Source organism: Suncus etruscus, chromosome 17 (genome assembly GCF_024139225.1).
Source record: "Suncus etruscus isolate mSunEtr1 chromosome 17, mSunEtr1.pri.cur, whole genome shotgun sequence".
NCBI lineage: Eukaryota > Metazoa > Chordata > Mammalia > Eulipotyphla > Soricidae > Suncus > Suncus etruscus.
In genome coordinates, this window is record NC_064864.1 from 27,384,846 (window position 1) to 27,456,934 (window position 72,089).

At 40.0% G+C, this 72,089-nt stretch overlaps 2 protein-coding genes across 3 annotated transcripts in view; both read left to right on the plus strand.

Annotated features, from left to right (window-relative positions):
* Positions 1-28,105: 28,105 nt before the first annotated feature.
* Positions 28,106-43,286, plus strand: GHITM (growth hormone inducible transmembrane protein). Of its 2 annotated transcripts, none has more exons than XM_049790716.1 (9): positions 28,106-28,128; positions 30,921-31,085; positions 32,494-32,593; positions 34,276-34,387; positions 35,042-35,183; positions 37,213-37,321; positions 39,163-39,351; positions 40,296-40,467; positions 42,868-43,286. In XM_049790716.1, the coding sequence occupies exons 2-9, from the start codon at positions 30,957-30,959 to the stop codon at positions 42,953-42,955; spliced, it is 1,041 nt and encodes a 346-aa protein (XP_049646673.1). In that variant the 5' UTR covers positions 28,106-28,128; positions 30,921-30,956; the 3' UTR covers positions 42,956-43,286. The 2 variants fall into 2 exon arrangements, with proteins under 2 accessions (XP_049646673.1, XP_049646672.1); XM_049790715.1 differs by lacking the exon at positions 28,106-28,128 and adding an exon at positions 28,143-28,221.
* A 27,537-nt stretch (positions 43,287-70,823) lies between these two features.
* CDHR1 (cadherin related family member 1) overlaps positions 70,824-72,089 on the plus strand; it is a 20,275-nt gene continuing 19,009 nt past the window's right edge. Inside the window, exons 1-2 of the mRNA XM_049790771.1 lie at positions 70,824-71,037; positions 71,518-71,613. Coding sequence (XP_049646728.1) covers positions 70,983-71,037; positions 71,518-71,613 — 151 coding nt within the window. The 5' untranslated portion in view covers positions 70,824-70,982. The remainder of the gene's footprint in view (positions 71,038-71,517; positions 71,614-72,089) is intronic.

Sequence of the window (72,089 nt, forward strand, 5' to 3'; positions counted from 1 at the left end):
TAACTATGTTAATAGATCAGGAGTGGTTTTCTTTTCTGCTTTTTAACTTTCTGCAATGTTATTACATTGTTTTTATAATGAGAAGAAGTGCCTTGTAAATAAACAGTTATGTGACCAAACTCAGCTCCCAGAATATGTTGTACTTTTAGCTCAAATAATTTACATTTCAGGCTTAATTTCTCAAGCTCAAAGGATGTTCTAGAAGCAAATAGCTATTTTTTACAGATAAAATAAAGTAATTTGTTGGCTAAGGAAAATTTGGCCTCTATGCTAATGTCGTATTATTAAGGATAATGCTCTTGCTCTTCAGTAAATAGGGTATGTATTTTGTTAGAAGTATTTTCTGCCTTTGTGGGGACAGTTATAAGTTAAACCATCCTCTCTCCTTTCATCGTTCTCCATTTAGCTGACGATAAAATATCTTTGAAGACTTGTGACCCAAAGACACTCAAATGCCTGACCAAGCAAAGTAAATTGATCTATCCACTGAGACCTTGGACACACATTCAACCCAAGTAGGTTGAATTCAGATTTAATAATAAAATACCTGGAAGTCTCCATGTTCAAACTGGGACAATTCCTTAGATTCACATTTTTCTTGAATGAGATATAAACCAAACCATGAAAGATTATGGCTTTACTGGCCCATGCCAGCAAAAAGCTGACCATCTCAGAAGGAGAGGGTAGACCAAGTCCCCACCTTGCCAAAGCCACACTTGCTGCCTCCACCACCCAGTATCACCTTTCTCCAATGGCCCTGCCTCATTTATGATCCTCTGTGATTCCCTTAGTGGATACCAATTTGCCCACACTTCAGCTACATCAATTTGGGGCGGATATCACTAGGGCTTTTTGGAATGAGTGTAGATACCCTCCCCCTATATTTTACTTCTTCTAAGAGGCCTGGCTGCTGAGTTCATTCCCCCAAAAGACATAGTATCAGTAATAGTGCTGTTGTTATCCCTAAAGAAACACTCCAATTGAGCAGAATGGACAGCTAACAAGAAGAGCTTTCTAAATTTACTGCCATTGCATTAATGACTTTATTGGAGATACAATAATTCTCATACACACAAAAAAATTTTATGGATCCAGAAGCAATTTAAAGCCAGAACTCCTCTCTGTAATAGTGTCCACTATATATACTTTGCTTCTTGTAATACTTGAGCCATTGATTTGCTCATCTGGATCTTTCATTGGTCCATGAGCTCCCTATAGCACAGTTGTGTTTCATTGGTCGACATAATAGTTCTCAATAATGATGCCCAATGGGACATGTTTCTTCTCTCTGATTACAGCAGGGGTGTCCTGTTCCAGCTGATAAACTGTGGGGTCTACTTAGTTTATTGTTCATCTGACTACTGTAGAGCAGGAGCTTTTTTCTCTTTCCATTGATGTGTTTATATCTTCTGGTGTGTGACTTAATAATCAAATATTTGTAGAGCAAATAGTGTAAATTATAAAGTTTTCATGGCTTAATTCTAAATTTTGGAGTGCCAGAATCATGGGGCTCAGGACGAGTGGCAGGTACTCTGTGAGAGCTACATAGAGCCCCAGGTTCTAGATTTCGTATTTACCACCTGATTTTTGTTAGCATAAACAGGTTCCTCTAGGCGCCCTTATAAGACTGTGTCTGTGTCTAGCAGCTTGAGTCATGGAGGTTCCACCATGATCCTACCTTCTAGTGGAGTCTGACTTCAGCCTGGCCACACTCTTTGCTGTCTTGGCTGCTTGATTTGGGGAAAAATGAGAGCAAAGGGCTTTCAGATCTTCCCACTCACACTCAGAGGCAGAACTGAAGAATTGATCAGTGAAATTCTGTTTGCTTTGAATTTCTATTCTGAGTAAACAATTTGCTCATCAGATAGCTGCAGGCTTCTCTTTCTTAATTTACAGAAACAAAGTCAAACAACCTCATATCCTTTATTTTTTATTTATCCTTGGTTCACGATGTTACAGAATTTTCGGATTTTTAATTTAGAATTTAATTTAGGATTTTTTTTTTTTTTTTGGTCTTTGGGCCACACCCGGCGGTGCTCAGGGGTTACTCCTGGCTGTCTGCTCAGAAAAAGCTCCTGGCAGGCACCAGGGACCATATGGGACACCAGGATTCGAACCAACCACCTTAGGTCCTGGATCGGCTGCTTGCAAGGCAAACACCACTGTGCTATCTCTCCGGGCCCTAACTTAGGATTTTTAATGCATAATCTAGAATTTGCCACCCCACTATTATTGAATTCCATCCACCACAAAAAAGATCCCTCCATTTACTTTTTGTTTTTCCACCCTCTCCCCTTTCACTTTTATAGTCATCATAGTTTTCACCAAGTTTAGAAGTCAGTTTGTTCATTCTTCTGGTTTTGGTTCGTAGATTTGCTTTAATAAGTCATATTCCATAAGTAAATAAAAGCAAAAATTCATTGTCATAAAAAGATACCTTTAGGTGATTTTGTGTAGTCATGTGAAGTACATTAATTGACAATGACATGATGTTATGAATAGCACTATTAGATAACGATGTGTATGTTCTTAAATAAAAGCACCTAGAAATATAAAAATCATTTGTCTTAATAAAAAATATATACATACAAAATTCTCCCAGTTTCAAAAAGTAGCATGTTCATATGTATGTGCAATAGATATTACACAAATGAACTTCAAAAAATAAAAATAACTCAGACTTAGAAAAGTGTTATGGTTATGTCAGAGCAATAATATAAAGGGTCAAAGATTTGTTTTGCACATAGCAGACCTAGGTTTGATCTCTGGCATTACATAAGGTCCCCTGAGCCTGCCAGGTATGATCTCAGCTCAAAGCCAAGAGAAAGCCCTAATCACAGCCAAGGAAGGAAGGAAGGAAGGAAGGAAGGAAGGAAGGAAGGAAGGAAGGAAGGAAGGAAGGAAGGAAGGAAGGAAGGAAGGAAGGAAGGAAGGAAGGAAGGAAGGAAGGAAGGAAGGAAGGAAGGAAGGAAGGAGAAGGAAGGAAGGAGGAAGGAGGAAGGAGAGGAAGGAAGGAAGGAGGAAGGAAGGAAGGAAGGAAGGAAGGAAGGAAGGAAGGAAGGAAGGAGGAAGGAAGGAAGGAAGGAGGGAAGGAAGGAGGGAAGGAGGGAAGGAAGGAAGGAAGGAAGGAAGGAAGGAAGGAAGGAAGGAAGGAAGGAAGGAAGGAAGGAGGGAGGGAAGGAGGGAAGGAAGGAAGGAAGGAAGGAAGGAAGGAAGGAAGGAAGGAAGGGATAGGAAGGAAGGAAGGAAGAAGGGAAGGAGGGAAGGAAGGAAGGAAGGAAGGAAGGAAGGAAGGAAGGAAGGAAGGAAGGGAAGGAAGGAAGGAAGGAAGGAAGGAAGGAAGGAAGGAGGGAAGGAAGGAGGGAGGGAAGGAGGGAGGGAAGGAAGGAAGGAAGGAAGGAGGAAGGAGGAAGGAAGGAAGGAAGGAAGGAAGGAAGGAGGAAGGAAGGAAGGAAGGAAGGAAGGAAGGAAGGAAGGAAGGAAGGAAGGAGGAAGGAGGGAGGAAGGAAGGAAGGAAGGAAGGAAGGAAGGAAGGAAGGAAGGAAGGAGGGAAGGAAGGAGGGAGGGAAGGAAGGAAGGAGGGAGGGAAGGAGGGAGGGAAGGAAGGAAGGAAGGAAGGAAGGAAGGAAGGAAGGAAGGAAGGAAGGAAGGAAGGAAGGAGGGAGGGAGGGAGGGAGGGAGGAAAGGAAGGAAGGAAGGAAGGAAGGAAGGAAGGAAGGAAGGAAGGAAGGAAGGAAGGAAGGAAGGAAGGAAGGAAGGAAGGAAGGAAGGAAGGAAGGAGGGAAGGAGGGAAGGTAGGAGGGAAGGAGGGAAGGAGGGAAGGAAGGAAGGAAGGAAGGAAGGAAGGAAGGAAGGAAGGAAGGAAGGAAGGAAGGAAGGAAGGAAGGAAGGAAGGAAGGAGGGAAGGTAGGAGGGAAGGTAGGAGGGAAGGAGGGAAGGAAGGAAGGAAGGAAGGAAGGAAGGAGGGAAGGAGGGAGGGAAGGAAGGAAGGAAGGAAGGAAGGAAGGAAGGAAGGAAGGAAGGAAGGAAGGAAGGAAGGAAGGAAGGAAGGAAGGAAGGAAGGAAGGAAGGAAGGAAGGAAGGAAGGAAGGAAGGAGGGAGGAGAATTGAAAATGAAAAGAGGAAAAAAAAGAAAGAAAACAAAGGTGGTTGTTGTCAGGAGTGAGAATGGATAGGGAGGACCAATTTGATAGTGATGAACGGCTCTAGAACCTTGGTGGTATAAGGGGAAGTGTAGTAGATTCATACATCCAGGTGCCAAGTTGTATTCCTGAAACATACAATAAACTAATAGTAAAATCAATGAAACCCTAAAAATTAGATCTAGGAGAAATAACTCAAAGCATGAGAAGGTATTTTTTACATGCTGAACAGTGTTTGATTTTACAAAATAATTGAGCAGTACTTTTCAACTATGCAAAGGTAAGCAAAAGGAGGAATAAAAGTCTGAAAAACTGCCACATATTAGAACATTATAATAATCAAATGCAATGAGATATACTGGATTAAATTTTGTAACAGAAAAAGAAATTTAGTGGAAAAACTAGTCAACTTAAAAAATAAGTAGGCAGTTAAAACATGATGGTAAAAGCTGAACAACCTGTTTTATCTTATTTGTTGTTGTTTTAACTGCCTACTTACCTATTCCTTTTTAACGCTGGAAATAGAAACCAGGACCTCACACTTACAAGACTTTCTTAAACCACTGAGTTACCCATACCCCCAGCTGTTGTTATCTGTAGAAAAGCAATTTGAAATTGAAGAGGAAAGACTTCAAAGTGAGGAAAGGAGCTACTAGAAGCCATAGGAGGCAACAAACAATCATAGGAAACCAGAAGAAACTGTAATCCCTATTGAAAGCTTTTCTTCCTGAGGTGCTGGAGGGTTCTGTGAATTCTGGAGTGCTAGAACGCATAGGCAGGAGCAGACACAAAATCGCTGGACAGAATCTCAGCAACTGCACATCATACTAGTGATTGACAGACTTTCCTCTAAAAATTGTTCTCATTCAGATAAACAATTCCCTTAACTTTAGAGAGAATTCTACCCTTTAGAAGCAGAAGCTTCTTCTTCTTTTATTTTTTTTTATTTTTCACAAAATTATTTATGGTACATAGTAACAACGAATGAAGGCACTCCCACACCCAGTGCTGTCCTCCCTCCACCCCCATTTCCAGCATGCATCTCATATCTCCCTCCCTTTCCCCCTAAAATACACTAGCGCAGCTGATCTCCACTTTGCAGCTTGTTGTAGATTATCTATTCTGTTGTTGTTTGCGATACAAGGGATAAGAAAAAAAAAAGGAAGAAGAGAAAAAAAAATTTGGCCGCAACTACCAGAAAAAGAAAGAGAAAAAAAATGCACCCTGCTAATGAGAAAAGAAAAAAAAGAGAAATAAATCACCAAATAATAACCACAGGAGTGAAAAGGGAGGAGAAAAGTGGAGGAAAGAAGAAAAATAAAGTCAAAAACTAACAAATCAAAACAAGTAAAAGGAGGGGTGCTGGAGTGGCAGGGTTTGGCATTCCCTCCACTTTTTTGTTTGTTTGTTTGCTTTTTGTATAGGCACAGTAAGCATTGGGGGAGAATGGAAATTCCCGTAGTCTAAGAGATTCAGGGCTTCTCCATCCTTGAAGCATACCATCATGGAATCAACCCCTTGCTCCATAGATACTCATTACCTCATCCCAAGGGCTTTTTATGTGTGCCAGGAAACTTTCCTCTCAGTTGTGGGTGAGAAAATGAGGCCACTGTAGCCAGTGGTCTTGGCATTTGCGCAGGTCCTAGGACAGGGTCTAGGTTAGAGTCTTTACGGTTCTAGAGGTTCTGTTCCACCATTGTTGTTATGTTCAGTCTTCTGTAACAGATGCTCCCTGTTTCCATTCAGTCCCCAAGCCGAAGTATGTGGTATTATGAATCTAATGGTTCTGCTCAGTCTCTGTTGTCCAAGTTGGGCCTCTGCAATAAGAAATCCTTTTTTTTTTTTTTTTTTTTTTTTTTTTTTAATAAGACTTCTGGTCTACAGTCTAGGGCAGGATTTTCCTTATCGGTCCCAAGGAAAGTTCTGCCCAGTCGCAGCTGTCAAAGTCAGTTTTCTGTACATGGAGCTCTTATTTTTCGCAGTTCAAAGGACAGTACATCTTCTGTTTTCCATCCAGTTTTAGGTGAGGTGATAAGACAACTTGGTCTTGAGTCAAGTTGTGATTTCCTCATTGTCATATCATAACTGGTACAAGTTGGTGCCAGAGCTGTGCAATAATTCTCCCAATGGAGTTGGTTCCTGGAGTTGTTGCCCAGAGCTGTATTAGCTCTACATCTGGGATCTGGGGTTTGGAGTTGAACTAAAACTGTCCAATCTCCTGGAGACTGGGTTGTATCCACATGACACATGTCCAGGATGGCAGGCACCCTTGTGTTATAAAAAGTGTGAGGTCTTATCCCTAGAAGATAAGATCTTATTTCTGTGTCTATGGTTTACCCTTATTTACTGTGCCCATACAAAAACATATGGTTTCATATTGAATTGCTGGTGCTATTCTGGGTAAGGATGACTGGTTATACTCACAGTCTCTGTGGTTTGTTTTTGTTCTGCCCTTTTATCCCAGGCAAGGTTTTAGTACCAAGCAGCACCAAAAAATGGTAAGGATAGCAAAAATATGTATACATTAAAATAGAACAGATATATAAACCTGTGTTTTTAAAAAAGAAGAAGAAAAGAAAAGAAAGGTATTTGAAGATAACAAGTGATAGTTGAGTTTGAGACATGTTTTGCGGCATTACAAAACCCTATATTGTCCTTGAATTAGGGGTTTTGCTGAAGCTGGTTTCAGTATCATGCAACAGTCCATAGTTTGATGGGGGTGAGAGGGGCCACCAAGCATGAGTCAGCGGGCATGTTGGTTGTAGTTCTTTGTTGAGGCATGAGATGGGGACCAAGAGGGTGTCTTTCAATGAGGAGCTGAATGGTCTGTTGGGGCAGAAGGTCAGTCTTGGTGTCTACCCAGTTAGGAACTGAGGGTAAAGAGGGTTAAATAAGGGGAAGATAATGATTCAGGGTTGGGAGATGAGGGGGTAGGAGAGACGCAGGGGTAGGGGGAGAGGCAATACATGATAGAGACTATATACAATATATAGATGGACTATTTATGGTTTAGTCTTGGAGTCAGTATGAAGTCACGTCCACAAAAAGACTAGACAATAAAGGTCTATTTGAGTGTTTTATCCAAATCTTGGGCATCCTGATTCCATTCCTAGGAACAGTCTAGGATAATGAACGTTTTTGGATAATGCTTAAAAAGTATATTTGGTTTTGAAAATTAGTATTAGTAACGAATAATACAGGGAGTCCAGTATGCGTAGGGGAGGGGTTTCCCTCCTCCCCCCCACCCCCCAGGGCCCGAGTTGCCAGGGCCGGCCATGAAGGCCAGTCTGGTGTGGGGGAAATCTCAGTCTCCTGGACTATGTGTTCAGTCCAGGAGGCCTATGGCTAGCTGTCTGCCCAGAGACCCTGACATACCAGAAAAAAGAGGGACAGCATTCCTGGCATGTGCGCTCTTCTGGGTCCAACTGCAAGCTCCCTCTCCAGTTTGAAAATTAGAAGCAGAAGCTTCCTCAGAAAGCTACTATTGAAGGCCAAAGGTAGACTTTGATATCAGCTAATGAGAGCAGATGATAATTCCAGTAGATTCATAAGTACTGGAGAAAATTTTCAATGATAATGGGGAAGAATTGAAAGGAAAATTATGGAAATTTCTCCCTGCCAAACCTTTCTCTCAGGGAACGGAATACATACTATGTACTTGGATATAACACAAGATCTAAGAATACAAATATATTGAAGAAACAGAAAAATAAAGGCTGGTATATAAGAGAAATAAATGAATTGCTGTAGAGGCAAATACTAATTAATCTACACTCATAGAAAAGGTATTTGAAATGCATTAATTATGTATTAACAATGCTTATTTATGATCATTACTGTGATTTGGTTTATTTTCCTAAAATTTTATTCTATAGAGCATTTACTTTTTACATGTCTCTGGATAACCATCACCATTTACAAGAAGTCAGCTCAAGGCAACATTTTTCTAGGTAAAAGATTAAACCATATAACAAAATGGTCTATCTAGGTGTAAAATTTTATTACAGAAAACTAAAGAGTAGACAAAATGGAATAAAAAAGCATGATCTGGACACATAACTTGGCACTTTTATTGATAATAGTAATTAATATTTAGCATAATTTCTATTAGAATTTTTTCACAGTAATCCCCAAATATTTTCATACTGCTTTCCTTTATTATTTTATTCTCATTCAAAAATGAGGCTACAAAAACTTGCAAATGAAAACATAATTTTAAAGGCGGCATTATAGCTTACATTAATGGAACCTTAACAAAAGAAAAGCTTCACTCTAGTTTTTAGAGCTATTTTTTTACTTGTATTTGAAATTAACTCAATTTAACCATTATTTCAAGCTGCCTTTCAAAGTCTAAAAAATGTAAAATTTCATACCATATCTCTTAGAGAAATGGTAAGATAAAGATTTTCCTCCCAGTAAATTTATAGAGAGATTTGGTTCTTCACAAAGTGTGTAAGATTCTTTGGAACAAATAGCTCAGTTCTATATCTCATGAGTTTTCATATCTAAGATGTAGGGAACAAATGCTATCCCCTCACTAGCATAATAATCCAAAATTTGTGGCAAATATATAAGTAGTTTAATTCCCATTTGTCATGGTGAACCTGCTTTGAAAGCTAGGATGGCTTTTATCATAAGATTTTCCTCAAAAAAAGTTGAACATTTCAAATGGACACTAATAACTCTGAATGAATCTTTTCTTTCTCAGAGTCACACTGAATGATAAGATCTCTGTAACCCCAAAGTCAACATTAAAGTCTTTGCCCAGTGTCAATTGGAAGATTGACATTCTGTTCAAATGTATCTTCATTCCTAAAAGAAGATTACCAAAAATAAATAGTAAGTGGAGAATAAGTAGATGATGAGCATAAGGGTTTCCCTAAAAAGGATTTGGAGATCTAAATATGATTCTGGTTTATTTTGAGGATGAGAAACTCAAACTTGCTAAATATAATACACATGTTCTCAAAAATTCTGCTCCCAAGCACAAAGGGTGTTGTATCCACATGTCTCCATTAAAATATGTATGAAAGAAGCTGGAATATTGTATTAAAATACAATAATATAAGCAGTTGCAATAAGCAAATCCTGGAAACAGTGTAATGTAGCAGGAGAGGCATCTAGAACACGGAGTAGGACGCAATGCCATGATATGCTCAGATTTTTTCCCCCCAGATCTAATTTTTAAAACCTCAGAGCGAGCTCACTCCAAGGAGAAATTATATTAAGCACAGACCTGTTTCTTTTCTGTTTATGAGCATAGCCATGTGAACAGCTAATAAAGTCATCTCTCTTGGCAAGAGGTTGCCAGCAACATAATTGTGAATTTTAGCTTCAAATTTTAAAAATATCCTGTTTACTAATGCAATTATAAGTGTGTCGCCACTGCATTAAGATAAGAATGTAGATGGCTTAGTGTGATGTTTTGGGGTTTTATTTAATTATCTTAATTATCAAGGATGAAAAAACATACTTTCTCTGTTAGGAACAAATGCTTCAAATCACCAGTTTAGAAATGAATGCAATGGGAATAATATGAATTTCTGAAAATGTGTCAAAAGTCCTAACTAAAAAATCTCTGCCTGGACCTAGTATGTGTGACTTTTGGTTTGGTTGGTTGGTTGGTTGGTTGGTTGGTTGGCTGGTTGGTTGACTTGGAAGCCACATCCAGAAATAATCAGAGCAAACTCTTGGGTCTGTATTCAGAGAACATTCCTAGTGGAGCTCAGGGGATCATGCCCAGGATCCAAGCATATTGGCTGTATGCAAAGCAAGTGCCCTTCCAAATGTGTTCTCTGTCTCCTGACAGTATGTTTTTAAATCTGAATAAGGGAATTTTCAGCTTCCTTGAAAGTCATCAGTAGAGATGGCTTCTACTACAATACACAACCCTTTGAAAATGACCCAGTGCTGGAACCATTGTTGGAAAATTTCTTTGCACTGGAGCCCACAAATATGTACAAAGTAACACAATTATTTTCCTAACACTTTCAAGACAGCAAAAGCAGAGCCTTAAAACAAGTCCTAGATTCCTTCAAGCAATGAAGCTATGTGACTGCATGGGTCACAACTCCAGGGAAACATTTCTGTTTCTAAGATGACTTAAGTCAGTACTCTGTATTCTGGTTGCACTTCTGACTACAAATCCATTTCAAGTTCACTAAATTTGCCAATGAAAGCAATGTTTGTGTATGTCATTAAAAATATTCCAGGAACACTGGACTGAGGGGAGGATCATCCTGCAGGGAATATAAGATACAGGCATAAGGGACTGGGCAATAGCACAGCGGTAAGGTATTTGCCTTGCAAGCGACCAACACAGGGCAGACAGTGGTTCAAATACCAGCATCCCATATGGTCTCCTGTGCCTGCCAGGGGCAATTTCTGAGCACAGAGCCAGGAGTAACCCTTGAGCACCCTCGGGTATGACCCAATCCCCCCAAACAAAACAAACAGATACAGGCTTGTGCCTATTACTCATCCCTGGAGGGGTCAGGGGAGTATTCCCCATTGGGAACCAAATAGGACATGACTTGCATGTACCAAGGGACTGACTCCCTGTATGCTTCCCACTGCTTTTGTAAACCCAGATGAGGTTTGCATCATGGTCATTTTCCTACCCCAAGTATCATACCTGGCTGGAGAAAGTGGGTGGGAACAAGTTGAGTAGAGTTATTATCCTCACTAGAAGAAAGCCATTCCCTTTCTTATTCCATCTCTTGTTGCATCTGGTGAATGAGAGGCCTCTCTTGTCAAAGGAGACATGCAACTTAAACAACTCTCCAACAAGTGGACCCTGATCTGAGAAGATATCAATTTTCTATTGAATGTTAGAACAAGTTGCTTCCCTAGCTTAAGTTGCTCCCCAGAATAGGCAGGGACTAGACCTACTCTTCCTGAAGGAAGGAGGGCTATGTTTGACTCTTGGGGACCAATGTTGTTTCTATACTAACAAGTCAGGGGTCATCCGTGAGACACTGTATCAGCTGAAGGCTAGTTTGCAGGTGCTGGAAAAGCAACAGAAAGATTCTGCCATCTGGTATGAACAGTTCAATCACCCTAGAAAACCTTCCTGATTAAGATACTTGTGATAAGGTCCCAATAGGTAGAGATGAGAACGAGGAACCTCAAAGAGAGTCAAAGATTTGATTCAGGTACATAGAAAAGGAGGGAATGTGGTGTCCTGGATTCTGAACAAGGAGGGACACCATGTAGAGTTCTGGGTTCTGAACAAAGAGAGACACCATTTTGTAAAGGCCACATGTCAGGCTTCCCTTAGGTTCTGAGTAGGGAGAGATGTCATTTTGTAAGGACCACATGGTATAAACCACATGTCAGGCTTCCCTTAGGTTCTGGGCAGAGAGAGATGCCATTTTGTAAGGACCACCTGGTGTAAGCCACATGCTAGGTTTTCTCAAGCTTATATTCATTAACACCATTCAAGCTATACCAGGTAGCCTATCAGGGAAAGACATAAGGGAGCAAGGAAGATACCCCTAGACACTAGCTAATCATTTTAAAAATTGTCAAAAAGCTAGAACCTCTCTATATTCCTTCCTTTTATAATCTTCTTCATGACCTTGGGTACGGTTCATCTCTTTCTAGCGATGACCCTGACCAGTCTGTTGACAGACAGATTCAAGTTTAGTTCAGCTTTAAATAAAAAAAAATTACAGGGACCATTTAGGGAGGAGAGGTTGAACCTGCTGCCTCCATTACCCACAATCACCACCAAGATAGACCTGCCTCATCAGTGACCCTCTACAATTCCCTTCGGGGATACTGATCTGACCACACTTCAGTTAACCAGTTTTTCGCTGATATCACCAGATCTTTCGAAGCAATTGTGAGCACCCTTTTCTTATATCTTTCTTCTTGCAGGAAGCCTGGAAGCTGAGTACATGCCCCCAAAAGTTGTGCTATCAGTTAATAGTGCTTTGAATTTAAAAACAACTTCATTTGTTTAATGCTGCCATTCCTAAAGGAGCACCCCAATTTAACAGAATGGACAGCTAACAACAAGAGCTTATTAAACCTTCTGCCATTGTATTAATGACTTCACTAAAGATACAATAATTTTCACAAATGTTCTTGCTACTGTATTTTCTTTTTGTCCTTCTCTTCCATTTTATTTATTTTTCTTTCTATTTTTTCAATAACTTTACTGACTCTCTTATCTGGAAATAAATGTATTATGCTCAACTATGTCAACTATGTGATGCATTTTCTTTAAAAAAATTAAAAATAATTTCAGGAACATATCATTGAAAAAGAAAAGCAGGAGAATTAACTCTCAATTATTAATACATATTTTTCTCTCTGTAGTTTTCTTCTGGCCCAAACTCATAGGTCAGAGCATAATGTGCTCATTTCTAAATCCTCTCTATAGATTAGTTTTTAAATGTAAAATTTGCCTTTAAGCATAAAATATCAAATTCTTGCATTCATAATACAAAAACAATATTGAAAGGATTGTCAGCATTTTAACAAAAATAAAAAATTAAAGGCTATTAGAAGATTATATATGAAATGTTATAGTTCTTTTTATTAATATTAACAATTAGTGTTCTGAACTTAACAAGTATAACTGGTCCCTGATTTGCTTAAATACCATAAGATCCGATTGAAAATTGCTATAAATACTGAAAGACTTTTGTTGGTATTTTCTTTAAATCTTAAATTAGACAAAGATTTGAAAATGAGTTCACATTAATAGAAATTATTTTAATGATATATCTAAGAGTAGAATCTCCAAAACATTGCTTAGGAAAATTCTCTAAAAGTAAAAAAATATGAAAAATAAAAAAAGCTGGAGGGGAAAAAAGGAAAAGCAAAGGGATATTCAATTATGTCTAAACCCAGTTAATTTTAAGCATAGTTGTGGCTTTAACATGCACAGCTAGCGCCATCTATAGAAAAAAAATGAAAAGTTGTATTGACAATAAATAGGCAGTTTCTGCAACAGTTGAACTGCATCAAACCACACAAAGGAATGAGTCAGCATTTTAGTGAAAAACTGTGGTCTTTGTTCAGTAAACAAAGAGAACTACTCTAATAAGCCTTAGCACTGAACTACTAAAGATTTATTGGAAATGGACAATGTGTTTTTTTTTTTATCAAGGCTGCTTCTAAGTCTTAGCCCATTATAAGAGAAAAACAAAAGTGAAGCAAACACAATTCTAAGAGAAGCAAAGAGTATTAAACCTTTTGTTTTTAATTGAGATTCCATAATGCTTTTCCTTTTTACCTCTAACATAAACTAACAAAATCATGTTTTTTTGACATAAAACATCACATTGGAAATGTGTACTTTAAACCAGGTACCCAAAAATAAAGTATATACTGTGTCCTCCATAAGCATCTAACATAATTGTAAATCAGATATATACCTGTATATACAGTGGAATCGTGCACTAGAAGCAGCCAATGTCATCTCAGCACAGATGAGAGCTATCAGTGTTAGAGGAAGGAGAATTATTTTTACCTGGAAAGGTTAGAGAAAGCTAGATGAAGAAAGCCAGATGTGAGCTGGGCTTTGAACAATTTGATTTGGAAATGAAGAGATTCAGATAGAAGGGAAAGTGAAAACTGCAATTTGTGTAAAATATAAAGTAGCAAAAAGTTCAGAGAGAAACAGGAAAGGACAGGAAGGGTACCAAAGACCCAAGAAATATGCTCATTAAAGAATCAAAACAGCAAAGGAATAAAAGAGTACATCGTGTCTGTAATATGCCAGGTATCAGTTTATAAACTATCTGTGAATTAATCAGTCTTCAGTGAGCCATTGGTAGGGTCACAGCAGAAGTCGATAAAACTGAGCGCATGGATTCTTTAGAAATGTATGAAATATTTGCATACAAAGCCCAGATGCATAAGAAGTTAAAGTTTATTATACAGTTTAAGTAAATGAGTCCAGGTTTCTCCCCAATGCTTGAACCTCTCCTTTTAGTCATGGACAAACTCACTCATGGCCCCTTGATGCCTGGTCCATATTATGCTGTCCTAGTCCTGTATCTTTTCTTCTGCTGGCCTCCAGTGTGTGATAGCCTGATCTTGTCCCTGCAAAGTTATCTGTCCAGTGTGTATGTTTCTGGTCTGAATTCTGCAAACAAGACCCTGTATTCTGTATTCTTGGGGCTCTATAACCTATTGTAACCTATTTCTGGGCCACTCTAGGACTATACCCAAGTAGTTCCCTGTCCCCTTAGCTCTCCTTTGTCTCCAGCCACTGTTACACATATATAAATATGTCACATACTTTTGCATATGTGAGAATCTGTGCTGTTGTACCATCCATCTGGGCATAGGAGAAGAGGCAATGAGAGCATTGCCTGGTAAAGGGCTTCATTTTGTCTTCTACAATCCCCACCCCAGCCATCCCAATACCTACTTTGTCTAGATACCATTTCAGTGGATAACATATAAAATGACCAAATAAATTAATTCATTAAATGCCTCTCACCTCTACTCCAACTGCAACTGTAGGTAGGCATTATGTTTATTATTTCAATTTCACAAAACAACAGTTTTACAATAGACAAGTTACATAATTTGACAGAGCTAGAAAGGTTTGAATCAGGTCCATAGGACCCCACACATACATATCATATACCTCTTAATAATCAGATATTTAACGTTTTTTTCTCTCCAAAGTGAAGAAAAATAGAAGTTGTTTTTATGGTTTAAAAGTAAACATGTTCCTTGAAAAAATAAATGCTCATTCATAATAGATAACTCAAAACATCAAGCAAAAGGGAGGAGAAGGAGTTATGATTTTTATTTCTCAGGGGAAAAAAAGGCTGTTAACATTTTATTCTAACAGTTTACTTGGTGTGTTTTAAAACCTCATATAAACAAAGAATAAAATAGCTTTGGCTAGGAAAAAAAGGTAGACAAACATAGTCTACCCACCACCACCCCAATCTCCAGTCCTTATGCTAGAAAAAATGTCTTACTTGGTTTAGCAATTAAAACCAATTGGGTACAAATTTGCTACTCCTCATTCTGTATTTGACAATTGCAATGTTAAATTTAAATATATGAATGGTTATCCAAGTCATTTTAAGTAATGTCAGAAATTGTCTACATATCCTATCAATTAGCTGGCTTATTTTTATCTTTGCAATGTGAGACTATATTAATGTCTCTATCCACTCTCTCTTCAGTTTATCTCCCTGACCTTCTGCAACTTTCACTGCAGTAAGCACAGAGATATAAGCATTTATATTCTCTGCTGCAACCCACAGTTAGATCTCTGACTCTGTATTTAGGTTGACTTTAAAAACTCAAAACCCAATAAATAGCATTTACATAAATAGGACTTTACTGCAATGGTAAGTGTTATATTTCCTGTTTACAAGTCCAATGTCACAACCCTTGGGCCATGGAAAAGAAAATGATTCTCACATTGCAGTTAAATGGCTAATTTTATACTCTATGAATTGTGTTTACATATTTTATTATGTTTCAAAGAGAATCACAATAACTTGTGATTTTATAAAGTTTTATTTTAAGGGGTGGTTTTAAATTGCCTTTTTAGGAGGGAGTTGCTGTATTCTTGTTTCTAGCTGGAAGCAATAGATTGTTTTGTTTTGGGGTTTTTTTGTTTGTTTTTTGTTTGTTTGTTTGTTTTGGATCATGCCCAATGATGCTCAGGACTCACTCCTGGTTTTGCACTCAAGAATCACTCATAGCAGTATTGAAGGAAACATATCAGATGTCAGCAATTAATAAGAATAAGATTAAGAAATAAAAACAGATGTCAGCGATTGAACATGAGTCAGCCATATGCAAGGCAAGTACCTTACTCACTATATTATTGCTCCAATCACTATGGAATAATTCTCAGTCTGGATTTTTTTCACTGCCCTCTTGGATCTCCTCTACACTCTACCCTCTTGGAATTCATTCAGATACTTTTTGAGGTTTGTTGTTTTTATTTTACGTTTTTGGATCATATCCTCATGAAATTTCCCAAGAAGGATTATGGCAAAATAAGCTTTTTGATCCAGGGCTTCTGAAAATGTCCTTATCTTATTAGATCACTCCGATATCTAACAGGAAATGTGGAGCCACTAGAAGTATTTAAACAAAAGGACCTTAATTGAAAAAAAATTCATTAATAAAGAATGGATTAGTACTGAGAAACAAAACAATGGAAAAATACAAACCAGATATTACAGATAATTGACAACCTTAGATTAAAGAAACAAAGCATGAGCTGAGACCATCAGATCACAAAGCCAAATCAAGTCACCTCAAGGTGATCACAGAAGTAGATATTCAGAGTATCTGAAAGCTGGACTCCCTGAGAAGATACATAGAAAACCAAGTCTAATAACAGTATAGATAGGGAAGAAGATTTGTACTTGAGTGTCTTACCCCCTCCTGTATTCTTACTGCTTGAGCCCAATTAAAGCTTGCAGAAACAGTTTTCCACAATATAGAACAAAGGAAAGGCAAGCATCTATTTCAGAACAAATAAATGAGATGGAAGTATGTTGAGGCCATTGGGAGAAAGAGGTCCATACATTCATTGATGAGGGCTGTGGTATTGTGATTATGTGCCTAACAAACTATCATTTATAGTATGGTTAATCACAGAATCTCAATCAACAAAAAATTTAAAAAACAAAAAAGATAAAACTGACTCTTCTTCCATTTTGTGTGACTTAAGATTTTCACCTTCCTACCGAAATTTCTATTTCTTTTTTTTTTTTTTTTTTTTTTTTTTTTTTTTTTTTTTTTTGTGGTTTTTGGGTCACACCCGGCAGTGCTCAGGGGTTATTCCTGGCTCCAGGCTCAGAAATTGCTCCTGGCAGGCACGGGAGGACCATATATGGGACGCCGGGATTCGAACCGATGACCTCCTGCATGAGAGGCAAACGCCTTACCTCCATGCTATCTCTCCGGCCCCACGAAATTTCTATTTCAAGACATTATTCTCATCAACATTCTTTCATTTTCATCCTCTCTCTATTCCTCCCGACTGCATCTCATTTTCCCTTTAAAGTCTTTAATTTATTTGCATTTTCACTACTTATACATTTACTTGCAAAGATACTAGCCATTATTAAAGCCAAACAAGCCATGCACATTCTTCAAAGGGTGGAAGGCGATTGGGTAGAATCAAGCCTCAGGCCATTTTACAAGAGTCCAGTATAATGAACTAACAAACTAGAAATAACAAACAATTAGTCATACCTACACATAGTGGAGTATATGTTAGAGCTATTATCAAATGATTAAACTAAATTCTGGGGCTGGAGAGATAGTATAAAGTATAAGTTGTTTGTCTGCCTTACGTACAGCTGAACTGTGTCCAATACCTGGAACCCCCTGAACATTCCCTGGAGTAATCCCTGAATATTGAACCAGGAGTATGATCTGATTACTAACCTCTCCCCCATTTATTTATTTATTTATTTGTTCCCTTTTTGGGACAGTCAATGGTTTCCAGGACTTACTTCTGGCTCTGCACTCAGGAAACCATATGGAATGCCAGGGATCAAACCTGGGTCAGCTGCTTGCAAGGCAAGTGCCCTACCCATTGTGCTATCACTCTTCATTCCTCAAAAAGAAATTTAAATAAACTTTGTTTTGTTTTGTTTAGGGGCTACCCCTCCAGCAGTTCTGTGTAAATTCTGGCTCTGCACTCAGGAATCACTTCTGGTGTCCTCAGGGGACCATATTAGCTGCTGGTGGTGGAATCCAGGTCAGTTGATATGCACACCAGCCCCATTGCTAAAATGACACAATCTTAATAACAAGCAAATTATTCTCTGTTTTGTTTTGTTTTGTTTTGCTTTTGGGCCACACCCGGTGACGCTCAGGGGTTATTCCTGGCTCTGCACTCAGAAATCGCTCCTAGCATGGAAGACCATATGGGATGCCAGGATCAAACTCAGGTCCACTAGGGGTCAGCCGGGTGCACGGCAAACACCTTACCACTGCACTACCGCCCCAGTCCCTATTCTCTATTATTATTATTTATAGATATCTGCAGACTCACACTTCTGCACCCTAATCATGTGGTTTCTGCTGAATATCTGGCAGTACTTTAAACATGCACATTCATTGTTAATGTAAATCTAATGTAAATCTTCAAATTCTAGAACACAAAATTCTTTTATCTGAAAGGATTTTTATTATTTTCCAAAACTATCAATATGTCTTGATGCTTGAAATTGTCATATAAAATAAGTGCTTTCTGCCCATCAGCATTTATGTACTAAAAGACAAGCAAGATAAGATGTAAAACACAGAAGATAAAAGCAAAAATAATGTTGAATCTGCTATTTGACAAGAACATTTTGAAATGTGATAGGTAAGTTTCATCAGGGACTGATTCAAAGTAATTCCCTCAAAAAAAGTACATATAATCTATATTTATAGAATAATAAGCTTAGAAGCATCTGTTATAAAGGAATAAAGAAGACATTATAAACCACTAAAATAAGATACTAATACAACATCCCATCTCTGGATGGGGAAGGGTAGGAAACAATGAAACTTAAAAACAGATTGCAAGTAAAATATAAAAAGTATCCTAAGCCACATAATATATTGAATATGTGAAGATCTGTTTGGTTCGCCTCACTTCAGTAAATCATTGAAGCTCAAAAATTAGAATGTTCTGAAAAAATCATAAAATAAAACTAAATCAAAACTGAAAATAGGGGGCAAAGAGATAGCAAGGAGGTAAGGCATTTGTCTTGCATGCAGAAGGTCGGTGGTTCGAATTCCGGCATCCCATATGGTCGCCCTAGCCTGCCAGGGGCGATTTCAGAGTGTAGAGCCAGGAGTAACCCCTGAGTGCTGCCAGGTGTGACCCAAAAAAAAAAAAAAAAAAAAAAAAAAAGAAAAGAAAAGAAAATAGAAATAGTAGTTATTTTTCTATTTGGGTAAGAAACCACTTATATTCTGTCATTTCATCCTCATAGGAACCACAATTCTAATTCACAGCTTATGGAGGATTTTGTGTGGTGTGTGTGTGTGTGTGTGTGTGTGTGTGTGTGTGTGTGTGTGTGTGTGTGTGAAGTAATAACAGATTTCTGGCAACACCCATGTGCATGCCTACCCATGCATGGGCTCAGAGAGCCCATGTGTGCCTTGTAGAGAAGTTGTTGGTCTCTGCTATAAAATAGCACAATGGATAGGTTAACAGAAGATATTTATTTTACTATTGTTCTGGAACTAGTAGTATAAGATCAAGAAATCATCAGGTTTCATGTTTGAGGCAAGCATACTTGCTGATTTATCCACAGCCATCATCAGTCTGTGTCCTGAGATGAGAGAGTGAGAATAAGAGGGTGTGAGAGTATTCACATGAGAGGATGGATATGTTTGAGAATGAATGTGAGAGGGAAAGTGTGAGAGAGGGAACATATTGCAGAATGAATGATAGTGCATGAGAGAGTATGAGAGAGTGAATGTGTGTATAAAGCTATGAATGTGAAAGAGTATGAGACAGCAAATATGTGACTTCTTAAAGGTGTGAGAGTGTGTGCTGGGGTCTGAGTGATTGCATAGGGATAGAGTTTTGCCTTGGCCATAGCCCACCCTGGGCAGACTTGGGTTTGATCCTCGGCATCTCATATGGTTCCCTGAACCTGCTGAATGTGGCCCAAAAACAAATAAACAAAAAAAAGTGTTTGAGTATGAAAGAGTAAATGTATGATAAAATGTATTTTATGTCTCTTACTAATATGAGAGTATTAGTTTTATCAAATTCAGTCCTCACTCCTAACTTCATTTAAATTTACTCTGTGAAGAGGCCAAGGATTCAGCAAATAAAAATGGAAGAATGCATTTCAGTAATTTAAGTCTGAAAATCCAAGAGCATACTCCCATATATTCAGCAAAGCTCACTCACCACTGGGGCCTATGTTGTACAAGGTCTCTACTTAGATTTAGGGGCAAGCCAATGAGTAGTCTTAGTAGGCGAACAAAATTTAAGATGATCTCTGTTTATTTATGCTCCTAACTTATTCTACAGAGGGTAAGAAGGCCTCTGTGCATTTAATCCCTTACCTGGGTATGACTCCTTTTTGGCTATTAATACCTACATATCTGCAACTCTTAGGTTCCCCAATTCTTCCCTATCCTTGTCTCTCCAAATCCAAGATGATGAGAGTTCCCATTTCTGTTCATTTTAGAGTGCTTTAGCATCTCTTGTTTGTGTTATCTCAGCACACAAACTTACAAATAGTGACTTAATTAGACCCTCTTCACTTTTCTCTTTTTAATGTACCATCTGTTTCCTTCTTGATGCTAATACAATAATAAGTACCCAGGATACAGACTCCCAAAACAGGATTCTGTAATGGCTCACACTTCTGATGAGAGTACAGAACACATTCAATAACTTCTTTTCCAAATATGTGAAGTTTATCACATTATTCATATTACCACCAGTAGTGACAAGTGATGATGCGTGGGTCTAGAGAATAGAGATAAAACTAATTATGCTTTGTGTTTCCATGACAAAATTCATCAATGATTTGTTAAGACAGCAGATCTTAGAGGCTGGAGAGATAGTACAGTAGAGAAGGCATTTGCCTGGGATATAGCCTACCTAGATTGACCCGCAGCATATGGGAATATGGTCCCTGAAGTGACCCCTGAGTGGAGAGTGAGGAGGAACCACTTAGCATTACTGGTTGTGGCCCCAAATCAAAACAAAACAAAAAATATATCATTGCAAAATTTATTCTTTTGCAATTCAAATTACAATAAAGGATATAAAATCTAAATATCATTATTACAAGAATTGACTTGCTGTTTTGTTTTATTCTGGAACCACTTTTGTGATGATAAGGGGAACATTTAGTGCTAGGGTCAAACTTTAGGCTTCCATAAGCACAAGCAAAGCATACACTCTAGATTTAAAGTCATTTCTGCAACCCTTCAGCATTTCTTATTTCCTATGGTCACATAACAAATGTAGCTCAGGACCTTATTGAAATGCTCTGAAGTTGCAGCAAAAATTAACTGAGAAAACCTGCCAACTTTCTTCTGATAAGGGAAGGGCATTGTTGTGAAAAGAACCATGGAAACATTTTGGCAGATACATGCTAATGAGGCAGAACTTTTAAACTTCCAAATATCCTTTAATTTTCTTTGCAGAAAACCAGCATTTTGTCATTAAAATTTTTTTATGACTGTATCTTATAAGACATAAAGAAAGGTATGTTTCCCTTGAAGTTTTTCATTATCTCTAGGCCCAAGAGACGAGAGTTCCATGTCAACATAGCACAGATAGATAAGTATAAATTCCCTCCTGGAAAGACACATTACATACCAAAGAAGTAAAAGGATATCATCTAATGAAACTATTCAAATCCTAGCTATTATGTGTGAAAGACAATTTGTCGTCCTAAATTCTATCTGAAATTTAGTCTAGCATCTCTCAACTGAGACCACCTGGTTCCTAATAAATCTTAAAATATTTCAAGGAGGTCATGATTGCAAACTGTATAAATGGGGTGCCATGGCACAACACTAGGGGTCTAACCAGTATGGCAGGGTCCACAAGGAAGCAAGATTGAAAGGGGTCATAGTTGGAGGCTGATTTCAAAACATTGATTTAGCCTATAATTTGTTATGGCATGTGTTTCCCAAATTGCTATTTCTCTGCTATTCCCCAGAAATTCAGTGTCTAGTATTTTGATTTTTCCTTGGTTTATCTCTTTATTTAAGTTGACAAGTTGATTTATATATATCTATTGCTTGTTCTGTTCATATTTGAACAGAATATGATACTTTCTGTTCATCATTTTGCTGTTCCTTCCCTGCCTTGTGAGGTGATATCTGGATGTTTTTAGCATGTTATTTCAGCTCACTGATGGTTATTATTACTTGTATAGTGTTTATTATTGTTGTTTTATGTTATTTTTGTTTGCTCTTATTTTGGTACTCCAGCATTAATAATATATGCATACCTGATTTTCGCAATCTACTTCAAATTAATATTTTAGTAATTCAAGCAAAATTAAATCTTGCTACCATATTGATTTCTTATTAATTCCACATATGGCAAATTAATGTAAGATTATAGTTTGTATATATGTACATACCTATCCATATCCACAAATTTTCTAAAACCTCTAGAATTACTGAATTGTTAAAAACAATAAAGGTGAAAGAGTACATTGCTATTCATAACATACTGCTTTTCATCACACCAGTGATTTTTTGGAAACTTCCAAGATAAACACAAAAAGGGGCTGGAAGTCAGGTAACCATGTTTAGGTGACATTTTCAACTAAACCTTTCTACCCTTAACTTACCTCTTCTGGCCTCCTGGGGATGAGACTGAAACAGTGATCAATTGCTTATAACTTAGTCCATAATTAACCTATGTAATGAAGTTTCTATAAATATTCAAAGGACAGACAAGTTTGCAATTTGCTGTCCTATGTTTAATATATGCAAATGGTATAAGACTTTAGTGGCTTCAGACCTGATAAGCAGTATTGGTCCAAAAGCAGTTAAATAAAGACCCTTTTATCTTTGTTATAAGGGTGATAGCTAAAGAAAAATATTTAGGACTACAAAGCCCAGTCTTCCACTGTAACACCTTTCTGGATGTCCAAAAGATTCACATCCCAGTTCCAGCAAGAAGTTCCTAAAGAAGGCTTCTGTAAGATACACCAGGAGCCCTGACGGTCTTCTGTGTCAAAGGCCACATCAAAGTTTATGTCCATACTTTCATTGTTGTTAGTTGATCATTATATTATTTCTTTTATTTCTGAACATCAGGTGGCTTCAGATACACGCTGGAATCTAAATTGGTGTGTTTCTACAGGGATGACAGTATTTTGTTTTATTTTGTTTCGGGGCTACTACACCCAGAGATGCTCAGGGGTTACTCCTGGCTATGTGCTCAGAAATCGCTCCTGGCTTGGGGGACCATATGGGATGCCGCGGTTTGAACCAATGTCCGTCCTGAATCAGCTGCATGCAAGGCAAAAGCCCTACCACTGAGCCACCACTCCAGCCCTAAGGGATGACAGTATTTAAAAAAAAATTGGAGTTGTTGCACAGCCTCCAATATATGTACCAGAAACTCCAAGAACTGTTGCTGATACTGAGGGGATTGCAGGGCATGTTTTCCCTTGCCAGGGCTTTTAGAAGTATGAGAAGGTGGGATGAGAAGTGGGTACCCACACTCATTTCAAAAAAATTCCTGGTGATGTCAGTTCAAATACCAGAAGACCTGGAGTTTTGGTCAGATTGGTGTCTCTTCAGAGAGCCATAAAGAGGTAGTGCAGCTAGGCCATTGGATAAGCAATGAGTATGGGTGATGGGTGCAGCTGGCATGGCATCAGCTGGGTGAAGACTTGGTCCACCCTCTCCTCCTGAACTGCTTTCAGTTGTGTAGCTGATTTACTCATAAATTTTCTTGGTTTACATCTCTCTTAAGAACAGAGTGAATCTATGTAGTTGTTGGCCAAATGCATTTTGAGGGTATAGTCTTATAGGGTTAAATCCTCAACCTGTGGGATATAGTAGAGAGTGTTAGAATTTGACCAAGTTGTAGAACATTACAGGGAAACATCTACCATGTATTTGAAAATTATTTTTTGTATGAGGAAATGCCCCAAACATTTCTTATCAATGGCACTTGAAGTGATTTACTCTGTTAAATTGAGAAGAAACATGAAATACATGTTTTATTCTATCAGTTTTTATATTTATTACATCCTGTCTATATTTTTTTTTTTTTTTTTTTTAGTTTTTGGGCCACACCCTGTGACGCTCAGGGGTTACTCCTGGCTATGTGCTCAGAAGTTGCTCCTGGCTTCTTGGGGGACCATATGGGACGCCGGGGGATCGAACCGCGGTCCGTCCTAGGCTAGCGCAGGCAAGGCGGGCACCTTACCTCCAGCGCCACCGCCCGGCCCCCTGTCTATATTTTTAAAAGACATCAAACTGTCATAAATTTTGCTCTTGATACTCATTATTTTTAAAACTCTAAGGCGAGAAATAGATAATCTACCCAATTATTTACCATTTCTTGCTTTATAAAGATAGCAAGTTTTAATAATAACTTGAAGCAAATACATCAATTAAAAGGGTTTTGTTTATTTTGATACTGTGTTGCAAATTACTTTTTAAACATTGATTTATATTTATTTCAGGGGTACAATTTTATATCTCTTTAAAACATGTTAACACATCACACCCTCAACCCAAGCATCCATATCATTCTACCATCATCCATTGGACTCTTTTTCATTCATTCAGGCCCCTCTCTTCACATTTTAGTAGCCTTAGTTATCAGAATCGAGACTTTGTTTTAATTTTTTTATTATTTTTTTTGGGGGGTGTCATTCTTTTTTGGTGATCAGGTGTTACTCTTGGCTCTGCACTCAGAAATCACTGCTGTCAGGCTTGGGGGACCATATGGATTGCTGTGGATCAAACCCGGGTCGGCTGCATGCAAGGCAAATACCCTACCCGCTGTGCTATCACTCCGTTCCACTACAACTATTCTTTTGCATTGTTTCTTTAAATTCCAAGCATGAGAAAAATCTCTCTCTTAATTCACTTATGTTTTTTGTTTGTTTGTTTGTTTCGTGCCTCATTACAAAATGCAAGATTTCATGTTGTCTTGCACCACTCATCTAATAGATGAGATCCACTAATTTGTCATTGAGATCTTGACTTGAGTTTGCAGATCTTGATATTGTAAGCAGCACCCCAATGAGCACAGGTGTACATGTATCTTTTCAAATTAGGATTTTTGTGTTATTTGAGTAGATAACTTTGGAGTGGAATTGCTGAGTCATATGGTACATATATTCTGAATATTTGGAGAAATGTTTGAACTATTTTCCATAGAGACTGAGACAATTTACCATCTCACCAATAGTATATAAATTTTCATCTTTCTATCAAGAGCAATTGTTGCTTCAGCCCTTTTTGTTTTTGGTTTTGGGGACACAAATGCTGGGTTCACAGGTGTCACTCCTGGCAAGGTCCCCAGAGGACCATATCTGCTGCTGAGCCCTGTCAGCCAAGTGCAAGGCAATTAGCCCTTTCTAAGATATTTATCTAAATTCAACATTCATTAAGATTCCTCAATGTTGGGGCCGGGTAGGTGGCGCTGGAGGTAAGGTGTCTGCCTTGCAAGCGCTAGCCAAGGAAGGACCACGGTTCGATCCCCCGGCGTCCCATATGGTCCCCCCAAGCCAGGGGCGATTTCTGAGCACATAGCCAGGAGTAACCCCTGAGCGTCAAACGGGTGTGGCCCAAAAACCAAAAAAAAAAAAAAAAAAAAAAAATTCCTCAATGTTATTCTTTTTTTGTTTTTTTTTTGTTTTTTGTTGTTGTTGTTGTTGTTGTTTTTTGGGGGGCCACACCCGGTGATACTCAGGGGTTACTCCTGGCTGTCTGCTCAGAAATAACTCCTGGCAGGCACGGGGGACCATATGGGACACCGGGATTTGAACCAACCACCTTTGGTCCTGGATCGGCTGCTTGCAAGGCAAATGCCGCTGTGCTATCTCTCTCGGCCCCCTCTTTTTTTTTATTTTGGGGCCACACATGGCAATGCTCAGGAGATATCCCTAGCTCTGCATTCAGGAATTACTCCTGGCAGTGCATGGAAGACTATACAAGGCTCAAATCTTTGTTGACCATGTGCAAAGGCCCTGTCTGCTATGCTGTTATTCTGCCCCATGCCTCAATGTTTTAATGATATTTTCCTGCACTGTAGTTTTGTTTTATATAATCTCGTTTATTTCTTTGCTTCTCTAGAGGTCGAAGTCAATATCATGGAGCATTGCCTATGTTTTCTTCAGTATCTTTTGTGATTTTAATTTAACATTCAAGTCTTTGACTCATTTTGTGCTAATTTATTTATGCTGTTGTGAAATAATGACCCAGTGTGAATCATTTCACGTTGCTGGTAATAAACACTCTTAGGGAGAAAACATCTCAGAGGGAGTTAAACAAAAAAACCTAATAACTAGCAAATCAAATTGGGTCCAAGATTGAGAAGTAAGATTGAATTGATCTAAATTTCTGTTTACAATCTTAAGTGCCAGATCTTTCTTACAGAGTTTTTATTTCATTTTTAATGTATAGAAGTAAGAACTGTGCTGATTTCTTACATAAAACACAAACCTTTGGGACCAAGAGATAGTATAGCACATTAAGTACTTTCATTGCAGAGCCCAAACAGGGTTTGATCTCTGGCAGCCCATTTACTACTGAGCTGCCCAGGAGTGGTCCCTGAACAGAGTGTGTGGCCCGAAAACAAACAAAAACAAACAGCAAAACCTACAAACCTTTGTCAAAATATACATGGTTGGTTAGTTATCAGAAATCTGTTAGCACATGATTAGGAAGGTACAGACACCATTTCATCAATTTACCATCCCACTAGGGCCTTTATTTTTCTTTAAAGTACTTACCTGTATCAAACATGTCAATTACTGGTCCTCGAGGGAAAGTCAACACTGTAAGGCAAGGACTTTATTTTGCACAAACATCAGTAGTACTACTGTATGGGATCACACAGAGAGATTCAAGAGTCCTGAAAATGTTTAAGAATTTCAAGGAGTTTTATTATCAGGAGACTGCACAGGGTACCAGACCCAAATCATGCAGCCCCATCAAAGTTCTTCCAAGCTTTTCAGAGTGGAATACATCTTTCTGGAGCAAATGGGCAAACAGATAAGCAGAACACACGGTCACAATAGTAGGAAATGTGGTTATTTTAGCAATCAGAAAAAGCCCTGTCTTTACTTGGTTTTGTTTTTTGTTTGTTTAGAGGCCACACCCAGCAGAGCTTATGGCTTACTCCTGGCTCTGAAATGGAAATTACTCTAGCAGGCTCGGGAGGCCAAATGGGATGCTTAGGATTGAACCCCATTAGGTCCTGCAAAGTAAAAAAGCCCTACCCACTCCTCTCTTTCAGGCCTCAAAGCCCCATCTTTAGTCCTACTGATTAGTAAGGTTTTAAGGAAGTCCCTGCCACTGGTCTTGACTGATTATTTTACACAGAGATTACAGATTCAATTGTCACGTCCCCCAAGCAGTGTCCATCACTGGTCACAAACACAGGACATCTGTAAGGAGCTTTGGCAGAAAAAAAAAAAAAACACTGTGGTCTGAACACAAGATGGATGCTTTTGTGTTAAGCTATTTCATGACCTGCTTTGTTCATTTGTGGAAGCCTTCAGTTAAAATATCTGTTTAAAGGGTAAATGAAAGAAATGGAACAAGAGTGATGGTGTGGGGGGTGGGGGGAGAGAGAGATACAGAGAGAGAGAGAGACAGAGAGAGAGAGAGAGAGAGAGAGAGAGAGAGAGAGAGAGAGAGAGAGAGAGAGAGAGAGAGAGAGAGAGAGAGAGAGAGAGAGAGAAAAGAGGAGAGAAGAGGAGAGGAAAGGAGAGGAAAGGAGAGAGGAGAGAAGAGAAGAGAGAGAAGTGAAGGGGAAGTGTAACCAAACAATTAGAAAGGGATTAAAAATGATAAACCTCATCAGAGAAAAATGAAAGACAGAACTGGTTGAATCCGTCTCATCCTACAAAGATATGTTGGTTTGAAAGTGGGTTCTTGGATGTTCACAAAGCAAAATAAAAAAAAAATCAAGAAATGGTTGGCTCCCTAGGAAACACCCAATTTGGTAGATTGTTTCCCATTACTTTTTTGAGAAAGAATAGAGCGAAAAAATGAGTAATTTTCATAAAATCTCACCTATTCTCTAATGTCTAGATAATTTTTGTATAGTACGAAACTGATGAGACAAGTTCTTTTGCCCACAGCTAACATGGCGGAAAAGCTACGTCTGCCCATAACCAAAATGGATTTGGAGACGTTCCGGAAACGCCCTTTCACTAATCCCGCCCCTTTACCCTTCTGCGCCCACCCGTTCATCAGAAACCTGCTCCTGATTGGCTAGCCATAGTGCGGAGGCGGATATGACGTCACGCCGTCACGGAAACAGCTGCGTGCGTCGGAGACGCTTAAGGTGAGCTAGGACCTCTGGGCAAAGCGCGCGTCCACTTTTCCCCCTAGCCCGGAAGAAGAGAGAACTAAAGTTAGGGGGTGACCGGGGACCGAGGTACGGTTTTGTACTGGGGTGTCCTGCAAGGAATGATTCTGTTTGTGAGCGGGGACCCGGCGAGGCCGCTCGGTGTGGCATCCCAGACTGCGTCACAACCTGGCTTGGGCACGTCAGGGCCTACGTTTTGGGGTGACTTGCTGTTAGGGGGCGGTGGGGATTGGGGGATCTGGGGGGAAAAGTTGGGGTGACCCTCACTCGTGGCCCTCGTCTCCCCGAGTGGCTGCGAGGTGTTGAGTCATCCCCGCACATGCCCTGGGCCTAAAAGGGGCGCCTGTGGCCCTGGCCCTACACGTATAGAGGTAGGTAGGTAGGTAGGTGGGCCTTGATTTGGGGGTGACTTTTGGGGTTCGCTCGGGGGGCGGCTCTGGACGGGGACCCCGTGCTCTTGGCGGCCCCCCGAGTCTCAGAGGTCTAGACGAGAGGCTGGAAAGGCCACTTAGGGCCTCCCTGTGGCAGGAGCCAGGGGACATGGAGGCCACTCTGAGGGTTGCCCGATTTGGGGGGGTAGGGGGAGTTTCGGGGTGATGTAACGGTGTGCAAGGACTGCAAGGACTAAGGCTGCTTCCAAAGGACACCAGCTCAGCGGCTTGCGCAACCTGGAAGTGTGCCCCGAAGGGTGATTTTTGAGGTTGGGCCTAGTTTAGGGGTTTGTTTTAGGGCGGTGGAAGGTCCCTCTGCAAATGTGTTTTTTTTTTTTTTTTTTTTACTCCCCTTTCTTTTTTGGAGTGTGAGAACCCAAGTAAGGCCTGTCAGTCTACTTTTTAAATTTTTGTTTTCATTTAATTGAGTTTTGTTTCTAGACCCCAAAATATTCCGAACTAAACAAGAATGGCACTACTGCAATGTTGCAGTGTTTGTATAGGTAGATGCAAAATTCAAAACATGTAGGCATTTGTTTATTTGAAAATTGAACGTATTAACATGATTTAATATTAACTACACATGACTTTCAAACATGATTGAGTAAAATGTAAGGTGAGTGGCGATCTACTTTTATTTTGGATTTTGGGTCACACCCGGTGGCGCTCAAGGGTAACTCCTGGCATTGGTGCTCAGAAATTTACTTCTGGCAGCTCGGGAGACCATAATCAAATGCCAGGATCGAATCCAGGGTCCACTACATAAGGCAAATAACCTTCCCGCTGTGCTGTATATCTTTCTGATTTCTGAAGACTGATGCAAATTTGTTTGTTTGTTTGTTTGTGGGCCAAACGGTACTCAGAGGTTGATTACTCCTGGCCATCTTGGGACAGTTGGGATCAAACCCAGGTCACCGATTATAAGACAAAAAGCCCACTCCTGGCTGTCGCTCTGTCCCATCTTTTTTTTTTTTAAATGTATTTGAGACACTGATTTCTAATACTGTGACTGGTAGCGTTTTGTGCCGAAATGCTGTTACATTTATTAGCCCCACACTTTCAGAATGTTTACTCCCCCCACCCCCTTTGTCTCTGGACCCTGTCCCTACCAGCTCAGTTCTCAGGTTCTTTTGCCTGTGGCTTCATAGATGAGAGGGAGCATTCGCTTGTCAAAACCACATCCGTAAAATATCTCACAAGTGCTATAATTCTCCGAAGATATTGACAGGATAATGAAGTTGGATCTGTATTGTTAATATTGAAAAGTATGATAGTGACCAGATTGATTTTTATGGAAAGAATTTTCTGTGTTACTTTGGAAATGATTTCCTGAATAATTGTTGGAATCTCAGTTTGGTAGCCTATTATAAAATGTGTGGTGGAGTTATTATAAGGGGAAAGCTGAATTAATAATGATTTTTTTTTTTTACAAAGTTCATGTTTGGGGCTAGAGCTCTAGCACCCTACATAGGGCATTTATTTTGCACATCACTAACACGGTTCATCTGCCATCTGCTGACTCCCTGGAGCTTGACCTGAGTAATTTCTGAGCATAAAGGCAAAGCCCCCCTCCAAAAAAAGTCATTCATGATTTTCAGTCATACAGTCTGCCAATGTCCATCTACCCCTTCTCCGGTTTGCATCTCTTCCCCCACCCCATAATTTGCAATATTGTTACTGAACGGTACCATGTATATATTCTTTAGCTCCTTTCAGCACCCAGATCTTGTCCAGAGTGATCATTTCCAACTATCATTGGCATAGTGGTCCTGTCTCTGTCCTAATTGCATTCCCTAGCTATATATTTATATATATATATATATATATATATATATATATAGAGAGAGAGAGAGAGAGAGAGAGAGAGAGAGAGAGAGAGAGAGAGAGAGAGAGAGAGAGAGAGAACTATATATAGCAAGCTTTCTAACATAGACTGGTCCTCTTGGCCCTCATCTCCGTTTCCTTTAGGTTTTATTGCTATGCTGTTTATATATATCCCACGAATGAGTGATCATTCTGTGTCTATACGTCTCCCTCTGACTCATTTCACTAGCATAATACTCTTCCATATCCGTATAAGCAGATTTCATTTTTCCTAACACCTGCATAGTTTTCCATTGTGTAGATAAACCACAGTATCCTTAGCCACTCATCTGTTTGTGAGCACTTTTGATTGCTTCCAGATTCTGCCTATTGTGAGTAGTGCTACAATGAGCATAGAAATGCAGGTGCCTTATCTGTGTTGTGTTTTGGGGCACTGTTTTTTTAACTTTAGGTCCTTTGTATCTTTTCCACAGTTGACTAAATTTGAGGTTTTATTTTTTTCCCCTGTCCTAGCATTTCAGATCTGCTTGGTAAACCAGGAGCACCACCATGCTGGCAGCAAGACTTGTGTGTCTCAGGACACTACCTTCCAGGGTTTTCCATCCAACCTTCACCCAGGCCTCTCCTGTTTGGAAGAATTCCATCACAAAGCATCAATGGCGTTTAACACCCAGCCGGGTAAAAATAATCAGTGTTTTGTATCTGTCTGTCAGTGTCTCTCTCTCTCTCCCTTCCACCCTCCTCCACCTCTCCCCTCTTTCCTCTCTCCCTCTTCCTGGAAGAATTTTATAGACTGAAGGTCCTTCACTATCACTATTAGTGATTCACTAAAGCAGTTAGGCTTAAAAATGTCTCAGAGCAGCTATTTATCCCCATTCATTTTGTATCATTCATTTCTATTCTTATACACATGAAAGAGAAAAAGTTCCATTTCTTATTCATCTTGGTATTTCTTTTTAAACTAATTGGTGAAGAATTGAGAGCTCTATTTTAGTACAGAGAGTGGTGCCTACAGTTTAAAAGCTTAAACCAGGAAAATAACCATTTGGCCAGTAAATTTTTTTTAAGTTATGGAACTCCTGTTTAGAGAATGGTAAAATGATCTTTGTCAGGTTAGAGTCCAGTTTTTTTTATAATAGCTTTCTCCTGTAGCACTCAAAATAGAATGCTATTGATTTTAAATGGAAAATATATAAGGTAAAATGCATATGCTAGAAGAAACACTTTCTGGTTTGGTTTCAGGGACACACCATTAGTGCTAGAGGGCTACTCCCAACACAGTGCTCAGCACTTGTTCTGGCAGTATTCATGATCATGCAGTGCCAAGGATTGAAAAGGCATGCAGAGCAAATGCTCCAGCCCATTGAGTTATCTCAGGCCCTAAAGAGGTCTTTATTTCCTCCCTCTTAAAACAACAGTTCTACTGTTGAAAATTAACTAAAATAGACCTAGAACCTCTCCTTTTGCTTCATATTCAGAGCTTTTTTTGTTTGGTTTTGGGGCCACTCCCAGTTATGCTCAGGGTTTACTCCTAATTGCACTTATGAATCATTTCTGGTGGTGCTCATAAGACTATATGGGATGTTGGGGATTAAACCTTGGTTGAAGTGAAAGATAAGCGCCCTACTTGCAGTACTATCTCTCCAACATTTTTTTGTTTGCTTTTCGGGGGCCACACCTGGTAGTGCTCAGGGGTTACTCCAACCCGGGTTGGCTGTGTTCCCTACCTATTATACTATCTCTCCAGCCCTTTTTAAGAACTTTTTTGATCTCATTTACTGTGAAAAAACAAGTCACTATTCCTGAATTTATATTTTTAGCAAGTATTTACAGTATAATTCTACAGATTTAAATAAGATGTGTGGCTCATGAAATAAACAATTGTAAAACTTAATGAATCGCATTGAAGCTAGAGCATGGGTAATATATGTAAAGTGTTTAGATAGGCTAACACATTTGATGGTGAAATTACATTTATATAAAGTACCAACATTACTCTGTAGTTTTTTCTGATAAAACAAATTCCTTCATTTTGTTACCATTCTGTTTCTTGTATATCTTTTTTTAATATGTATCTATATTTTAGGATTATGCCACAAAGACGAGATTTGGAACCCGGCGTGGAAAAACTGGCCAAGAGCTCAAAGAGGCAGCATTTGAACCATCAATGGAAAAGTTTTTTAAAAGTAGGTTGCATTTTCTTATTTTACAAAAAATAAATGTATATGTTTTAAGTCGATTAATTGCACATGGCCAACTCAGGTTTGATCCCCAGCAACACATATGAGGTCTCCCAAGTCCTGGAAGGAGTGATCTCTGCTCACAACCCAATGTAGTATCTCATTCCTCCCCCAAAATAAAGTTCATTAATAGCCTCTCAAAGGTATGTATATACACAAAGTTTTGTGTGCATTTTATGGGGATTAAAAAAAAAAATGCAGTTTTTCCACATTCTCAAGTATGTGATGATAACTCAGAAAAGATTGATATTGGTACTGTGGTACTATGTATTGGGTGCAGTGGTTCCTAGTAATTTCTTGCAAACAAATTCTACTCTTCTAATTATTTTATTAGCATTTAAGGATCATTTCATAGCACCATAACTATTAAAAATAACTTAAACTATTAAAGTTAACACAAAGAAGATAAATTCATTTGAAGATGCATCAAATGATTTAAATCAGTAGTAGAAATCTAGGTTTTCAAAAAAAGGTTCTTTTAATTGTTTCTCAGGAAGGGAATATATTAATAAAGTTAGCTTTGGTGCACACTATAGATTTCAGCTTTATATGTGTAGTGATCTTTGAAAAGCCAAAGAGCATTACTGTTCCTTAAACTTGGAAAATGGCACTATCGGATGTGTTGGAAGAAATTACTGATTACTTTATGTCAGGAAGTTTTTTCGTATGTCAGCTCTAGAAAACAAATTGTATCATACAGTGACAGCTTAATAACTATTTTTGATGAATAAATGAATAAAGTGATGAATGGATATATTTTTATGAATATCTTCCCAAATTAGAACAGATGTTTCTTAATACACTTAAAAGCATCTTCTCTATGTTGCTACATCCTCACGGATTACATTTTTATCAATGTCCTTTTTCCTTATTCCCATTATCAATTTTTAGCATTTTTTATGTAATTTATTTAAGCACCATGGTTATAAACATATTCGTCATTGGGTTTCAGCCATAAAATGCACGTCCCCTTCACCACTGCAACTTTCATACCACCATTGTCTCCCTCCTTTTTTACTTCCCCCTCATTCCCTGCATGTCTTCTCTCAATTATTGTCATGGTAGCTGTTAGTGTAGTTATTTTTCTAAATGCACTTACCACTCTTTGTAATAAGCTTCATAGCATGAGCTGGTCCTTCTGGCACTCATCTTTATTGTGTCTGGATATTATTATTATACTGTCTTTTATTTTTCTTAAATCCCACAAATGAGTGAGACTATTCTGTGTGTATCTCTCTCCCCCTCTTATTTTACTCAACATAATAGTCTCCGTATTTGTTAGCAGCATTTTAATGGCAACACTCATCTTCACCTCTTACTAGTAAAATAGCTTTCATCCAAGACTCCACATCTATACATTTACTGTTTCCTTAAAATTTAGTAGAGCAAAATAAAAAGTTGTTCAAGTCTGATGCTTTTTGTATTGATTTGCCTACCTTTGTTCCCTTGGCACTTTTATTTAACTAGTTCCTTTATTTTGAAGCCATTTTTATATTTTCACATATACCAGTAATGGCTCTTGTGAAGAAATAAAATAGATTTTTTTTTCCTCATAAGTACTATGAGGAACTTCACTCTCGTACTTTAAGTGGACATGACAATATTAATACTCCTTCGGCTTTCCACAGTTGATCAAATGGGAAGATGGTTTATTGCTGGAGGGGCTGCTGTTGGTCTTGGAGCGCTGTGCTACTATGGCTTGGGAATGTCTAATGAGATTGGAGCTCTTGAAAAGGCTGTGTAAGTAAATTGTATCCAATGCTTCATCTTTGTCCTTTTTGAAATGCTTTATGCTTAGTCTTCCAACTGCATAGAAATTAATCATGAGAATCTTTGGGGGTGCTTAGTAGCCGAGCACTTATTTGTCTTGCATGTATGAGTTCTTGGCCTTGACCACTCGATGTTGCAAAAAAAGAAAAGTATATACATGAATACAGTAAAATTTCTTGCTTACTTTGCATATATACAAATCTAAATAAAATCTTTATCAAGGCTCTCTGTTTAAGCCTTTTTTAAGTGTTTATAGATAGGAGAAGTGCTTCTGTGTTCTATGTTATTGAAGTTTTATAACTACAAGATAAGCATTATTTCTAGAATAAAGTGAATAATTTTTATTATTTGAAGTGATTTTCTTTTTTGGGGGGTCACACTCAGCAGTGCTCAGGGGTTACTCCTGGCTCTATGCTCAGAAATTGCTGCTGGCAGGCTCAGGGGACCATATGGGATGCCAGAATTCAAACCAATGACCTTCTGCATGTAGGGCAAACGCCTTACCTCCATGCTATCTCTCCAGCCCCATTTTTGAAGTTATTTTTTTTAGTATCTTCTAACTAATAGAGAGTTCAAAATTTATGTCTTCAATTCTACATATTAACTATGTTGTGTTTCTTACAGAATTTGGCCTCAGTATGTGAAGGATAGAATTCATTCTACCTATATGTACTTAGCAGGAAGTATTGGCTTAACAGCTTTGTCTGCTATGGCAGTGAGCAGAACTCCTGTCCTGATGAGCTTCATGTTGAGAGGCTCTTGGGTGGTAAGTCAATTTTTATTGCTTTGCTTTTCCACTAAATATAAAAATAGTAAAGGAAAAATAGTTGGAGAAGTGTATCAAATGGAAAGAATACCGAACTGTAGAAAACATTTTTGTTAATGACTAAATTAGTGCAGTATTGCCAGTATGAAGTCTAAATCTTACTCTTTTTTATTGACAGCATAGTTTGATAATATCAAAAGGGTTGGAAACCAAACTAAGTAGCATACTACTTACATAACAGCTGATAGCAAACAGCCTGTATTTGGCAACAATTTGCTAAAAGCCACCATGCAGAGAAATTGCCTGTGACTAAAAAAAAGCTTTAATAGTAAAAGCAGAATAGAGTTGTCACTATTAATTTCTTGAGCTTATATAACTTCTAGATATTTTTGAAGCCATATATTTGAGCATTATTTTGTTAAATACTGAAGAATATTTCTGATGTGATGTGTATAGTAAATTTTAATAGTATCCAGAGATGAACTTGTAATAGCTGTAAAGGATTTGCTGTAAAAAGTAGGAAGTTAGTCTAAAATTCTTTCTCTTGGCCAAGAACTTCCTTTAAGAGGTGTTTAATTTAAGAGGTGTTTAATTTTTTTTTTTTTTTTAACCAAATCCTGAGGCGCTCAGGTGTTTCTCCTGGCTCTCTGCTCAGAAGTTAGCCCTGGTGGTGCCATATGGTTTGCTTGGGCTAGTACTTGGTCAGGTTGGCTGCTTGCAAGGCAGATGTCCTCTCTACTTTGCTATTAGTCTGACTAAAAACAAAAAAAATTTTTTTTTTTTGGTTTTTGGGTCACACCTGGCAGCAGCGCTCAGGGGTTATTCCTGGCTCTACGCTCAGAAATCGCCCCCGGCAGGCTCAGGGGACTATATGGGATGCTGGGATTTGAACCACTGTTCTTCTGCATGCAAGGCAAATGCCTTACCACTTTACTATCTCTCCAGCCCCCAACATTTTTTTTTAATACAAGATTGGTTGTAAGTTTATGAAACAAGGAGAAACAGTGGTCATTAGTGGTGTTTTCATTGGCCTGTTAATATCATATCAAGGTAATTGAGGTCTGAAGTATGAAAAAGACATTTAGGAAGGGAATATTTTTTGTCTAGCAAGAAGATTGCCTAAGCAGGGGCTGTAGTCAAGCAAAATGTAGCTGTCTGATTCCGTCCAAGGAGTACGAGTTTTCATTTTCTTCTTTAAATTTCATGAATTTTAACTTTTTCTTTTCCTTTATCCTCTTTATACACATTTCTTCTTTGTTATACATGTAGAATACTTAAATATTACAAGAGTGAGTCATCATGAAAGATAAGAATGCAGGGTCTTCATTTCTTTCTATTTGTGGGGAAAGGGTGGTAAGGCTAGCACCTTACCAATTATACTATCCCTCTGGCACCAAGAATAAGATTTTTTATTAAAAACGTTATCAGAAAGCATCGTCATATACTTTGTTACCTGCAGAACTTTACAAGTGACAGTAGGGGGCATTCTTGCTAATTTGACCCAAACTGACATAAATGCAAGGCCTTTACTGTGTTAAAAAAAAATGCAGAATTCGGTTTATTCAAATTTTAAAACAATTCATTGAAAAGGCCAGAACACTAGTTTAATAAATAGGGCTCTTGCTTCCCATGTGACTCACCCTGGGTCCTATGCCCAGCATCCCATTTGGTTCCTAGAGCACCACCAGGAGTAGTTCTGAATATAAAGCCAGGAGTAAACTCTTAAGCATCAGCAGGTATGACCCAAAACTAAAAGTTTTGGAGGTGGGGGCACAGCAGGAGGTCATTTGCCTTGCATTCAGACGATCTGGGACCAACCCGGGTTTGATTCCCGGCATCCCATATTGTTCCTGAACCTGCTTGGAGAGTTTTCTGAGTGCAAAGCCAGGAGTAACCCCTGAGTGTTGCTGGGTGTGGCCACAAAACAAAAGAAAAGTTCATCGGCAGTATTAACTGAATTTAAACTGGCCAGTTTCTCCTTTGCTGTTGTCTAAGAATTAGCTTCTCGTAACCATTTTATGTTTTTCAGGCAATTGGTGCAACATTTGCAGCCATGATTGGAGCTGGAATGCTGGTGCGATCAATACCATATGAAAGCAGCCCAGGCGCAAAGCATCTTGCTTGGTTACTACATTCTGGTATGTTCTAACTTTAAATTCTTTTTTTTTTTTTTTAGTTTTTGGGTCACACCCGGCAGTGCTCAGGGGTTCCTCCTGGCTGTCTGCTCAGAAATAGCCCCTGGCAGGCACAGGGGACCATATGGGACACCGGGATTCGAACCAACCACCTTTGGTCCTGGATTGGCTGCTTGCAAGCAAACGCCGCTGCGCTATCTCTCCGGGCCCTAACTTTAAATTCTTAATAGGCAATTCTGGATACTAGCATTTTTGGTGACTGAGCACATTTGTAAATGATATGTACATGATTTATTTCTTTTTTAAAAAACAAATTTTCTGCCTTTTACTGTTGCTATTGGTAGATCTTTGACCTGAAAAATTAATGGTTCTGAAACTAAAACTATGAATCTTCAGTATTACCTCTTATCTAGCATATGCAGAGATATCCTTTTAATGTATTTTAGATTACAGGAGGATTTCTAGTCTGGTCCACATCTTTTTGAGAGTCTTTTGATTTGAGGGTGTCATATTCAACAGCACTCAGAGGCTACTCCCTGCATTGCTCAGGAGTTGATACCAGTGGTACTCTGGGAATCATGCACTGCCCGGAGTCAAACCCAGACTTCCCCGTCTGGTTCTTGAGAGTTGTTCTTACTGGGTACTTTGGAAAAAATGTAAAACTTTGAGAATGAAGAAGAGAAGGAAGGGGCACATGTTGCACATTAGTACATGTCGCCCACATATCCCCTCTTGAGTTGTGTACTTTCATACTTTCATGCTGGTATGTGTACAGGGGTTCTCCGCCTTTGGAGAAGCTCTCAATTCTCTCTAAATATAAGTAAATAAATGAGAGAAGGAAGAACGTAAAAAATAAGTGGTGAAAGTTTTGGTATGAAACACTGAGAGAAACCAGTCAGGACAGAGAGATAGCTCAGTTTGAGCACATGTCTGACATGTACAGGGGTTTAATCTTGGTGTCTCATGGTCTTTCTAGTATCACTAGGGAGGTTCCACCAGTAGAAAGATTTTTGGAAATGTGGGGTGTTTTTTTTTGTTTGTTTGTTGTTTGGGGGCCATACCCAGTGACACTCAGGGGTTACTCCTGGTTATACGCTCAGAAATCACTCCTGGCTTGGGGGGACCATCGGGATCGAACTGTCCTTCCTAGACTAGCGCAGGCAAGGCAGACACCTTACCCCTTGTGTCACCGCACCGGCCCCTGGAAATGTGCTTTTGTGTCTGTATGTTTTGTTTTGCTTTGTTTGCTGTTGTTTGTTATATATTTTAAGTAAAATCTAAGGGTGCCAGAAATTGTCTTGTAAGCATGAAGCCATGAGTTTTGTTCCTACTCCCAGACTGCCCCATATTGTTAAACACAGTCCTCTTGGGACTGCCATTGCAGTACCTGGCCTCATAGCCAAGGGTACGACCCCCAGTCATCACAATAGCAACAAAAATTGAAAGGAAGAATTAGAAGACGAGTACCGTGTATTTTTTTTAACTGATTTTTGTTGCCTTAGTCCTTGCACATATGAGAATATTGTAAACTTTAGTAGTAAATTTATATTCAAATAATGAACTAAATTGAACTTGACAAAGTTGACTAAAATCTATGTAATGTTAGTATCTGTGAAGTGTGACAGTGACTAGGAATAATACTATGAGGGTTGTGATTTAGAATTTGGGTAGCCATAAATTTTCATTCTGGAACTTGGTGAGGGGGCTGGTATTTTATAACATGGACAAGATAATCTAAAATTAACTAAATCAGACTACATAACAGTAGGTATACTATGTTTAAAATGGAGAGTTACTTATAATACCCTTTTCCCTTTGGTAATTTATACTTGCTTTTTTCCCAGGTGTGATGGGTGCAGTGGTTGCTCCTCTGACCATTTTAGGAGGGCCGCTTCTCCTCAGAGCTGCATGGTACACAGCAGGTGTTGTGGGAGGCCTCTCCACAGTGGCCATGTGTGCACCCAGTGAGAAGTTTCTAAATATGGGAGCTCCTCTAGGAGTGGGCTTGGGTGTCGTCTTTGCATCCTCGCTGGGTAAGCTGCTGTGTTCTAACACTTGTTTTTGGTTTGTGGTATACTAAGATCATTTGATGTACTCAATTCTAATGAAAAGTATTTATTAAAAGTCATTATTAAGTTGCTTAAAAGATAGGTGTTGGGAAGAATGGTGAAACCAGCAGTAGGATCAACTGTCCATTATAGATGGAATCATAATACAGTGTTTACGGATGGGTAATTAACTTGGACGTACATAATATTGTAACCAGTATTATCTGAGTAAAATCTTATTTCTGAAATATGAAGTAAATGCCAGCTTGACTGGATTTTGTATTTAAATCATGTATTATGCCTATTGTGTGCCATTTTATTTGATTTTAATAAGTAGAAAATGGGAAAGCTAATTTGGAGAACTCAAAATTACTCTAATGGAAGTGCCTTCCTGTAAAGCTCTTGAGTGACCTATTTGAGGATTGAGGTCATAGGTTTTGAATGAAATATTAGATAATATATGCACAGACTTTTTGTTTTGTTCCTGGGGGCAACATTTTTTTTTTCTTTTTTGGTTTTTGGGTCACACCCGGCAGCGCTCAGGGGTTACTCCTGGCTCTATGCTCAGAAATCAATTCTGGCAGACTCGGTACCATATGGGATGTCGTGATTTGAACCACCATCCTTCTGCATGCAAGGCAAATGCCCCACCTCCATGCTATCTCTCCAGCCCCAGGGGCAACTCTTGATTGTACCCAGGGGCTGTTAACCAACTCTTTGCTCCCAGTGGTGCTTAGGGGACCATGTGTTGTGAGATGTTGTATTTGGGCCTCCATGCAAAATAGGAGTTTCAGTCCACTTTGCTATCTCCTCAGTCCTACAGATTTTTTTTTATTGCATTGTACAAAATAGTCTTTCAATGAATGTTAATTATAAGTTGTAGAAAAATCCATTTTTTAAAAAACTTTGTCCAATTTTTTAAATTTCAGGATCTATGTTTCTTCCACCTACTTCTATGGCTGGTGCCACTTTGTACTCAGTGGCAGTTTATGGTGGTTTAGTTCTTTTCAGCATGTTCCTTCTCTATGATACTCAGAAAGTAATCAAGCGTGCAGAAATAACACCGATGTACGGAGCTCAAAAATATGATCCCATAAATTCGTAAGTATTCTCTAATGTATGTCTTTGTTATAAGGTCTTTTTTGTTTTGGATGTTATGATTCTTGTTTTAATAACAGTTTTGTAGGGCTACCATAAGTCAAAATGGTGTTTATTTGCTCTTACCTTTTGAGCCGCCATACCCAGGAGTGTTTAGGGTTTATGCTTGGTGATACTCAGGGGACCATATGGAGTGCCATGGTTCAAACCTGTGTCAACAGCATGCAAAACAGGTGCCTTATCCACTGTACAGTTCTGGCCACAGGAAACTGGGTGGTTTAAAATAGCATACTGGCATTCATGGAAATTGGAGGGTTTTTTTTTTTGTTTGTTTGTTTTGTTTGTTTTTTGGGCCACACCCGGCGATGCTCGGGGGTTACTCCTGGCTGTCTGCTCAGAAATAGCTCCTGGCAGGCACGGGGGACCATATGGGACACCGGGATTTGAACCAACCACCTTTGGTCCTGGATCCGCTGCTTGCAAGGCAAACGCTGCTGTGCTATCTCTCCGAGCCCAAGGAAATTGGAGATTTTAAAGCACACTCATAGCTGAAGATTCTAAGGGAGAGTCTATTTCATATTCCTTGGCTTTTTGTAATGGCCAACAATCATCATTTCTTAGATCACTTAAATCTATCTCACTGGGGCCGGCGAGATAGCGTGGAGGTAAGGTGTTTGCCTTCCCTGCAGAAGGACAGTGGGTCGAATCCCAATATTCCATATGTTCCCCCATGCCTGCCAGGGGCGATTTCTGAGCATAGAGCAATGAGTAACCCCTGAGCGCTGCCAGGTTGACCCAAAAACCAAAAAAATAAAAAAAAATCTATCTCACTATTTCACTAGTATTACTTTGTGTCCCATATGGTCCCCCATGCCTGCCAGGGGTGATTTTGAGCATAGAGCAATGAGTAACCCCTGAGTGCTGCCAGGTGTGACCCAAAAACCAAAAAAATAAAAAAAAAATCTATCTCACTATTTGACTAGTATTACTTTGTGTCTGTTTTAGTATCTTTCATATTATTGTACTTCAATTTAGCTTGAATTAAGCCTACAACAATGGAGTTAATTTCATTTTACTTTTGTTTCTATATGATGTGTAAGTACTTTGTCTGTGGAAATTTTACTGCTTTTTTGAGGGGGGGGTATTTCTTTTCTTTGTTTTTTGTTTTGGGGCCACACCTGCCCGTGCTCAGGGGTTACTCTTGGCTCTGCACTCAAAAATCACTCCTGGCAGGCTCTAAGGTGCCAGGTCCCTCTTGGGTTGGCTGCTTGCAAGACAGATACCCTACTGCTGTGCTTTTAACTCTAGCCCCAAATTTTACTGTTTTAAGTAAGTGATAGTCACATGTTTTCTTTAACTTTGACCAACTGCATTAATAAATTTTTGTTTTTTTATTAATAAAATTTTAAATGATTTGACAAACTTTAAAATTAAAGACAAGATACATATTGGTGAAAAGAATGTAATTGAAATAGGAAAGCTTATTTTAAAACAAATCAAATACTTAGTGTGAAAATTTTATTTTGTACATATTCAACTTTCTGTAATATCTGATGTTGTGTAGCTTTATATCTTAGCCTTTCCATTAAAATAGAATATTTAAAGAATTGTCCTAGGTCTTTTATATTTTATCTTATTATTTGGTTTTGGACCACACCCAGTGATTCTAAGGACTTACCTCTTGGCTGTACACTCAGATCAATCCTGCTGGGCTCAGAACTATGTGGGGTACTGGGGATTGACCCCCGTCAGCTGGGCAGGCACTATCTCTTCAGTCTGTGCCTTAAATTTTTAAAACGTGATCCTTAAAACTGAAACTATATAATGGTTATAAGACATATTAAGCTTAATATTTCTCTTTTTTTCTCATGTGAGATCAAGCAGGTATTGAAGGAGGTATTTATTTTAAAAAGCCAAGCTGGTGTGGTAACAGTTTTTTAAAGGTGTAAGTTCTTTGGTTTTATTTTTGTTGTTTCATTGCTTCTCACCAATTGTTTTCATAAGGTAATAAATTCATATAGAATGTCAACTTTATATTTAAAGGGTTAACTTGTTAGAAGAAAATCTTCATTGTTTTCTAATTTAGGACTTGTATCTTACTCTGATTTCTGTTTTATATGTCTTTGAGGAGTTATCAAAATATCTTAACATTAAGATAAACATTAAGAAATGTTAATCACGGGGCCAGAGAGATAGCATGGAGGTAAGGTGTTTGCCTTTCATGCAGAAGGATGGTGGTTCTAATCCTGGCATCCCATATGGTCCCCGGTGCCTGCCAGGGGCGATTTCTGAACATAGAGCCAGTAGTAACCCCTGAGCGCGGCCGGGTGTGACCCAAAAACCAAAAAGAAAGAGAGAGATGTTAATCGCCTAACATCTAATGGGCATAATTTTCTTTTTTAGGATGCTGGGAATCTACATGGATACATTGAACATATTTATGCGAATTGCCAGTATTCTAGCAAGTGGTGGAGTCAGCAGAAAGAAGTGAAGTGATCCCATTTCTGACTTTTTAAATATCAGCTCTCTTGCTTGTTTAGTAGGGACTGATACTCATTAGTTTTCCTCATTTGCAGCTCTTGAAGTTTAGAAGATCAGAACTTGTCAACATGTTTCAAATGTTCCAATAGTGTGATGCTTCAGGTTTGCTTTCCCTTCTGAAGAATAAATTCATTAGCTCTCTCTTAAGTAAGCAGACTCATTGCCAGTTCTCATGTTTAAGTAAATATAAAATGTTACAGTAAATGTGGAAACTATGGTGTAATAGATGTAAGCATTTAAGTCTTAAATTAAGACTTAATTTAAAATTAACTTAAATAAAAATCTAACTTCCTTTTGCCTGCATATTTTTTGAATGCAGAAATTAGGTATTCATAAGTATATAGAGATTTGGTAAAAAGACTGACCAGAAGAGGTAAAAGGTCACTTGCAGTCTTTCTTTTTTTTAAAAATTTTATTTAGATTTATCTAGACACAAAAAAGCAATGTTTCCTTTCCAAACAGTACATGCATGATGGGCTGAAGCAACCTCATGTCTAGGGGATGAGAGAAAAAATTAGAGCTGCAGTCTTTTTTTTAATAGCTTTGATCGAATTATGTCTATAAATGGGAGAGTCGGAATGTTTAGGAACAAATTCTTCTTTGCTCAACATGTTAAGCATAAATAAGCTACTGGTGATTGATTCTCCCATTGTTCTTGATGCTGTCTTTACAATGTAGATGTAGACTTATTTGGCACTTGATTTATATGATATTAGAACAGTCCAGAATGTTAATCACTGGAGAAATTTCTGATTTAATTTATTTCTTATTCTTGCCATAAAATATATATGTACATAGAGCTAATACAGTATATGTAAATGTTGTTTTTCAATCTTCTAGAACAAAATAAACTCAGAGTTTTCCATTGCATTCTCAAATATACACATAGTGCTCACAATCACTGAGTTTTTTCTTTGCATATTTACTGAAATGTATGTAATATGTTTGCCTCTTCTAGTTTTGACACTTTTATCAAAAACCTGTTTGTGGCTTACACTTTGAGCCTTATGAAGTGCTATAATTAAACACTTAAGTAATAAAAGGAGAAAATATACATTTTCCTTTTATGATTACTTTCCTGGTGAGCTGTAGCAATCCAGAAATGTAATGATGGAAATGCTTTATTAGTTTCCCCTATTAGACTTTTTCTTCTCTTGAATGGGTCATTTAACTCTGTGACATGAATTTTTTGATGCAAATTATTTATTTTTGGATGTTCTAATGAGTGTAAGATAAGAATTGGTATTTTTGACAAATATTACAGCAACTCAAAAATAACATATTACACTTCTGAAACAATAAAGGTCTTAGTCAAATGGTGAGTGGATCTGTAATCTTTCAAACAATCATAGGCATACCATTTGAATAGGGGGTTTATTCAAAATAGCAACTTATTTTCTTTAGTATACAAATTATAATATATATGACTGTTGCTTATAGGTAGACTGCCTTTAGGTCTCAATTCTTATATTTACTTAAGTAATCTTAGGATGTAAATTAACCCCACTGCATTTTCTTATATGTAAAATAAAGAGTCCTACTTCATGGGGTTAAAATAGATTATGTAAATACTTAGTAAGCACTCTATTTTAGCTATTATTTCTACTTTGGGAGGGATATTTTTCTCCCTCTATTCTAGTTCCTGATCCAGTATCACTAATTTTAAAGATTTTTCTTTAGTCATATGCTAAATTCAAATTTGATATTCTTGTTTGAATGTTTACTTTAAAATGTTATTAAACTAATTATAGCATTTCAACAATAGGTACAAGGTAAAAGGTCCAGAAAGTTAAGAATATTGTAGCCAACAGTGAGGTATCAAAACAATGAGGTATCATCTCATGCCACAGAAACTGGCACACATCACAGAGAATAAGAACAATCAGTGTTGGCAGGTATGTGGAGAGAAAGGAACTTTAATTCACTGCTAGTGAAAATGCTGCCTAGTCCAGTTTTTCTGGAAAACAATATGGAAATTCCTCAAAAAAACAGAAAATTAAGTTCCCATATGATCCAGCTATACCACTCCTAAAGATATGCCCTAGGAACATAAAAACACAATATAAAAGTCTCCTCTGCACGCCTGTGTTCATTGCACCACTATTTACAATATCTAGAACCTGGAAACAACCCAGATGCCCATCAACAGATGAGTGGCTAAAGAAACTGGTACAAATACACAATGGAATACTCTGTAGACGTCAGAAAAATAATGAAATTATGACATTTTTTTATACCTGGATGGACATGGAAACTAATGTGCTGAGTGAAATAAGTCAGAGGGAAAGAGACACAGAATAGTCTCACTCATCTGTGGGATTTAAGAAAAATAAAGCATGGTCATAATATCCAGAGAATAGAGTTGATGGCCAGAAGGTCCAGCCCATGACATGAAACTTACCACAATGAGTAAGTGAGCACAGTTAGAGAAATAACTGCATTAACAACTATCATGACAATAATAGTGAATGAGAGAAAGAATGACTGTCCTAAATACAGGCAAAGGGTGAGGGAGGAGGAAGATGAGGAACATTAGTGGCCGTAATGTTGCACTGGTGAAGGGGGTTGTACTTTTTTATGACTAAAACCTAACTACAAACATGTTTGTAATGATGGTGCGTAAAGATATTAGAAAAATAAAATAGTACAAAGGCCAAAAAGCCCACAAAAAATATTGTAGCACTTTCTTCATTTAAAAGGTAAGTTTAATACATAAAATTTAAATATAAAATGATGGGGAGAAACTGTTAGTTCCTTAGGTCCTACTATTGTATCATCACAGAAAAAAAGACTTAATTGGTAGGTTGAGATGAAAAAGAAAAAGCACTTCTCATTTTCTATTGTCATCTAATGTGTTAGAGTTACAAATATGTAATAAAATTTTAAAAATCCTCAAGTTTGCATAAAATAGTGTCTAATAAATAAAAATTAGGAAAGACTGAATTAATTCAGTAGGTAACATTAACTAGGTCCAGGCAGGGCACAATGTAAAAGTAACTGCTTTCTGAAGTCTAGCAACCATAGTCCATTGTGATAAGTATGTCTTCAAAGAGAAGTGAACAGAGTTGAAATGAATGAGTGATGTTTCCAAGATGTCCCAGGAGAAAAATCTTTAATTTTAAAACTAAAACATTAAAACAGTCATTGGAGGAGGGCATACAAAGTAAATGGGAGAGAAAAAATAAAAGGGAGAGAAAATGAACATGTCATCTTAAGTATGGAGATATTGGTATATTCAGTATGTTCAGTGTTCCTAAGGGCATGATGCATCATTACTGAACTTAACATTTTGTATATTGTGCTAATCCTTTAACAAGGGAGTATGACATTTCTTTGAGAATAATTACTACTGTCACCACTTTCTAGAGAAACCCACATGTAGTCATGGTGGTTATGCATGACAGAATAATGAAGTGGTAAGAGTTAAAACTTTTTTGTTTTGTTTTTGGGCCACATCCAGTGATGCTCAGGGGCTACTCTTGGCTATGCGCTCAGAAATCATTCCTGGCTCGGGACCATATGGGACGCCGGATATAGAGTCCATTCCTGAGTCAGCCGTGTGCAAAGTGAATGCCATGCTGCCGCGCACAATTGCTCCGGCCACAAGACTTAAAACGTGTGTGTGTGTGGTTTTTGGGTCACACCCGGCAGTGCTCGGGTTATTCCTGGCTCCAGGTGTGTGTGTGTGTGTGTGTGTGTGTGTGTGTGTGTGTGTGTGTGTGTGGTTTTTGGGTCACACCCGGCAGTGCTCGGGTTATTCCTGGCTCCAGGCTCAGAAATTGCTCCTGGCAGCACAGGGGACCATATGGGATGCCGGGATTCGAACCAATGACCTCCTGCATGAAAGGCAAACACGCCTTACCTCCATGCTATCTCTCCGGCCCCGGACTTAAAACTCTTTAATCATGTTTTTTTGTTTTTTGTTTTTTTACTGAAGTGTTTGTGATCAATGTTCTTGGGTTTGAAGTCCTGTTTTAAAAATATGAAAGTATCCTTCTAAATCAAGTAGACTTTGCTAAAATATATATCAAAAACTGATTAGAACCTGTTTTGCCAAAAGGGACTGGCTGCAATATCTCAATGGTGATAGTAGTCACTTTTTTATTTGTTTGGATCCAGGACCCAGAATACTGTATTGCCTGTTTCACATGGAACTTCAATTTGACTTTTTTCCTAGTCAGTGTAATCCTCCATCTTAGTATATTTGATGTTCTCAGTTTAATACTCAAAATGGAAGTAAGTTTTCAGGAAAAGATATTGATAGTGACATAGAGGATGTTTGTCTTATGAAGCAAATTGAGATGAAAGTTAGTCTGGTATTGTCACATACGCAGCAAAAGATTTTTTTTTTGCAACAAAAATGAGATTGACATGATTGATGAGACCAAATAGATCCAAGAAGTTCTGTTTTCAGTCTTAGTATGCTAGTCCTTAATGGTTTGTGTTTGTTCCTCACCTAGTGAGTCCTTAGATGGCCTTTTGATCTTCATCTTAAGAGATTGGTAAAAAAAAAAGAGATTGGTGAATGGGTTGGGGTATCATAACTTTATTAGATATAGACAGATGCTTTAGGATCCTACTATGTTCAGAATTACAGAATTGATTGTATCTTTCTCAAAATTATATTGACATTCTCACATAGAGGCATATGAATTTAAAAAGTTTTAAACATTTAATAATGGTTGCCAGTGAATTCTTTGTAAAGGTAAGTGCCAAATGGTGAAATGTCCAGTCTAGTGTGCCTATAACATGGGGACAACTCACCTTTGGGCTTTAGAATTGTTTTATATAGTCACCTCAATTTACAAGGTACATTGGACACTAATAGCAAGAACTTAGAAGCCGGGCCCGGAGAGATAGCACAGCGGCGTTTGCCTCGCAAGCAGCCGATCCAGGACCAAAGGTGGTTGGTTCGAATCCCGGTGTCCCATATGGTCCCCCGTGCCTGCCAAGAGCTATTTCTGAGCAGACAGCCAGGAGTAACCCCTGAGCACTGCCGGGTGTGGCCCAAAAACCAAAAAAAAAGAACTTAGAAGCCCTTTGGTTGTGTTCAGTTTTTAACATCCTGAAATGTTTACTTTTTATGTCGAAATCTGGCATTTTAAAATTTAGATAGAGTCCAATAATTGTCCTCTAGGAACACGAATCCAAAGGATTATCTCAGTAATAGATGCAGCAAATTTCACTGATGATTCATTTCCATAAGAAGGTACAAACACGATAGGCACGCCCAGTGAAATGGATCATGTGTTAAATGATTTCTCAGCAATATAGAATTGGCTCCCCAAAAGATACCAATGGAAGTTGAAAGAAAACCACTGATGTCTTAGTACAGTCTTATTGATCAGAAAAATGATGGATTTAAGTTTGCTCAATAGATACCCCTTACAGAAGAAAGAAGAATGATTGAGACTGCTAAGCTGGAAATAACTGTCTATGAGACAGGACCTTGATTGTCTGAGGTCGATTTTAGCCATAAGAGTCTTGGTAGTAGAAGAGCAATAGCCTGCAGACCTTTGAACAGGGCATGTTGGAAGTACACTTTTCCCTTATTGTTTGTGGGGAGCTTAGTGCCAAGATATAGTGGCATTTATCTTTTATAAGCCACTCGAGATGAAAGTGCAGGTTGAACTATATGAGTACCATATAGTTAATATATGAGAAATAGCAAACTTTTGTTATTCATTAAGTACTACAAAAATATTATCCAGACTGTTTCAGAGAAAGAAGACAATTGTACCAAATGACCTCAGGACCATAGATGGCTGTTAGCACAGAAGAGTTGGGGCTCCAATTTTATAGTCTGTTGATTAAAATATAAAATATATAGTCCACATATTGGGTGAGGCCGCCTCAGGCACCGTGTTTCTAACCCCCTCTGGCAGATGGGTCTGGATGAAGGGTAATAGTAAAGAAATAATTCACAAGCAGGCAGTTAAAGTTTCATCAACATCAGCTTGCTTTATTTCTCAGGCTTTTCTCTGCCATATGCTTTTCCTCTCATCTGCTTCTCTGCTAAGCTTTCTGCTGCCCCTCTCTTTTCTCCAAATGTCACCTCCCCTCTCCGCAAGCTAGCACCTTTTGTTCTAAAACAGCCTGTCCCATCCCATGTGTGGGTGGATCTGATCATCCAGATGGGATTAACATCTCAAAAGAAGGTTAGGAAAACAGGAAGTTGGGGTTAGGGTTACAGAAGACAACTCCCATGAATATCACCGGAAGTATCTTGACCTATTTTACAGAGAACTTGGCTGCCTCTACCTGCAAATAAAGTTTGTGTGTAGTTCTGTTTGGGTCCTTACAAATTAATCCTTCCCACAAGGAAAAAGATGTATGATCAGTTCTTTCATGAAAGTAGAAGAATCATTGAAAAAGAGAAATTATTACAAGATTATTTACATTTTCTAGAGAAAAATGTGTGGTAGCAACAGTAGATAAGAGAAACTACATCAAAATGCTTTAAAATAAGCTGTTCCTATCTTCATACCTATTGGGGAGATTAGGTGAAGCAGAACTCTACTCTGTGGTCTGGCACCTCTCCAAATAGAAAGGGATCCACTCTACCAAGGCTGTAGCCCTGACATGTATCAACAGTGATATGAGGGTTGCTGCTTACGTCAGGATGCAGAGCTCTGGCCACACCTCACAACTCCCTGTCCTGGGAGTATTAGATATGGGGGTGTGAGTGGTGATGACACCTATTCTGAGAAGCTTGCTGGCAAACCTACAAGATCACAAAATAAAGAGTGACAAAATCCATTGGAGCCTATACTTCAGTTCTCCAGCTAGGACTGCTATTATACTTCAGTTCTTAAGCTAGGGCTGCTAGCAACAACAGGGAACCCTGGCTTTCAGGTTTCTTTGGACTGCCCAAGGCTGTTGCTGATGTCATTCTCCATCAAGATATCAAGGGCAGGGCTGGAGAGGTTGTATAATGGGTCATGCTCTTGCGAACACATGGCCCCCTGCACACCATCAGGTTTGGTTTCTGAGTACAAGACCAGGAGTGAAGCCTGAGCATCCTCAGGTATAGTTCAAAAACAAAAATGTAAGTGGCTCTGCTGCCAGTCATTTAAACCTGAGTTTTTGGTGTGTTTTTTGTCTTTGCTCCAAATTTTGTCAAGAAGTTTCAGAAAACCATCCCACATCCTTGAGCACATACATGAAGTGGGTGAGGGAGGGCATTTGAAGACAAAGCAGTTAAAGGAGAAAAAAAATCTGTGAATGCAACCCAAAAAATCACTTAATAAAATTACTTCCACTTAATAGGATGCTTTTGCATACACTCGTCAGAAAAATTTGTTCCTCTAGTTACTGTCACTGAGAAGCAAATTGAATCCAGGTTCACAGCTAAAATGTAGCAAAACTTTCTAGATATTGGATTGTGTGACTCCTAGAGCTTGTAGCTTCAGTAAGTATGGAGGATATAGTGAGATAGAAATTGAGAGTTCTGAGTACCACACCCCAAGCCAAAACCATGGGGTGATCTTGATAAGCTTGGGGACAGAAGGCCAGGAGTTAGAAAGCAGAAAGAATACCAAGTGACTTCATAAATGGCTTCATAGGTACTCCAGAAACAACATGGCAATAATAGTATAAAATCTATTTTGGTAAGGACTGGAATCGAATACAACCTCCCAGTTTCTTTAGTGGAGTGAGGCAGAGGCGACATTCTGGCCTTTCCTTTTTGCAGAGGACACTGCAGGCCTGCTGGTGGCTGCCAGAACAAGGTTTATGTAGACCACAAGGTTGCCTGTGAGTCAATAACACTGGATAGGAGGGGTAGGTTTTCACATTAGTACCAAATAGGTGAAAAAGGACAAAAGTGGACAAAATTGAGCCCATAGTTACCCACCTGACTCTAGCAGTAAGATGAACTATATCAGGAGAAAGTTCAATTTAATTGTAAAAACAGAAAGCTCCAATTTTTAAAGTATAATTCAGAAGTATCATTTAAGCTCAACATCAATACTGTCGGTTATTTTTAACTATTAAGAAATTCTAGGGAACCAATATCAAGACATAACCTCAGCTTTGGAGATCATTTGCCATTAAACTCATAAAACATCAACATAGTTTTATTTGAAAAATGAGAAAAGTGTGCCAAGATTTTTTTGCTGAGGTGAAAACTCTCTTGTTGCAAGAGGTACTAGGAGGGTTAAAGGACTATAGTCTCCTCTCTATGATAGACAGTTTGAGAAGAAATGAGAAAAAAGTCCTAAACAATTATAGGATCTATAAAACATCTTTGGGAAACTATGGAGGCCAGGAGGAAATGTTAGATGCTAAGTGACCTTAGAAATCATGAAACTTAAAAAAATCATAAAAACTTACTTTTTTCCTCTAATGTATCTCTGGAGACTTTTGTTCTTAAGAAAGTAGTCCAGTTTTCAGAATCATCATTAGAAATTACTCAAAGCCACAAATTTGATTATTTTTATACCCAAACTGTATATGCTTAAAACTAACAGGTGTTCCTGTTAAAATGCTGCTCATTTTCACCTCTCATAACATGAATATTTAAATAATCTAACAAGCTAGAGGTGTTTCTTCCTTTTATAAAGTAAGAAGTTGACAGCTATCTTTGTAATGTTAAAGGGGAAAAAAAGCATGTGAAAATCTGTGAACTATGATTGTTTCTGGGAAGGAGAGTTCTGGGTGGCACTTTCACTTTCTTTTTTCTTGTAACTTAAATTAATGAGTCATAGATTACTTAATAACTTTCATAACCATTCTAAAAGCAGGTGGAGTTTGACATCTGACTGCATATTAAGCATTGGTCTCAGGAACACCTGGAAAATTGAATTGTGTGGTGTGTGTGTGTGTGTGTGTGTGTGTGTGTGTGTGTGTGTGTGGTGTGAGAATCTCTGAGATAGAGGAAGTTCTTCCTGCAGTGGGCTAAGTAATTCCCTTGGGGCTCTTCAGTGGTGAGTAAAACTGTTTGGAGAAAAAAACTGTAAGCAGAACATTTATTTCTGACTTCACAGCTGAGTTGTCAAGGCACCTGGGAAAGTAGCCCAAGTCCCTGTTTAATTGGACATGGATCCAGATGAATCTCTCCCTTCATTGGCCTTTGATCTTGTAATTTCTGCATCATTGCTAAGGATTTGTTTCGTAAGATTTTACCTAATCCTTGGCCTCTCTGCTAAATAGTTTGTCTCTTTCCCTCTCTGATGATAGTTTAACAAAGGCAAATAAAAAATATTCCACCACAATGGATAGTTATTACAACAGATATCAAGTAATTTACAGCTGAAGGTGGACTTTGTTGACTAATTATCACAATGGCGACACCCCAAATAACCTACAAAAATGTGTAGTTAGTCTTGGATATAGACCATGATTGTAATCCTCATCTCGGGAAGAAGCATCTTCAGGAAACCACTAAATATGTACAGACTTCTGTCATACAATCTAACAAAAGCATCCTAGTTGCCATTTGCAGCTCCATGATCAGTGTCTCCCTCTTCTGACCACCCTTCTGACAGTAGCTGCCCCTACTAACTAGAATTTTCCCTGGTGAAATCCTCAGCTCCTCCTAGACATACTGTGGTGGTGATGGCCTGTCCAATAAAGTTGAGTTCAGAGCACGAGCTGCAAAGGGAATCAGAATGAAACTGGCAAGTGACTAACATCACAGCATATGGTCTTTGAGTCCAGGAGCCTCAACTAGTTTCCTTTACATGAATTGGTTTTGACATTTTTTGTGAAGTTATAAAACTCTACAGGCTATGGGCCCGGAGATATAGCATGGAGGTAAGGCGTTTGCCTTTCATGCAGGAGGTCATCGGTTCAAATCCCGGTGTCCCATATGGTCCCCCGTGTCTGCCAGGAGCGATTTCTGAGCCTGGAGCCAGGAATAACCCCTGAGCACTGCCGGGTGTGACCCAAAAACCACAAAAAAAAAAAAAAAAAAAAAAAACAAATCTACAGGCTAACTGTCAAGATATCCAATGACCAACCCACTTATTGCCTGAACTAAGTTTGTGATCTCAATGATCTTTCCAACTCAAGCAAGAAGAGACTCACAGTGAGGGATGCTAGTATGAATGGCTTCCAGGACCTAGGAGATTCTGGAGAGTTCAAGCACATATTGGCTTCTTCTAATTGTACTCTTCCAGGCTGAGCATCAGAGCTGGCTTCTTGGCAGGTATTACATACTTAGTAAGGCAAGGATGCCACAAGGTCAAACAAATTATGGGTTTCTGCACAACTACCTTCACTAATAGGGGTAGTGAGACAAAACATTGTGTCTTCGTTTTGGGGGGTTTTCATTGGTTTGTTTGATTAGTTGGTTTTGGGACCATAATAGGTGACACTCAGGGGCTACTCCTGGCTCTGCTCTCAGAAATCGCTCTTGGCTCTGGGGACGATATAGGATGCTGGAGATTGAACCTAGGTCTATCCTGGATCAGCTGTGTGCAAGGCAAACATTCTACCACTGAGCTATCGCTCTGACCCCACATTGTGTCTTCTTATTTCTATTCTTCCCCAAAGCTACCTTTAAAGAATGTTCCCTCTATGCATTTTCTAATTTTACACTTTGCTTATTCATTTAATCACTATTTTAAACAGCCATCAAATTTTTAGAAAATCTTTATGTCTGAGAGGTCACTTTGTTGCAGATGGGTTTCTGTATCTTTATCCAAAAGCTACAGAAAGTATCTTTGGAGACATCCAATGGCAAATTTAACTTCACATGAATAAAGTAGCAGAGCAAGGATTTGAGCTTCGAGTTAGCATTTTCAGGTTGTCTGAGTTCAAGGTTTGGTTTCTCAGCATTGCTAAGATCTACCCTGTGGCTTTACAAAGGGTTTTATAGTTCTTCTCCTTGGTACATCTATGGAATAATCAGGAAGTTATGTCTCAGGTGGAATTATTATTGACACTAAAAGTTAACTTTCAACTCTAAGAAGTGGTTCTACCCTGGCAGAAGTTTCCTCCTTTGTTCAGTGAGGCCAACACTGGGAACTCCCAGGGCTTGGCCTTTACAGTTGTGTGATATAGCTCACTAAATGCTCTCGGCTTCTTGAAAAGCTGGTTTTTTATTTTCCTCTTGGGAGGAGCTCTACCCTTCATAAAAATTCCAAAGCTGCTGGCACTCTTCCCATTGGGAAACGCCTCTTTGTCATCTATAAATGTTTGACACAGCCTGAAGGGTGGACTTGTATAGTTCATTTGCTTTCCCCAGGACTTTTGATTCCAGCCCTATCACTATGAGGTTTCAAGTCTTCTTCAGCCTGCTGTGCGTCTTGATTCTATGTTTTTCTGTCTTCTCTGTTGAAGGTAAGAAAGTCCTTAAGGGAGCTGTTCTCTGAGCAGGGATCCAGTTCTGGGAGTGGTGGAGTACAAGTGCCTTACAGCCTGTCCTAAATCATGAAAAAAAGTGTTCTCATAATCTTCTATGGTCCCAAGCTGCTGCTGTAGCAGCACCAAGGGTAATTTGAGCTTTAAAACCCACAGATCACAACTCTCCCCAACATTCATATAAGTTAGAGGAATGTGCTTACCATGCAAACATGCAATACTATAGCAATATTGCTTCATGCTCCTAGATCCTACTTAACTACAAATCTAAAGCTGCTCTATTGGACTTGTATCATGCTTGTATTGTGGTAAATTTGTGTTTCCTAAATACAAAAACTAGTAGACTATTCTAGCCTGAACAACCTCAAATCTTACTGACTATAAGCCCCTGTAGTAGATGGCATGAAAAAGCACAGTGGGGACATGTACGTGTTTGGAAATGTGCAAGATGGCCTTCCCTCCTCTCTGCACATGCAATTTTAGCACATTGTCTATCGTCTATCTTGATTGAGAGAGCTTAGTTTTTTTTTTCCTCTTGCTAGATCCTCTAGATCCCATTATTAGTTTTTTGGTTATGATGGTTTTAACATTTGTAGGGTTGAGGATATAGTAATATACAAGACTGAAAAACATCCAAAATTTCAGACTACTCAATTTGGGAGCTGAGCAGTAGTACAGCAGGTTGAATGTTTGCCTTGTACAAGGCTGATCTGAGTTTAATCCCCAGCACCCCTTATGGTCCCCAGAGCCTGTCAGGATTGAGCCCTGAACAAAGATCCAGGAGTAAGCTCTGAGCACTGCCAGGAATGACCTAAAATGAAAACAAAACAAGAGATTAGATAATTAGCCATTTTGCTTCTTTCTTTCAGTATTGGAATGTAAACATTTATTATGATTAATAAATCTTTATAGGTTTAATGTTATATCTTTTAATTTTGCCATTGTATTATCATAGCACAAAATTCTTATGTAATTCTCACATAATTATTCTTTGTTTTGGTTTTTGGGCCACACCCGTTTGACGCTCAGGGGTTACTCCTGGCTATGTGCTCAGAAATCGCCCCTGGCTTGGGGGGACCATATGAGACGCCGAGGGATCGAACCGCGGTCCGTTCCTTGGTAGCGCTTACAAGGCAGACAGACACCTTATCTCCAGCGCCACCTTCCCGGCCCCCTCACATAATTATTCTAAAAGAGTTTATACTAGCATGGGAACAGCAATTCTCTCTAAGCAATAAGCAGTAATTGTTTACTGAGATTTTGTCAATTAACATTAGCACATATGATATGGAAAACAGCAATGTGATATGGAAAACAGTGATTAGAGAAACATATATACACAATTTGTAGCAATGCAGTTTATTAGGTCTGTGACAAGTTAAAGTTGTCAATATTAAAGGCCTTTATCAGAAATTTTTCTATTAATTTAGAAATATTTCTGGCAGAGTCTCCAATATAATGTTTTTAAACTCTTCCTTTTCGGTTTGTCTTGCCTTCGAGAGAGTGTGCTACTATGAATTTACATGCTTAAATTTTTTCCTTTACATTATATTAGTGTCTATATTGAAGAGCAAAAATTTTTAATTTTTGTACTATTCTTTTTGTGTGTGTGTGTGTGTGTGTGTGTGTGTGTGTGTGTGTGTGGTTTTTGGGTCACACCCGGCAGTGCTCAGGGGTTATTCCTGGCTCCAGGCCCAGAAATTGCTCCTGGCAGGCACGGGGTACCACATGGGATGCCGGGATTCGAATTGATGACCTCCTGCATGAAAGGCAAACTCCTTACCTCCATGCTATCTCTCCGGCCCTGTACTATTCATTTTTAATAAACAAATTCTTTCATCAATTTACTGTGAAATACAGTTACAAAGTTGTTCATGATTGAGTTTCAGTCAAACAATGCATGATCTTTACCAGTGCACATTTTCTGTCAATGTCCTCAGTTTCCCTCCTGCTTTCCCCCCTACCCTCTCTCCTGCCTGCCGCTGTGGAAGACATTTTTCTTCTCTCTCTTTCTTCTTCTTTTTACCTTTTAGGCATTGTAGTTTGCAATATTGTCACTAACATTGCATATCATTTTTTTCTCCTTTCAGCACACAGTTCTTGTCTTAGAGTGATCATTTCCAACTATCATTGGCATAGTGTTCTCTTCTCTGCCCTAACTTTACTCCTCTGAAATTTGTAGCAAGCTTTCACCAGGGACAGTTCTCTTGGCTCTCATATCTATTGTCTCTGGATATTATTACAATACTCTTTTATTTTATATCCCACAGAAGAATGTGATCATTCTATATCTATCCCTCTGACTCATTTCGCTCAGCATAATGCTCTCCATATCCATCCATGTATAAGTGAATTTTATACTTTTCCTAAGAACTGCACACTATTCCAATGAGCAGATGTACTACAATTTATCCAATCACCTGTTCATGAGCACTTAAGTTGTTTCCAGATTCTGACCATTGTGAATAGTATTTAACGAGTGCAGAGGGCTTTCCTGCATTTTGTATATTCCATTCTAGGTCTGCACATGCTTAGGTATTTAGGAGATTCACAATATGATTTAATTTTATGTATGTGGTAAAAAGCTTTTGTGTACATGAAATATTTCTTTAGGATTATTTTCTATGGCTGTACTGCTAAAGAGTTCACTATGTCAGGGCCGGAGAGATAGCACAGTGGCGTTTGCCTTGTAATCAGCCGACCCAGGACCTAAGGTGGTTGGTTCGAATCCCGGTGTCCCATATGGTCCCCCGTGCCTGCCAGGAGCTATTTCTGAGCAGATAGCCAGGAGTAACCCCTGAATGCACTGCCGGGTGTGGCCCAAAAACAAAAACAAAAAAAAAAGAGTTCACTATGTCTAAGGACAGACATGCAAGTCATTATGCTGACGTGTTTCTCAGGCAGAAATACGATGCAAATCTGGTGGCAGGGTGTCTCCCCATAGATTTGTTTATTCATGAAAATCAAATCACTCTCGAGCTTCCTGAGTGTCTTTAAATAACTGAGCCTTGGGCCTTGGGAGTGGAAGCTTGCTACCATTGTGTGAATGCCAGCACAGTGGACCCATGATGTGCCCAAACTTGCCAAGGGAGACAGATTCACTCCCTTCTTCGTCTCTACCCTCAGGGAGAAAGCATCCTAGGCGTATGTACAAGTTCTATAAAGGCAAGAGCTGTTGCCCGCTGATTGCTGGATCTGTTCCGAGGATCCAGAAAGGTAAGGAATACCCCCAACCCAGTGGGTAAAGAGAGGCTCTTGGGAGGCAGCAGCAAGGTACTGGCACAAGGTGCTGATACGAAGGAAGCCACAAGCATGTGAGCTGAGCTTCATGAAGCTGCCATTCAAGAAAGGGAAAGTGACCTTTCCTGGAGTAGATGAATTTATTATTCTGAATGGAGCACATTCAGAACAGGATGCAATTAAAAAAAAAAAAACAAGCAAGCAAGCAACATTATCAAGTGCATCCTTCCAGTGTGTTGAAGGCTTTCATGTCCACCTGAAGAAACACCTAGAGCAAAATGGTTGAGGGAAGGTGATCAGGAGATGCTCATGGAAGCTATGAACTGAGGCACAGATGACCCCCAAAGCAAGAGATGGTATGAGAGAGACAACCAGCAGGTGGATAATTACACAGGGCCAGAGCACTCTACAGCATATACATAGGTCCCATTCCAGACCCAGACTAAAGGCAGAGAGCACAGTTGCATGCCAGTTGAGCCCTAAAAGATTCCCCCACCTCCAAACCAGGGGCTTTGCTTAATGAGAGAGGGCAGACCCAGGAGCAGATGCAGGAGTCAGCACCCAAACAGATTAATGCTTGACCATTGTCCTGAACTTCTGCTGAACTTTGGGAGGGAGCACAAGAGGGTCTGGAGCAGGCAGAGATTCCACCCCCCCCCCAAGAAAAGCATGCGCGCGCACACACACACACACACACACACACACACACACACACACACACACACACCACATCACACACACAGCTCCCAGAGCCTAACCTGGAAACAAACCCAGAGCTAGAGACATAGAACTGTTTGCACATGAGTGATCTGGATTCAAGCCCCAGCGCACCTAGGAATGATTTCTGAGAGCAAAGTCAGTCAGCTGTGTGATTGTGTGATGCAAAATCAAAACAGGAAAAACAAATCACCAAAAATGATTCTAACCCTGAACCCTCCGGGGTCTCACTTCCTTTCTCAGAGGTATGAGAGGTTCCCATCCTTGCTTATTCCTCTGGGTTCCTGGCCCAGGAATCCTTTGACCAAAATCTAAACCCAGACCCCCTTCAGCTTGCAAGAAGCTTGGTGTGAAATGAGAGGGAGGGAGAGAGACTTCTTGTCCCTTGCCTTGGCCACTGTAGAGCAAAGCAGCACGCAGCACCTTCTAAACTGGCATCACACCCAGCAAGGTCAGATAAAAATAACCAGTTCTCACCCGCTGATGCAGGAGTGTGAAGCGCTAACTGGGGGTTGGTGGGACTAGTGCACCAATTGCAGTTTCTCTCCTTCGCCAGGCCCCCACTTGGCTGAGAGTGTGCCTGCACCCACAGAATCAACCTTGAGTAGAGATACAAGGAGACTCGCCACCAAGGAGAGGCAGCATGTTCAAATCCCTCCCTGGTTGCTTTGCTCAGAGTGGAGAAATATGCTTGTATAGGCAAACATGCACACATTTCTTTTTTTTTATATATATTTTTATTTAAATAACATGATCGTAGTTGGGTTACAGTCATAACCAGAACACCCCCCTTCACCAGTGTAACATTGCCCCCTCCCCCGTTCCCATCCCCTGCCTGTATTCGAGACAGGCATTCTACTACAGTTATTTGTTTTTAAGTTCAGTAAGTTGTGTTTTTTTCCCCCTTAAAGGATAAGAGTAAAAAAATATAGTAAAGGTGTGATAGTGGCAATCGCCGTTGTTTGCATAGGTTTAGAAATATGGGGAAAATGGAAAAAAAAAATCCTTGATCTGATTACAAAAAGGCCTCACCACCGAAGTTTATTGGCATAAAACCGACTCTGGGTTCCAGGCAAACCAGTCCATCCAACTCCAGTCATTCTCAAGGTCCCGGTAAAACTTTTTCACACTTTAGCTATTGTTGGTATCAGATTCTTATATTTAAAGACTCTGGATTCTGTGCATTTCTTTCATCGATGTCAGGCTGATGTGGAGCATCCTCTAGTTTCAGCATACCATTAAATGTGGAGCGATCTGCCCTGACATGCACACATTTCTACACCTAAACACAGATGCACTCACACACAGCTACATTTGCATACAGAGATACCCACCAATGTGCAGAACCAAATTAACCTCTGGCATGCAGTATGAGGCAGCATTTCATTAGCACACAATACTTGAAGGACAAGCATCCAGAGGTATTGCTTCTATATTAAATCTATATTATCTACATTTTAGATAAATTATCAAAATTCAATTGTAAGGAACTAGGAGATAATGCAGTTGCTCCTGAGCACTGATGGGTATAGCCTTAGAGGACCCCAGGTGACCAGAATAGTCTTTGGTTAGAATCACAGTGGCTTCCTCCCTCAAAAAGTGGCCTTTTGAGCCTTGGGAGTCACTGCCTCTTTCCCAGTTGCAGCGCAATTAAAAAAAATATTGCAGAAGTTGGCAAACAAGTTAGAACAGGAAGAAGAAAAACAGCAGGAACAAAATTTTTATTGGGTTCTCATCAGGCAATCTCATTAGAATTACCTGAGGAAGCATTGTCACCATTTTTAGACGGGGAAACTAAGGATTTAGGAAACTGGGTTATCTACCTCTTCCTGTTACAACTATCTCCTGTATCAAGCTTCCTTCTGAGAATTTACAGAATCATGAATATGAAACCTGGCCAGGCCCAGTCTCTGCTCTGCCCCAGCCAACCTGCCTGTGTGTAGGTTTCCCATCTGTGAAGCCTCGATCTCTGAATCTGTCAAGGGGTTTAGTTATAAACCAACCCTCATTGGGCCAGAGTGAGGAGTCTGTGAAATCTATAAAACATCAAGTATCCTCCTTGAGACACCCTCCCATACACCCCCACCGCCGCCAATTATGCTCTAGGACTCTACTGAGTCTAGACTCTACTGACTCTATTGAAGAGAGCTGAAGAGCTGAGCCCTATTAGAGCAGCAAAAGCAGGAGGTCTGCAGTTTCCCCACCGAGAATAGAACTCTGTGCTTACTTACCCTGGTCTGGTGATTCCATACACAGGCTTCAGGGGTTACAGGAATTAAACAAGGACCTTTGCTTCTTCTTTATTTCTTTGATTCTTTATTTATTATTCTTCCCCTAAATAAGACTGGCTTGTCAAAAGATGCAAGCACAGCTTTAAACACATATTGCCTGAGACATTGGGTAGAGAGAATGTGAGAGCTTTCTCCTGAAGCCTTCAGAAACAAGCCTCCCCATCCCCCAGTTTAAGAAGACTACCACCAAAAGAGCCAATTTAGTAGACAAGTCATCTTTCCCCCATCCTCTGCTGTTAAGTCAGATTTCTCAATGGGACTTGTGGATTCAGAGCTAGTCATGTTTGCCATCAAAGATGCTAGGAAATAGGGGAAGATCTGATTTTATTCTTTAATATTTTTTAAATGACTTTGGTATTTGTAAGTGACCTTAATGGTTTCCTTTCTCCATCCCTTGTTCTCTCCTTATTTTTCTCTCCTCCCTTTTCTCTCCTCATTGCTCCTTCCCAGGACACATTATGAAGAACTGCAAACCTTGCAAGTTGAAACCTAAGTCTCAATCTTGGGTGGTGCCGGGGGCACTCCCACAGGTGTGATGTTCACAAAACAGCTTCAGACATCTAAGATTCTCCTGCCTAGAGCCTGGGGCTTGCAGAAAACTTGATGTGTCCCTAGGCTGCTCCCACCAAAGCTGAACCTAATGGCAAAGTTCCTAAGAGCTCTGACCCTTGAAGAAAGCCAACAAGCTTCCTCCTCATGGCAATATCTTCGTTACCTGTTGGAATTGGCTTATGTTCATGGTACCTTTATAAAAAGCCTAAACAAAATTCTACAACAAACTTTAACCTGATTTAAATGGCAAAGCCTTGGGAAACCTGCCTTGTTTTAGCACCTCGGACAAATAACATGTTGGCTTCAGACATGTAAAAATCCATGCAGCAAGGTAACAATGTTCAAGAAAGGCCCTTTCAGGCATGAGCTGAGCTGGTTCACTTTAGCCATTCAACTTTATCTTATTGAAGTACAATGTTGAAGGGCTTGCCTCAGACAGCAAGAATTCAAGGAACATTCTGGAACTTTCGATCTTGACTCTAATTATTCAAATGACCTTAAGAAAGTTATGCGAAGTAGAGTCAATTATAATCTGATAGTTAAGAGCCCAGTGTGGCCAGTCATAACTATAAATCCAGAGATTATGAACCTGATAGAATGGGTGCAGAGTCCCAAGAGTCATCTGACCTAGATGACCAGTCACCTGACCATCTAGGACTCCAGAAGCTGAGCTACTGAGATACCTGTATCTATCCCCTATTACTGCCCCACTTAGGAAAGCTCTGAGCAAATCCCTTTACAACTTTACTCTGAATTTTCTAGAGAGAAAATTTGAACTACCAGTCAAATAAAGGATTTTTTTGAACAAAATGTATAGCCCTTTTTTTGTTTGAGAATATCTTTGACAGTCCTGAACCACAACTTTCTGCTAACTTCGAGCATATGCCTTTCTCATAGCACAGCCTAATAATGAGAGAGGGATGTAAGGAATAGTGGCAATTTAAATCTCAGTTCAATCAAGGATATTTTGTGTGGCCTGGCAAGAAAGTTTCCCTTTCTGTAAAGTGGAGATTATGGAAATTATTCAGAGGGCAGGCATGAGGCTCAGGCACACAAACTGTAAAGCATCCACACAAGTGATGACATAGAAGGTCTTGAATTACAGCAGACAGGAATAAAGGGACTGTGTTTACCCATAGGAAGCACAAATTGCAGGGTGATGCTCAGAGGGCACAGATGGCATTGGTCTAAGAGGCTTATGTCTCAATAAAGCTCCTGTCTAATCAGCTTCTTGCAGTGAGGTAAGAAACCCCTCTCTCCTGCACCTCAGCCAAGCCTGAGAATGCCAGATCCAAAAGGACTGAAGTTGATGGGAAAAGGTTCCTTGTATAGGGCTTTGGGGAAGCAGTACCAAGACAATCCAGGCTTTACCTTGTCATAAACCAGAACTTTCACTTCCCTTTTACAAACTTTACCATGAGCTTACTCTCTCATTCTTGTTTTATTACTCGTCCAGTCTGTGCTGCAATCTCAGATTCAGAGATGAGAATGGTCCTTGAGTCTGAAAACTGATCATTGCTCCCCAAAGTTATAAGCACAAGGTAGAAACAGTGGGCACAAAAGAGTGGATAAAATAGTGAATTAGTGTTTTAACTGATTGATGGGACAAATTCAGCTGAAGATGGTGGGTAGTTATGCATATATACCTATATATACATATATACATATATATGTCCTATATATGCCCATGTGTATATTTTAGGGGTGGGAGGTGAAGGGAGGGCACAGCAAAGACTAGGCAGACAGATTGGGTATCTTTGATGAGAATTCAACAACTGGACAGTTACATCAGGGAGGCAAAAGTAAAGTGGAAGATAGTCTGGAATTACAGAAAGACTAGAATGTCATCTGCTTTATTTGGCTTCTGGGATAATTAGGGGCTTTTCGCCGCTTCTTTGCTGCTGGATGGGCTTCACCGCTGCCTTTTTTCCCCTCCGGGCGGCACTTTGGAAGCATCACAGCCACTGCAGCTTCTCGGCCACAGCTTCACAGGGCGCTTTTGGATGTTCAGAGTTCAAAGTTATTTAAACTAAAAGTCCAGTCCGAAATTTCCAAAGTCGAAATCCAAATTTAAGCCAAAGGTTGTTCTTAGAAAATCAGTCCACTTTCAATACAGTCTTTTTTCTCCTCCATTTCCAATCTAGGCTTTTAATCAGTCTTTGAAGAGGCCGAGGTTTTTGTTTATTGTAACAAAGTCTCAGTCCTGGGCCTGGGCCTGGGATGGAGGTGATACAAGCTTCCATCACCTTTGTTTCAATGGCCTTTGAGCCCCCAGATGGGGTGTCGGCCATCTTTGAAAATTGTGGCACGTGGCCCAGGGTTTTGGGCTCAGTGCATCCGAAAAGAGCCAAAATGAAACTGAAAAGCAGAAATCTCACCATCATCGCTGTTTTCTTGAGTCCAGGATTCAAATCACAGTTCGAGCGCCATTTGTTGAATTAAATAAATAAAGACGGATCTGGATGGCGATGGATGGTGAAGGATGGAGGCCTTTGTCCTTAGGCCCTGGCCACGTGGCTTCATCCCCCATGAACCGGCGAGTCTGGGGTCCAGGAAAGTGAAGGGTATTGAACTCACTCACAGGCAGGCATCAGGAAGCATCAGCTTTATTCATACCCTATCCACCACATGTGTGGTCTCTATCATAACCTTTCAAGCATTCAGCCATTCTTATCTAGCCCTGCATCTTAACTCCTTCCAGCCATCTTCCTTTGACCTCCATGCTGGTCAAAGACCAAAAGGGGAGAGCCCGCCAAAGACCAAAAGGGCAAAGACTCTAATCCCCTGGGTCAAAGGCTTTATATAACCTTCCAAGACCACTCCCCAGAATGGGAGGGGTCTTGCAGGTAAGGTTACACCTAATATCCAGTTCCCAAGACCCCTCCCAGAAATGGGCAGGTCTCAGGTAGGTACACCTAAATCCAGGGTGGAGTTACACACAGCCAACCCAGAACAGATGGTAGGTTCAAATCCCAGCATCCCATATGGTCCCCTGTGCCTGCCAGGAGCAATTTCTAAATGCAGAGCCAAAGTAATTCCTGAGCACTGCTGGGTGTGATCTCCCCCCAAAAAGTTAAGAAGCAGAATGCAGGTAGGAAGATGGGAAAAGCAGGGATTGTGGTATGAAGTACAGAGAAACTGGATAAAAGGGGTTCAGGATGCTGTAGTAGTGGAGTGGCCTGGCAGACTCAGGAAAAAGGCAAAGTGTGGAGGCCCATCCTGTGCCATGTCAGAGCTCACCAGAAACTTCCTCACCTGCCAACAGTACCAGACCTGGGGCTTCTTAATCCTGTCCTTCCTCTCTGCCAGCCCCATATACTTTCCAAGAAAAAACACTCATAGAAAATACTAATCGTGTGCTTCAGAGTCAACCAGAAGAAATTATTCACAGGCTACTTGTCAGCTCTTGAACTGAGCCCTCCTCAAGAGCAGGAAACTGCAAGTTCCCAATGTTGCAGTTTCTTAGAGCAGTGTGGGAAAGAAAAATAGATAAATGAGTACAAACCAAGGAGATACAGCCTGACCTTTGAGAAGAGTGTCATCTCTGAGGGATATGAAGTCATGCCCACAGCTCTGAGTCCCCAACATGCAGGAGACAGTGCTATAAAGAAATCAACTTCAGGTGGCCAAGTAGGGACCAGTGGGGCTGTCCAGGGACACCAGCCCCTCTGGGGCTCAGGCCAATGGCCAGTGGTTGAGAGACTGGAGAGTAAAGCCTGGCTCTGCTGTCTCTCTGAGGAGGGAAGGAAAGCCCGAGACTGACATAAGACATACTATTGGAACTGAAGCTCAGTCTCTTCATCAGACAGAAGTTGTTGTCTAGGAGGCTAGAGACTTTTGCTCTCCACTCATGGGACACCAGCTCCAGAACTTGTGATATTAACTTCCAATTATTTTCAGTAATGGGAACTTGGAGTCCAAAGGCAAGACTGACTCTACAAGAAAGATCTTCTAAAGAAGATTATTCTAGGATATTATTAGTTTTGGGTGGGGAGAATACATACTTAAATATGCTTAAGGCCCACTCTCAGTGCAGTGCTCAGGGTTCCCCTGGCAGATGTAGTTTCAGAGATCAAACCTGAGACTTTCACATACAAAGAATGTGTGCCAGGCCTTTGAGCCATTTCTCTCCCATCCCTATGCTCATTCAAGGCTATTGTGTACAAAAAAAATGCAAATATCTGGAAGTAACTCAGCTATAAGACTAAAATTATCTTTTAAGGGGAACATCCCAATGATGCTCAGAATCTGCACTCAGGAACTACTCCTGGTAATGCTTATGGGACCATTTTATTGTTTGGAGGGACATATCTGGCAGTGTTCAGGGCTTATTCCTGGTTGTGTGCTAAGGAAGGAAACCCTCCTGGCTGGCTCAGGGACCTTATGGAGTGCCAGAAATCGAACTTAAGTTGACCATGTGCAAGACAAGTGCCCTACCCATTGTACTATCACTCTGGTCCCTCAAAGGACCATTTCGGACTTTGAGTATCAAACTTGTGTCATGTGTGTGCAAGACAAGCAATTTACCTGCTGTTCTATCATCGCTTGAACTCCAAGACTAAAGTTTGTATGTTGCCCTATTGGACTCCTTGAACTCTGTGGCATGCCTTCAGTTTACAGGTGGCATTAATGAAAATATGCAGACTCGGGCCCGGAGAGATAGCACAGCGGCGTTTGCCTTGCAAGCAGCCGATCCAGGACCAAAGGTGGTTGGTTCGAATCCCGGTGTCCCAGGAGCTATTTCTGAGCGGACAGCCAGGAATAACTGCTGAGCATGCCGGGTGTGGCCAAAAAAAAACAAAAAAAAAACAAAAAAAACAAAAAAAAAAACGAAAATATGCAGACTCCATGGAAATTAAATGGTTCATTTACCCTGTCTAGGTGGGAAACCTAGTGTACTGGATGGAGTAGAACCTCCATACCAGACACTGCCCTCGTGTTTTAATGATGTTAATAGGTATCCACTATGCAAAATCAAAGAGACTAGATCACCTGTCTATGTAAGATTTCCTCCTGGGAGAAAAAGCTAAGAGTACTTATCCCAGAGTACTGTTATGGAGAGTATGAATAGGAACATATAAATATCTGGCTTTGAAATGAAAGCCAATGGATATCCCAGGTCTGTTTTCTCCAAACTAAAATGGCCAAATTAAGGTCTCTCTTCTCCTTCCTACCCCCATTCAAGGTGGAGTTCTTTGGTCCCGTTCCTCCCCAGTTATTATGGAACCTTTGTCTAAAAACAATCATACTTCATAACCTCTTGTGCCCATCTAATCTGATGATTCATGCCCAAGTTTATCTCTGGACACACAGAGATCTCTGCTTAATGTTCCTGCATAACCCTATATGGAATTCCACTGACTGAGCCATTTTCACTGCTTTCAAAGCATCATGCTCCTCTAGTGTTTTCCAGGGTTCTGATCTTAGGTGTGGCTTGACCTTGCTTGCCTGTTTACTAGAAGTTTGGTAACAGACTCCGGAGACAACTGGCAGACTTGCTATCAACAGCTCCATTTCTGGATAAGACCTTGGCACTTATCTGTTGATTATTCTGTCAAACTGAACCACCCCTTAGGACTTGAAAAGTGTGATTCAGAGGGTGGGAGGTAAAAAAATGATAAGATGTAAGAACTGAAAATGTCCTTTTCCACATCAGAATGTTAGCATTTTGCATGTTCAAGTTGATGGTTAAATGTGCTGTGAATATGAACACACATGCACCATGATCCCCATCATTTCCTATTGCCTTTCACTCAGTTGCTGAACACATTTCTGTTTTATGATTACCTCAGAAGTCAATTCCGTTTATGCCCTTGGTTATCCTGTTAGAGGGGATTGTTAAATTCTAGACCCTAAAGCTATAGCCAGTCACTATAAGCATGTAAAAGCTTGTGATGTGAGAATAAGCAGCCTTTTTGAAGAAGAGGCTAGCACAGGACATTCTCACAAAGATGGGCCCAAGATGTGGGTGAGTGCCACTCAGGAACACCCAGGAGAGGATGTTCCTACAAATATGTCTGGAGATGGCAAAAATAATTTAACAATTAGAGGTTAAGGTCATGACGTAGGTTCCCAAAAAAAACCCACAAAGTGTGATTAGAATAGATATCATATTGCTGCTTGAAATATTAAGCAAATGTTAAGATTGCAACCATATATATACTGCTTGAATATGTGATTTGGAGTCCTTGTCAAAGGTCTTCTCTGTTGGACAAACAGGGACCCCCAACTAGCTGAAAATTAAACTCCTTTTGCTATTACATTATCAAGGCTGGTTTCTGAGTTCTGCACTGTGGGGAAGCTTGATTTTTGCATCTAACAATTCCAGTCTGTCGATTTGTGAATGGATGCATGCATGCATGGATGGGTGGGTAGGTGGGATGGATATAGAACGGACAGACAGAAGGATGGGGACATGACATAACAAGGCACAGAGTCATGTTTTGTCCAGGAAAAGAAAACTAAAGTAAAACATTGTCATGTGACTCTTCATTTATTCAATTAATCTTTCATCTAGTCAATAACTTCCCTAAGTGGTGCACAATGCCCATGGGGGAGGCACCAGTCAGAAAGATTTCACTACTTAGGTTTATCAGTGAGCCAGTTCTACTTGGGTGTGGAGGCATGGCAAAAAGAAAAGTAAAAGTTTTTTTTGAAGAGGAAGCATTCCTTGATATATCTGATAGTCCTGCTCAAACATGAAGTAGGATGAGTCAGCAAAAGAAATGATAGTGGGTAAACTATCAGGGTTGGAGATTCTGCCACCCAAGTGGGTGCCACACTCACAAAGATCCAGTGTTATAACTCAGGAAATCCTGGGTCAAGAGGGTTAGAAAGCCACTGATAAATACTGGGGAGCAGATGGCAACCATATGCACCATCACAGTCCCTCAAAAGATCTTCCAGGCAGAATCTTCCAGAGGGCAGAGGTCTCAGCCCAAACAGCTCTGTTCCTTACCTCTGTCAAGTGAGTGTAATCATAACTTCAGAATCATTGGGGGCCACATCCACTTCTCAGGGGTTACTCCTTTTTTCTGCACTCAGGGATTAGTCCTGGCAGTCTTGGAGGAGTCATATGAGGAGTCAAGAATCAAACCTGGGTCAACTGTGTGCAAGGCAAATGTTCTCTCTGCCATATTATCTCATTGGCCCCAGAACCACTTTTTAAAAAGGCAGACAGGACACAGGGGTAGCTGGGATTTCTCAGCACACTCACATGACTAAGACTCCAGGAAGTTATGGCTTGGACTCCAGGAATCTATGGCTCTTCCTCCTGCTCATTGAATGATCACCTTAGTCTTCTTGTCTCTAGAGAGGGCAAATGTGATGTGCCTTGTCAAAAACAGATGCAAGGAGAAAATATGAGTGAGAGGGTCAAAGCAAGAGTATAGCAGGTAAGGCTTTTGCATGCAATCAACTGAGGTTTAATCTCCAGCATCCCATATTGGTTCTCCCAAGCACCAGAAGTAATTCCTGAGCACAGAGCCAGGAGTGAACTCTGAGCATCACTTGGTGTGGTCCAACACCCCTTACCCCAAATATGTATGTAAGTCATTTTATTTTATTTTTTAATAATAACTTTTATTGTGACCAAAGAGTGAATAACCAATCTTTCACAGTAGTATTTAGCATGTCATTAATTTTAAATGAATCCTTTCAGCCAAAGGGTAGGCCCAAATGGCTTCAACAAGAACAGTTTGGTTAATTAGACCTTAAACTGAGCAAATACTCTGGGGTCACCAATTCACTTTTTCCTAAATCATTAACTCTTTTGTTTGTTTTGTTTGCAGAGTTTAGCCTGTTACCGCCAAGGCAGTTCTCTAGTCTGGAGTGTTTGACTCAGAGTCATTGAGATAAGTTTATTAAAAATTGTGCTGGTCAGGAAGGGCGAGAGAGAAACTTGACATTGGTAACAGGAAATGCGCACTGGTGAAGTTGTATGACTGTAACTCAATCATGAAAAACTTTATCTGTGAGGGGAAAAATAAAACCTGTAGTATGAATAACCTGGTAACCATGGTGAGTAAATAAAAAAAAAATTTTTTTTACATGTGCTGATATTTGGGGCTGGAACAATAGTACAGCAAATAGGCTTCTTGCCTTGCATGTGGCCACATGAATTTGATCTCAGCACTGGATCAGAGTCCTTCAGGAATGATCCCTAAATGCAGAGCCCTTAGCACATCATGGAGTCTCCTTTCCATTCACCCCCAATCCCGCTAAAAAAAAAAAAAAGGAAGAAAGAAAAGAAAAAAAGAAAAGGCAGTGGTCTTCCTAGGTACTAATCCCCTGGTTTGCAAGGCTTGAGAGCAAGGGTATCTCCTCAGACACTCACACTGAGCTGCAGGTCCACTAGACAAGAATGGCTGGGAGGGGACCGAAGGCCACCTGAGCACCATTCTCCCAGACCCACCACCCAACCGACCCCCCAAATAAAAAGAACTTCTTAGGTCAGAGATATAGCTCCAAGATTGGAGAAAATATTAAGCATGCAAGACATGGGAGTTCCATTCTGGCATCTTATAGTCCCAGAGCCAGGATTATCCCTCAAGCAGCACAGACTGTATTAGGGTATTTTACACTGGAGGTGGTGGAGCTGCAGTGACTTTGCATGTTGGATATGCAGAAGATATTGTTAACATCATTTTAAACATGTTAAGCACAATAAAATGTAAAAACTGGTCTTGGCATGATACAAACAAACACAAAGTTCTGGAAACAGCCCTGCAGTAACTTTGCATAAGTAACAAAAGCATACAGATGACACTAGTTTAGTCCAATTATCTCAACTACAATTTTTTGTTATAATTTGTATTGCGATCAATGGGAATTCAAATCTTTCACAGTTACACTTAAGGTACATAGTGACAGTGAATTAGGACAATCCCTACCACCAGTGTTGACCTCCCTCCACGCCTGTTCCTAGCATGCATCCCATACCTTCCCATTTGCCCCTGGACTGCTATGTGACAGGTGCATTTTGTGATTAGCTTGATATATTGGGCCGGGCGGTGGTGCTAGAGGTAAGGTGCCTGCCTTGCCTGCGCTAGCCTTGGATGGACCGTGGTTCGATCCCCCAGTTTCCCATATGGTCCCCCAAGCCAGGAGCGACTTCTGAGCGCATAGCCAGGAGTAACCCCTGAGCGTCACCGGGTGTGGCCCCCCCAAAAAAAACAAACAAAAATAAATAAAAATAAAAAAAATAAAATAAAAAGATATATGTTGGTTCTCTGGATTCTATAGTCGTTGACTTTGGGTTGGACATTTAGGTCTGATCATTTTTTTTTATTTCCACTCAATGTTCCTGAGACTACTTGGTCCTGGTACCATCCACGTTTTTGTCCCCTCAATTTATTTATTTACATTTATTTATTTTATTTACAATTTTTTAAAGGAAAAAGACCAGCCTAATCGGACTAGAGCAGTCTGCAAAAAGCCCCAATTTTCCAATGACTTGCTTAAAACACCCTTCAGCCTTTTTCAGGGGGCTCCAGTGTGCAGACCTCGGGAACCTCAATCTCCAGATTCTGCTGACCTGGGAGAAGAAGGCGTGGCACTACACACACACACACACACACACACACACACACACACACACACACACACACACACACCACGCACCCCACGCACCCCATCCCCCTGCTCACCGGTCCCCGCGGGAGCTCGGCTCCGGGGCGCTTTAATTAGTCTCAGCAGGCGGCCGGCGGGAGCCTCAGCTGCGCAGCGGAGCGCAGAGCCCGGTGTCATCCGCTTAGACTCCCGCGGTCCTCCCGCCGCCTGTCATCTCCGCACCCGTCGCGGGTCGGGGCATGTTCCGGGCTCCGCGGACAGCCTCGACTACCAGCCGAGCCGCTACCTGCCGGCGAAGACATGGGGTGCGCCCTGGGGGCCGCCTTGGCCCTAGGATTGCTGCTTCTCGGCCTGGGTGAGTGCTCCCTGGAGTCCCTGGACTGTTCCCCTCCTTAGTGGGACTCTACTATTGGGCTTTTGCAGCTGTTTTTTTGCAGCTGTTTTTGCAGGCTGGTCATGGAATGCTCCCGGAGCAGTGCTCCAGAAGTTGGAGCTCCGGGTACTTGCATCGGGTGGGGAGATTTGGCTGGAGATGTCTCCCCATCTGCTGTCACCTTTGCTGGGCCACTGCCCAGATCTGGGTGCTGGCACCTGGTATGCCTATAGAGGGGCTTGAAGTAGGTCGATGTCTGGGTGGCCAGCCTGGGGCTGCGCGCGCCCCTTGCCAACAAGAGGGTGGTGGTGGATCCCCCTGGCTCTCCCGAGGAGTCCTAGATGTGCAGGGAACTGGGGAACCCCGGGTCCAGGATTTATTGCATCCTGGAAGCGCTCAAGCTGCTGTTTAGACGTTCCCCATCCCTGCGGTGTCCATCCCTTCTCCCTCCCTGTTCTCCAGCCCAGGCCAACTTCGCCCCTCACTTCTTCGACAACGGGGTCGGCAGCACCAACGGAAACATGGCCCTGTTCAGCCTCCCGGAGGACACCCCAGTAGGTGAGCAGCCGGTAGTTGCATTCCTCCATCCATCACCCAGCTCTGCCCCAAGAAAACCCTGGTATTCCCAGGACACCTGACTGGGGACCAGTGGCTCCTCCTCTGAGCTGGGTTTCAGGCTTTCCCCGGGGTGCCCTGTTTGTGCCCGCCTGGAATCCCCAGGCATTTACTGGGAAGGGAGCCACGGCTGCTATGGAGACCAGTTCCAGCCCAGCTCTGGACCTAAGAGACCAGGGAATGACCTGGAGCAAGTGGCAGAGAGATATGGACTGACAGGTCACAAAGTGACCTTGAGATCATCCAACTCTCTGGGATAGGAAAAGGGGGGGTGACATTGGGAGAAGAGATCATCCTTTCTCTCTCTCACCCTGCTGGGCTTGGGAGCCTGAGCAAACTGACAAGCAATGTGGAAGAGGCTCCTGGTTGGAAAGAACTGAAATGCTTTCACAAATTTGGGGATGGTGCTTTGCAGTGGA

Bases quoted from the DNA above. Each gene is read 5' to 3' on its own strand.
- GHITM (XM_049790716.1), top strand. From the start codon at position 30,957: ATGCTGGCAGCAAGACTTGTGTGTCTCAGGACACTACCTTCCAGGGTT. The intron at 31,086-32,493 runs GTAAAAATAATC...TCTATATTTTAG, and splicing joins GGCGTTTAACACCCAGCCGG to GATTATGCCACAAAGACGAG. The intron at 32,594-34,275 runs GTAGGTTGCATT...GGCTTTCCACAG, and splicing joins AATGGAAAAGTTTTTTAAAA to TTGATCAAATGGGAAGATGG.